This window comes from Amblyraja radiata, chromosome 2 (genome assembly GCF_010909765.2).
Source record: "Amblyraja radiata isolate CabotCenter1 chromosome 2, sAmbRad1.1.pri, whole genome shotgun sequence".
Taxonomy (NCBI): domain Eukaryota; kingdom Metazoa; phylum Chordata; class Chondrichthyes; order Rajiformes; family Rajidae; genus Amblyraja; species Amblyraja radiata.
In genome coordinates, this window is record NC_045957.1 from 89,020,620 (window position 1) to 89,092,708 (window position 72,089).

Consider the following 72,089-nt stretch of genomic DNA (forward strand, 5'->3'; position numbering starts at 1 on the left):
ATAATCCAGTAAAATCATACTATACATATGCACATTCATGCAGAAGTAAGAATGCTAAGATTGGAGGTTAAAAACATAGCAGATCTTCACTGAGTACACAAAGGAGCCATCACGTTTCTAGCGCCATCTTATAGTTTTCAAGTACTGAGTTCTTCAAAATAATGAGTCTTATCCTGGCCGTGAGGGCCTGATATGCCGGTGACAGATGAAACCAGATTTTCCTAGTATAATCTTTTTCCTGCTTTTCCCCATGTGTGCCTTTGTATAATGTGCTAATGCTGAGAATGGAATTCTCCCATTTCAAGGACTGGAACTAACCTCAACCATGCCCAACTCTGAGTCAAGGTGTAGCCCAACCAAGTGGAAAGTAAAGCCAAATTCCTCCCACAGGATCAGCATGGTATTTTTCTTCTCCCCATTCCCTGCATCAATCATCCTCAGACTCTCAAGGTGATACTGGTAATTAGTATATATTAGGGATAGTTCAGTGATTTAAATTACTTTACAAAGGACTCTTACAGCCAGTAACTTTCATTCCATCATTCGGGGCTGAATTTGAACCCAACTCCCAGAGGTGGAAAGTTGGTATCTAACCCACTACACACCCAATTCCCCTTGGGTTTGGCCCTTTAACATAACTGGAGCAAAAGAAGACTGATCCAATTCATGTGGATAATTAGCACTAGAGCCCAGCAGACAAGGGAGTAAGTGCTAAGTAGAACAGTGGTACAGTGTGCTGTTCAGGAAAGAAATCTAGAGGTTAGAGGTTAAATATACATATGAGACCATTAGCGCAGTATGCAGCTGCAGTTCTGCAAAGATAACAAGATACTGCATTGAATAAGCAAACAGAGAGAATGCAAATTTAAAAAAAAAAGTTTGACTGTTGCTTTAAGAGGAATTTGGTCAGACTCCACCAAGAGTACTTTGTGGAATTCTAGTCAATTAATTATAGGAAAGATACTGTTGAAAATGCACAGAAGCGGAGTGTGAGTATCAAGGAATTGGGTTATATAGCAAGATTTATGGAAGTTGGGTTTGTTTTGTCTGGGAGAGGAGGCTTTGAGATTATCTCAAATTTTTTTTAAGTTGTGAAAATAATCTATTAAATTTATTCAAGCAAGTTATTCCCTGCAGTGGTGCATTGCAATGTTAGGGGACACATCAGATATTGGCAAAGTAGCAGACTGGGATGTAGCAAAAAGAACTTGTACACTGAAACATTATGAGGGAATGTGAGAAAATTGTTGGTGTGAGGAATATGTTGAAAATGACGTGATTATTTCATTTCTGAATTGCTTGATTGAAAAAACAGAGCATGGAAACAGGCTCTTCAGCCCACCGAGTCTATGCGGACCATCGATCACCCATTCACACCAATTCTATGTTATCCCACTTTCATACCCACTCCATACACACCAAGGGTTATTTACAGAGACCTATTAACCTATAAACCTCTACATCGTTGGGATGTGGGAGGAAACTGGAGCACCCAAAGGCATCCCACGCGGGCATAGGGACAATGTGCAAACTCCACACAGACAGCGTCCAAGGTCAGGATTGCACCCGGGTCTCAGGTGCTGTGAGGCAGCAGCTCTACCACTGTGCTCCCTGAAACATTTATTGAGTAGGTAGGCAAGTGAATACAACAAGTGTTAAGTTATGTAAAAGTAGGATTTTTCTTTGTTGATAATCCTATCTTCCTGGATTCTATGTAGGGTCTCAAAGTTTATTACATCTTGTCCTCATTTACTTTCCTCAGTACTTTAAAAATAAATCTTCCCACTGTAAAAGTGGGAATCTGAGACTCCATCATTTGTCTGCAATGGAAGGCATTTAAAGACCGCATGGATGAACTACAACAATTGTTCATCCCAGTTTGGCAAAAGAATAACTGAGGGAAGGTAGTCCATCCGTGGATAACAAGGGAAATCAGGGATAGTATCGAAACAAAAGATGAAGCATACAAATTAGCCAGAAAAAGCAGGCTACCAGAGGACTGGGAGAAATTCAGAGTCCAGCAGAGGAGGACAAAGGGCTTAAATAGGAAAGGGAAAATAGATTATGAAAGAAAACTGGCAGGGAACATAAAAAATTAACTGCAAAAGCTTTTATAGATATGTGAAGAGAAAAAGATTAGTTACAACAAATGTAGGTCCCTTGCAGTCAGAAACAGGTGAATTGATCATGGGGAACAAGGACATGGCAGACCAATTGAAATACTACTTTGGTTCTGTCTTCACTAAGGAAGACATAAATAATCTGCCGGAAATAGCAGGGGACCGGGGGTCACATGAGATGGAGGAACTGAGTGAAATCCAGGTTAGTCGGGAAGTGGTGTTAGGTAAATTGAATGGATTAAAGGCCGATATATCCCCACGGCCAGATAGGCTGCATCCCAGAGTGCTTAAGGAAGTAGCCCCAGAAAGAGTGGATGCATTAGTGATAATTTTTCAAAACTCTTTAGATTCTGGAGTAGTTCCTGAGGATTGGAGGGTAGCTAATGTAACCCCACTTTTTAAAAAGGGAGGGAGAGAGAAAACGGGGAATTACAGACCAGTTAGTCTAACATTGGTAGTGGGGAAAATGCTAGAGTCAGTTATCTCCTGGTGGCGGCGCGACTCGTTGCAGCGGCTCCTACAGCCTGTCTGTCTTTTTTTTAATTTTTGTCTAGTTAAATGTAGTGTTTGTGTTTTTTTAAGCTTGGTTTTAAATGTGTATATGTGGGGGGCGGGGGGGGGAGGGGGAAACCGTTTTAAATCTTTTCCCTGTTCGGGAGACCCGACCTTTTCCCTGTCGGGTCTCCGTTGTCGTTGGGGCCTAGCACCGTGGAGCGGCCTCCAACCTGAACGACCCGGGGGCTCGGGAGACTGCGGAGCTGCAGACTCACCATCGTGGGGCTGGCCGGCCTCGGTGCGTGGGGAGCGGTGGTGACTCACTGCTGCGACTCGACTCCTGGGGCTCGGAGGCTCCAGCAACGCAGCCGCAGGTCCGGTGGACTGGGACATCGGGAGCTCGCGGGTCCGGGGGGAGAGAGAGGCCGCTTCCCAGAGCTCCCGCAACGCGACTTCTCCAGCCCGTGTCGCGGGGTTGGAACGACCCGGAGCAGGGTCATACATCGCCCGGCACGGCTTCATGGCCGTGGGACATTCCAGCGCCTGCCGGGGGCTCCGACCTTGTACTTTCAGACCGGGAGCGGGGCCGTAAATCGCCCCGCGCGGCCTAAAATGGCCGTGGGACTTATCATCACCCGCCTGGAGCTTGGACATCGGGAGAGAAATTGAGAGCAGGGGAGAGAAAAGACTTTGCCTTCCATCACAGTGGGTTCACTGTGATGGATGTTTGTGTGAACTTAATTGTGTGTATGTCTGTAGGACATTGTTTTTGTTTGTATGGCTGTGGAAACAAAATTTCGTTTGAGTCTCACTGGGGCTCAAATGACAATAAATTTGTATTGTAAATTTGTATTGTATTGTAAAGATGGGATAGCACCACATTTGGAAAGTGGTGAAATCATTGGACAAACTGTCGTTGTGTCCTTGGGCAAGACACTTCACCCACCTTTGCCTGTGTGTGAATGTGTGTGAGTGATTGGTGGTGGTCGGAGGGGCCGTAGGCGCAGATTGGCAGCCACGCTTCCGTCAGTCTGCCCCAGGGCAGCTGTGGCTACAGAAGTAGCTTACCACCACCGAGTGTGACTGAGGAGTGAATGAATAATACGATGTAAAGCGCCTTGAGTATTAGAAAGGCGCTATATAAATCCCATCCATTATTATTATTATTAAAGTCAGCATGGATTTATGAAAGGTAAATCATGTCTGATGAATCTTATAGAATTTTTCGAGGATGTAACTAGTAGAATGGATAAGGGAGAACCAGTGGATGTGTTATATCTGGACTTTCAGAAGGCTTTCAACTAGGTCCCACATAAGAGTTTAGCATGTAAACTTAAAGCACACGGTATTGGGGGTTCAGTATTGATGTGGATAGAGAACTGGCTGGCAGCCAGGAAGCAAAGAGGAGGAGTAAACGGGTCCTTTTCAGATTGGCAGGCAATGACTAGTGGGGTACCGCAAGGCTCAGTGCTGGGACCCCAGCTATTTACAATGTATTAATGATTTGAACGAGGGAATTGAATGCAACATCTCCAAGTTTGCGGATGACACGAAGCTGGGGGGCAGCGTTAGCTGTGAGGAGGATGCTAGGAGGCTACAAGATGACTTGGATAGGCTGGGTGAGTGGGCAAATGCATGGCAGATGCAGTATAATGTGGATAAATGTGAGGTTATCCACTTTGGTGGCATGAATGGGAATGTAGACTATTATCTGAATGGTGGCCGATTAGGAAAAGGGGAGATGCTACGAGACCTGGGTGTCATGGTACACCAGTCATTGAAAGCAGTCTGAAGAAGGGTTTCGGCCCGAAACGTTACCTATTTCCTTCGCTCCATAGATGCTGCTGCACCCACTGAGTTTCTCCAGCATTTTTGTTTACCATTGAAAATAGGCATGCAGGTGCAGCAGGCAGTGAAGAAAGCGAATGGTATGTTAGCATTCGTAGCAAATGTATTTGAGTATAGGAGCAGGGAGGTTCTACTGCAGTTGTACAGGGCCTTGGTGAGACCACACCTGGAGTATGGCGTGCAGTTTTGGTCTCCTAATCTGAGGAAAGACATTCTTGCCATAGAGGGAGTACAGAGAAGGTTCACCAGACTGATTTCTGGGATGGCAAGGCTTTCATATGAAGAAAGACTGGACTCGGCTTGTACTTGCTAGAATTTAGAAGTAGAGGGGTGATCTTATAGAAACTTATAACATTCTTAAGGGGTTGGACAGGCTAGATGCAGGAAGATTGTTCCCGATATTGGGGCAGTCCAGATAAGGGGTCACAGTTTAAGGATAGGGGGGAAGTCTTTTAGGACCGAGATGAAAAAAATGTTTTTCATACGGAGAGTGGTGAATCTGTGGAATTCTCTGCCACAGAAAGTAGTTGAGGCCAGTTCATTGGCTATATTTAAGAGGGAGTTAGATGTGGCCCTTGTGGCTAAAGGGATCAGGGGGTATGGAGAGAAAGCAGGTACAGGATACTGAGTTGGATGATCAGCCATGATCATATTGAATGGCGGTGCAGGCTCGAAGGGCCGAATGGCCTACTCCTGCACCTATATTCTATGTTTCTATGTCTGTATTTCCTAAGGGGTGATACTGGTGTTAAGTAATTAATTACTTATCCTACTTTGAAATCATTATCACCTATTCATGTCATAGTATCATTACCTCTGAGCTCAGATTGAATAGGTAGAAAGTTGCTGCAGATGTTGGATTATAGCGAAGATAGACAAAAATGCTGGAGTAACTCAGCAGGTCAGATAGCATCTCTGGAGTAAAAGGACGTTTTGGGTTTTGACCCATTGAAGACTTTGTGTGCAGCTCATATTGAATGACTGGCCCAGCTCATTTGGTGGATTCAGATCTTCCACCAGTCTGGGGTCAACTTGGCCAACGTTCCCATATTTTCCAGCCCCCATGTTGCCATGACAGAAATGAGCCATCCCAAATAAATTGTAGAGGAGGAGCTATTAAGGTAGTTCAACGCAGAAAATGAGAAAACTGTTGCACCAACTATGAGGTGCAATTGGTGCCTGTTTTTTTTTTTTAGTCAAAGCAGGCAGATTTATGCTATCTCACTGTATGGCACACAATGGCACAGCTAGTAAGGCTGCTCCCTCATAGCTTCTGGAGACCTGGAGTCGATCCTGACCTTGGGTGCTGTCCGTGTGGATTTTGCACATTCTTCTTGTGTGGGGTGTTTTTTTTTCCAGCTGCTCCATTTTCATCCTACATCCCAGAAAACCTGCAGATTTGTTGGTTGTTTGGCCTCAGTAAATTGCCCCTAGCGTGCGGGAAGTAGGTGCAAAAGTTTGATAACATAGAACTGATAAGAACGGGTGATTGATGGTCAGTGTGGATTTGGTAAGCCACAGGGCCTGTTTCCATGCTGTATCTTTAAATCAATTAACCATTATCTCAGAGAACTTAAAAGTGAATTCAGTCAAATGTTTGCTCCAAATGTTAAATTATAAAAATAGTCTGCAAAGATGCAACGATAAATCAAATGACGTCTAAATAACTGCACTAAAAAACTTGTTTTAAAGTAACTTGCATTTTTCCTTGTGACCAAATGGAGAGGTCTTTTTCCCTTCTCCTCCTTGTCCCTCTAGCACCTGTGCTGTATGTATGCCTTCTGCTCATTTGCCCAAAGGAAATGCCAACCAAATCATTCATTTCTGAAAACAGCAGGACATCTTGAATTCAAACCAAAGTAAGTCCCTTAGCATCTGTGGATGTAAACAGCTTCAAAGAACCTTAGTTTGCACCAAATTCTTGTAGAATTGTGGCAAGAGCAGTCAAAATGAATTTTCAATTAACCCCCAAGTGGCGATAGTCCTATTAAATCCCTTCACTTCATCTATCCGTTCTCCAGAGATGTTGCCTGACCTTTCGAGTTACTCCAGCACTTTGTGTCCTTTTGTGTATTAACCAGCATCTGCAGTTTTTGTTTCTACCCAAGGACTTGCTGTTCCATTGCTCCAATAATTAGCTTGTTGGCATTTCCCTGGTGAATGTAATTTTCTTGAGTTCCTTCCTCCCTTCCAATTCATAATTTGCAGCTGTTTCTGGGATATTATTTTTATCCTCTGTAGCGATGACTGATGTAAATTAACTGCTAATTTTATCTGCCATCTTCCTGTTTTCCATTCTTAACTTCCCAGGCTCATTTTCTGTATGATCAATGCTCATTTTGTTAACTCTTCTTTATGAACCATTCATTAAAGAAACGTTTTTTTCATTCATAGTGAACTTTCTTAAATTCTAGTTATTCATTTCTTTGTAACATTTTAGTCATTTTCTGCTAAACTTTTCAATTCTTTTACACTGTCCCTTTTTGACTAATTACAGGCAATTATAGACCAATTCTAAACAATTCTAATTAACCACATTTAAACCTTTCCACTGAAGCTCTGTTCTACCTCTCAGTGGAGATTATACGGCCTGTCCCACTTGACGATTTTTTCGGCGACTGCCGGCATCATTGACTGATGTATGAGGTCACCGAAAAATACGCGGCATGAAGCGGCGTGACGCTCGTGATGACGTATGACACGTGGTGTTTTTTCAAGTGTCACAACATTTTTTTTGTCGCCACTGAATTTTGAAATGTCCAAATCCTTATGGCGACACTGATATAATGCTGGCAGTCGCCGACAAAATTGCCAAATGGGACAGGCCCTTAACAGGCACCTTTTCCAATCTTGTCTATTGCATTCAGTGCTCCCAATGTCCCCCTCTTTTACATTGGCAAGACCAAGCATAAACTGAGTGACTGTTTTAGACAATAGACAATAGGCAATAGGTGCAGGAGTAGACTTTTGGCTCTTCGAGCCAGCACCGCCATTCACTCTGATCATGGCTGATCATCCACAATCAGTACCCCGTTCCTGCCTTCTCCCCATATCCCTTGACTCTGCTATCTTTAAGAGCTTTATTTAACTCTCTTGAAAGCACCCAGAGAAATGTCCTCCACTGCCTGGCAGGCAGAGAATTCCACAGATTCACCACTCTCTGAAAAAGTGTTTCATCATCTCTGTTCTAAATGGCCTACCCCTTATTCTTAAACTGTACCCCTGGTTCTGAACTCCCCCAACGTCGGGAACATGTTTCCTGCCTCTATCGTGTCCAATCCCTTAATAATCTTATATGTTTCAATAAGATACCCTCTCATCCTTCTAAATTCCAGTGTATACAAGTCCAGTCGCTCCATTCATTCAATATATGACAGTCCTGCCATCCCGGGAATTGACTTTGTGACCATCGCTGCACTCCCTCAATAGCAAGAAAGTCCTTCCTAAAATTTGGAGACCAAAACTGCACACAATACTCCAGGTATGGTCTCACTAGGGCCCTGTACAACTGCAGAAGGACCTCTTTGCTCCTAACCTCAATTCCTCTTGTTATGAAGGCCAACATGCCATTAGCTTTTTTTCACTGCTTGCTGTATCTGCATGCTTACTTTCAGTGACTGATGAACAAGGACCCGCAGATCCCGTTGCACTTCCCCTTTTCCTAAATGTTTTGTCAAACATTTGCACGCTATCTGCCAAGTTCTGCTGGATAGAAATAAAATGCTAGAGTAACTCAGCAGGACAGTCAGCATCTCTGGATAGAGGGAATGGGTGACATTTCGGGTCCTGTCCTGCTGAGTTACCCCAGCATTTTGTGTCTACCTTCGGTGTAAACAAGCATCCGTAGATCCTTCCGACACAAGGTCTGCTGGATTAGTGGTTGCTAAGCATTTTAACTCCTCTGTCCATTCCCATGCTGACATTTCTGTCCTGGGCCTCCTCCATTACCAGAATGAGGCCACACGCAAACTAGAAGAACAACACCTCACATTCTGCTTAAGTAGCCATCACTCAGTGGTATGAAAATTGAATTCTCCAATTTTAAGTAATAACCAATCCAACCTCGCCCCCCCCCCCCTCCCCCGTACCCTCTCTCTTTCCCTGATATGACCCACCCCCCAGCCATCTTGGTACACAAACATTTCTCCCACCATCTCCCACCATTTTTGATTTTTCTCCCTTCTCCTTTCTGCGGTCATCTCCTATGCTGAGTCCCAAATTTCCATTTTATTCCAACTCATACCCATCTCCCCAGTCCTTCCTTCCATCTTTATATTTCACTTCACTTCTCCCTCTATATGACATCCTTTTGTCTCTTTTCACCTCCCACCTTTGTCCCTTCATCCATAAAAACAAGTCTTAGAGGAACGTTTGCACTCATTGTACAATCCAATCTTACCACTGACTTTATTTATCTTAAACTTAATTTAAATAAAATGTGGAAAGACAATTAATAAAACTAAATTTTCTCATTCAATAGCAGATGATATTGGTAATTCACTTCAGTTTCAAGGCACTTTATTTAAGGCTTCAAAACAATTTATCTTGGCTGTACCAGAATATATTACCAATTCGATTGATAATATAACTCCAACAATGACAACATCTAAAAGTTATTCTAAATTTTGGACAGGCTCTACAACATGTTTTAGCAATAATAGGACCTATATACACCAGAGAATTTGGTTAGCAAGAAAGCTTCTGAAACATGCAATGCAAACCGTGTGATATCTTCACAGTTTGATACAATGAACTATTTGGCCTTAAATTAAGTTTACTTTTTCTAAAAAAGTTGTATTTTAAAGACGTTTCTGTCAATTGTGGAATCCCCTTCGTGACAAATCTATTTATTGTATTAACATCTTAAAATAAATGTTAAAGATTCCAGGCCACTGTTTTCACACTAAGCTTCATGTGCTAGCCTTACCTTATATTTCTCAGTTAAACTTGTTTACAAAAAAGCTTAAAGTTTCAGACAGAGTTTTAATTGCTCTCATGTTTTACTCCAATGCAGAAAATAAGTTCAACGTGCTTGAACAAGAAGATTCTAAAATTGCTGGAATTTTAATGCTGGAAGCATTAATTTTAATGCTGGAAGCATTAAAAATAGTTTTATATTAAAAAGAGTTAATTGGATATTTTCTTGCAACAAAGCAGGTACTCTGAATAAAACATGCAGTGAATCGTAGTTGACGGTACAAAAGATCATCTGGGTTACTTCAAGTCATACAGCAAATGGCAATCAGATTGAGTTTTATTTTTATCCTATGAAATCCCAGTTAAACTGTTCACAAATTTATAATTTTCTACTCTGCTACTCTGACCATCCAACCCTTCCCCCCTCACCTCCAACTTGACTCCAAATGAATCAAGCAAAGTTTAGATTTTATTATTTGGTTCATGATTTCTAGCATTCACAAAAGTGAGCAACTATTATGACACTCTAATTAACCAAATATATGAAATATTTCAAACGTGCTTAAGTAAAAGCATCTGTAGAGCCTCTGATAGACATATTTTTAACATACCCTTCTGCTTAGACCTCATGAAAGGAACACTGTTTTGTTGAGTCAGTTATTTGAACTAATGCACTGAGTTCTTTGTCAGTGGCAAGACTCCGAGATTTTCATAATTTGGTTTATCAATAGCTGAAAATGTACTGTCCCATTACCTAACAAAAAAAAGAGTAAATCACGTGCTTTCTACGTGATTGTAGGCACATATTGTAAAACAGAACATTCATAGTCCTTTTCCATTGTACATTGTGGCTCGATAAGCTGTTGCTATTCTGTTACATGAAACAAGCCCACAATGGCTGGAACATGAAATCACTCGTAATGGGTTGTAGCCTGGATATCACAAATGGATTCAATGAATCTGGCAGTAAATTTTATATTGTACAAAGGAGGTTAGACTTTATAATGAGCAGAGCAAAGAGTTGCAGATTCATCGCAATTAATGAAAAGTGCAAAGAAAGGGCAAAGCAATCAGCTTTACAGAGTTAGTTCAGTCACATCAGTGTCCCTTAAAATATTTAATAGTGTGAGGATTTGCATCACGAATTGATTGTCACAAAAATCCACTGATATAGCGTTAATCGTGAACTGACAATCCTGCATGAAAATGTAAAAGAGTAAGACATCTGACTGACGTACTTTAGCTTTAGTTTTAACCCTGGTGACAACAGAATAGTGGTTAGGCTAAAGTGGAAGTTAGCTGCTCCCTGCTGAGTTCTCCTTGTGTTTTAGCACCCATTTTCCCCTTTACCTCTTGGGGTTTGCGATCATTAAGGCCACAAATTATGGGCCACATATGAATTTAAGAAGCATCTGATATCTAATGACAGAATTGGAACCTCCATATGACTCCCGTTTTGCAAAGTTTGAATAAGGAAGCCATCCCAAGTACTTTCCCCAATGTATATCGCTCATTTAAAAAGACAAGATTATCTCATCTTTAACACATTGCGCTGACTGGGAACTGAACATGCACAAATTAACTCCTACATTTCCTACATTAACTCTTCAAGAATGATTTCATTGGGGACTAAGTACTTTCATAAATCTAAAATGCAATATAATTTTTTTACAATACCATAGGAAGTGGAACCATCCCCAGCAATTAATGCTTTGAGCTCTTGTATTTCTATTATACATATCCCTAGGTACAGTGAAGCAAAAATTTCAGCAATCCTGCACATTATTTAAAGTGCAAACATATCACATCCATTGATATATTCCCATCTGTTCCGCAAGTTACAAATGCAAAAACTCCAATATATTTGTCAAACATGGTTTTCATTTCAGAATGTTGCACTCTGCAGCATCCCATTACTATTTTCTAAGCGTTTTGATACCACATCATAGTAATACTTCCTTGGTCATTCCCTCCTGTTCTGCTTTCTTTGCCCATCATTTCAACCAGTTCAACTCCAATTTCCACTGCCATTTCCACTCCCAAAACTTTGCGATGAAGGTCAAGTTCCAGGGATTTATTAGTCTATAGCCCCATTAATATCTCAGATACTGTTTTTCTACAAAAGCTAATTTCTTCCAGTCCATTCTCTCCACCATGTCCCTGTCTCCAATCATAGTTTCTCCTATTTTGGTCTGCAAGAAATCTACATTAATTTCCATTTTATAGATCTACTAGACCAAGTGGGACCTGTTGGGTCCCTGTCACATGGGAGGCCTGGTCCCCCAACGAAACCCACTCCACCAATGCAATATTCCACCACTCACTTATAACCCCTACGGGAGGTCTGGTCCTCCAACGCAAACTGTTCCCCAAGGCAATATTCCCCCACTCACTCGTTCCCCCAATGCAACCCATTCACCCAGCGCAATATTCAACCACTCACCCTTAGCCCCCAACTGAACAGGGGCTGCTCATTTCCCCTTATCACTCTCCCTCATTTTAATCTTAAAAAAAACACTGGCAGGACTCAGTATCCTGGGATAGAAACATTGCAGCGAGCAAGGCTACAATCCCATTGTGACGTCATAGCTGTAAATGCCAGTGCAGTGGGAAGAAATCTTTCTCAAATTAGGCTTTTGTAAATAAAAAAAGTGAATACTTTTTAAAATATATCATCAATCTGAACGAAACTTGATACACCACATCACGGGACAATTGTGAGTAAGATGGTGCAAAAATTGTAGCGCTATCATGTACCGTTTCAATCAATCAATCACTCAATCAATCAATCAACCTTTATTGTCATCTTACAAAGCAACAGTTGTACAGTGCAAAATGAGAAGACGTTTCCCAGGGAATACCACATATCACCACGCACATATGAGCATCGCACATAAAACTTAAACATTTCACATAAATAAAAACAATAAAAACAATCCAGTCCCTGATAAAACAGTACGAATAGTTAAAAAGTGCAGGTAAAAACAGCAAACTTAAAATACAAGTAAAAACAGTCATAAATTGTCCAGGGCAGCTGATTTAAGTGGCCAGTGCCAGATTTATTAAATTGTCAGTGCAAAAAGCAGCAGAATCAGGTGGAGTGACTGTTTAGCAGCCTCACAGCCTATGGAAGGAAGCTGTTTAGCAGTCTAGTTGTCCGAGCTTTGATGCTACGGTATCTCTTGCCTGATGGCAGGAGATCCAGATCTGTGTGGAGGGGGTGCAGTCTGTCCTTTGCTATGCTCAGTGCTTTATTCAGGCAGTGACTCTGGAACAGTTCTTGTACCGATGGTAGGGATACGCCAATGATCCTCTCTGCTCCCCTCACTACCCTCTGCAGAGACTTCCTGTCTGAGCAGTTACAGTTGGAGTACCACATGTTCTTGCAGTACGTGAGTACAGACTCCACCGTGCCCCTGTAAAATGTCCTGAGGGTGTTGGTGGGGAGTGAGGCCTGTTTGAGTTTCCTCAGGTAGTGCAGTCGCTGATGGGCCCGTTTGACAATCCCAGTGTTGTTCCTGGACCAGGTGAGACTGTCTGTAATTTGCACTCCGAGGAACTTTATGTTCTCCACTCTCTCCACCGTGGTGCCACTGATGTTGAGGGGTGTGTGTTTGGGCTGCGACCTCCTGAAGTCGACAATCATCTCCTTTGTTTTGTCGACACTTAATTCTAAGTTGATGTTGCCGCACCAGTCCAATAGTTGTTTCACTTCCTCCCTGTACATTGTTTCATCCTCTCCACTGATGAGTCCCACTACTGTGGTGTCATCTGCGAAGTTCGGGATCACATGGGCACACAGACAGACGCACACACGCATAGAAACAAACATGTTGAGAGTTTTAGTAATATATAGATGGAAATTATTGTAGTCTATTGTTATGTTTTATGTTAGTCTTTTCTCACATTCTACCTTCCAATTTCCATATCAATTTCTTGGTTCTGTTTTGCCCAACTTGAATTTTTTTCAGTCCATAGGCTAACTGCACCTTTTGCCAACATTATCGGCATTTTCCTTTAACTTTCCCTTATTAATACCTTTAATCTTCTGAGTTTCAACTGGGTCAGTTTTCCTGTTAAGTTTTTTGATTTATGGTTTAAATGTAAGCCTTTGCATGTTTACAGATTTACCTTTTAGTGACTTGTTTTGATGAGTTTTAAAACTGTGATTTCACATTGAATAAAATTTCCATTCCATCTTTATTTAAAATTCTATTAAATTCTGACTATTCTTCCGTAAAAGCTCCTTATTTACCAGATTCAATGACTGTTTTTCTCATCACATTGCTGGATTTAAAATAACATGTTCTTGTGTTGCGTCTGACAGAATGACACTGATACATGTTGACTGAGTAAACTGTCATGTGAATTAAAAGAGTCTAAAAGTGAATTAAAAGATGGCATGTATCTCAGCACTAAAGTGTAGGAAATCAATCAAATATTTACAATTAATTAATTAATCATGACTGACAGAGGGAAAGTAATCAACATAATCAGGGACCACTCACTCTGTGGTCATTCTATCTTTTCTCATCTCCCACCTGCCAGAAGATACAAAAACATGAAAGGAACCACCAAATTCAAGAACAGTGTTGTTCCACTGATGTCAGACCATTGAATGAACCCTACATATATTTAGGATGTATTACTGATCTGCCAATCTATCTCTATGCTGCCCTTGCACTTTTTCTGTCTGCATTTTCTCTGTAACTGTACATTAAATTTTGCAATCTTCTCTTTCTTTTTTAGTTTAGTTTAGGGATACATCGCGGAAACAGGCCCTTTGGCCCACCGAATCCACACCGACCAGCGATCCCCATGGATTAACACTGTCATACACACATTATGGACAATTTACATTTATACCAAAGTTAATTAACCTACATACCTGTACGTCTTTAGAGTGTGGGTGGAAACCGGAGTAGTACCCGTAATCAGGATTGAACCCGGGTCTCTGGCGCTGTAAGGCAGCAGCTCCACCACTGCACCACCATGCCGCGCATTTTCTCCTTTGTTCTACCTGTTGTACTTACAGGTATGTGTGATATGGTTACACTCATGTACAATATGATCTACCTGGAGAGCACCCAAACAAGGTTTTCTGCTGCATCTCGCTACACATGACAATAATAAATCAATACCAAATTAATTAATTAATTAGTTATTGACCTAGTAAATACATTTTAAAAATGCACAAACATTGTTTTCATCATATAAAAGATGTGAACATTTTCCAAAAATGTGTAGCTAATAATCCACCAGCATCACACGAAATGTTGTGCATAGATTGCAGTAACCGGTAAATTCTCAAGGATTCTAAAGTAAAACACAAACCATTAAATGGCACAAGCATCTTCAGCGAGATGGAGAGTGGGTTGTTTTCCAAGCTAAACTCTTCCCCATTCATCAGATATGGGGCCCAGAATTGCAGCCAGATGTTCAGAAGAGATGGTGAAAAACTCCTTTCTTCTTCCCATGGGCACAGTAATGCTTCAGCATTTGTATTGCTATGCCATTGAATTAGGTACGCGTCAACAAGCGACAGTGTAACCCAAAATGTTAGCCAAAAAATGAAAGGCCAAGGTATTAACTCAGTCTATTTAACTTTCCAAACTGCCTGATGCAGTCCAAATAAAATGAAGCAAAATATAATGTTTCTCTATGGTGTATTTTATATATATTTTTATTAGTGTTGGTCAGTTAGTGAGACCAGGTGGTCCTCTGGGGTAAACAAAGCTTCTGTTGTCATAGATTCCAAACATTAGGTTTTAAAAGTGCTAGGCAGCTCATCAATCTCTACCTTTCTTTGCCAGCAATTCACAAAATGTAATTTTTGCTGCTACTAGATGCTGTGTAACTTTTCCTTCTTCCATTCCCGAATGAATAAAAATATAAAATGAACAGTTGGTTCCTTGCTGTAGACGGCAACCAAAGGATTTTGCTGAGCTTGTATAATTTAGGGCAGCACTGTGGAGCAGTAGTAGACCCAGAGACCCGGATTTGATCCTGATTACAGGTGCCGTCTGCATGAAGTTTGTACGTTCTCCCTGTGACCGCATGGTTTCTTGGTTCTTGGTTTCTTGGTCCACCAAAATATTCCAAATGGAATTTAAACTGGAGGTGCATGGATTTTCTCTGGGTGCTCCGGTTTCTTCCCACAATCCAAACACATACAGATTTGTAGGTTAATTGGCTTTGGTAAAATTGTAAATTGTTCTTAGTGTGTAGGAAAGAACTAGTGTCGGTTTGGACTCGATGGGCCAAAGGCCTGTTTCCGCTCTATATCCCTAAAGTCTAAAGTAAATCATTAGAACATAGAACAGCATAGAAATAGGCCTTTATGTGCTGAAAATAATGCCAAAATAAACTAATGTCATCTGCCTCCACATGATCCATGCTCCTCCATTCTCAGTGTATCCATGTGCCCATCTAAACGCCTCTTAAATGCCATTATCGCCTCCACCATTACACCTGGCAATGCATTCCAGGCACCCACCAGATACAGAGTGCACAATAAAGTTCTCAGCATTGTAGTGCATCAGTTCCATAGAAAGAGTCCAATGTCCCCAATGGGATAGAGGTGAATCGGACCAAATGAGCAGTAGGAGCTCATTAGAATTTTTAGCGTATTGGTATTGGTTTATTATTGTTATGTGTACCAACATACAGTGAAATCATACTATGTACGTGGGCAACTGGAACATACACAATTACAACAGGAACTTCAAAGAGAAGAGTACTAGAATGCAGAATATAGTGTTACAGTATTATAATGTTACAGTTACAGAGAAAGTGGAGCTAAAAAAGGTGCAAGGTCCACATTGGGGTAGGTTGGGAGATCACAACTACACTCAAACTTATGAGAGGACCGTTCAGTACTCTGATTATAGCGGGGAAGAACCTGTTCTTGAATTTGTTGGTAGAGTATGTACCTTTAAACTTTTGTATGTTCTGCCAGATGGGAGTGGGATGAAGAAGGAATGACTGGGTTGGAAAAGATACTTAATTATGTTGGCTGCTTTCCTGAGGCTGCAAGAGGTGTAAATGGTGTTGATGGGGGTGAGGCTGGTCTGTGGAATGAACTGAGTTAAATCTACAACTCTCTGCAATTCCCTGCAATCTCGGGCAGAGTTGTAGAAAAATCAAATGTGTGATGCATCCCAATGGGATGCTTTCGATTGTACATCGGTAGAGGTTCATAAAAGTCGATGGAGACATGATGAACTTACTTAATTTTCTGAGGAAGTAGAGGGGTTCGTGTACTTTCTACGACATAGCTTAAATGTTGTTGGTCCAGGACAAATAGTTGGTATATTTATATTTGCCTGTCCCTATAGCTCAAGCCTTCAAGTCCTGGCAACATCTTCATAAATCTTCTTTTTATTCTTCCAAGCTTAACAACATCTTTCCTACAGCACAGCGACCAAAACTGAACACAATACTCCAAATACTTCAGTCTGAAGAAGGGTCTCAACCCGAAACATCACCTATTCCTTCGCTCCATAGATGCTGCCTCACCCGCTGAATTACTCCAGCATTTTGTGTCTACCTACAATACTCCAAATGATGCCTCACCAACATCTTGTACAATGGTAACATAACAAGTTCTATACTCAATACCTTCACTGATAAAGGTCAATATGCCGAAAACTTTCTTGACCACCCTATCTGCCTGCAATGCTAGTTTCAAGGAACTATGTACTCCTGAGATCCTTCTGCTTTATAACACTCCCTACTGCCCTGCCATTTACTGTAAAGGTTCTGCCCTGGTTTAACTCCCCAAAGTTAGTTATGGCTGTTCTCACGAACGGATGGAGCTAAAGGAAAAAGTAGGCAGGCAAGGGGAGCAGGGAAGTGAAGGGGGTCGGGTGCTGGGAAGGGGCATGTACTGAAGCCTTACTCTGAGATTTATATTTTGCAGCTCTGACTACAGACCCGAACTAAACAATAAAATTGCCCTGATAAAACATGTAGATTATTATTGACAGTGGGTGTGTTTAGTTTAGTTTGTGTAGGAAGGAACTGCAGATGCTGGTTTAAACTGAAGATAGACACAAAATGCTGGGGTAATTCAGCGGGATAGGCAGCATCTCTGGAGAGAAGGAATGGATGATGTTTCGGGTTGAGACCCGTCTTCAAACTGATGAGTTTGTTTTAGTTTATTGCCATGTGTATCGACGTACAGTGAAAAGCTTTTGTTGTGTGTTAATCAGTCAGCAGAAAGACAATACACAATTACAATTAAGCCATTACAGTTTAGATTTGATGCTAGTTTTTTTTCAATGTATCATGAACATTGTCCATTGAAAACGTGTTTAAAAATCTAACTATAATTCTGTAGTTTCACCTTCCCTCTCTCCAAGTGGTAAATTAAGAAAAAATGCATTCATAGGTTTCCAATCAGTCACGTTAGTTTTCCTTGTTTAAATTATGTGACTGGGCATGTAACAATTTCAAGATTACATCATTGGAAAGTACAGCTTTGTGATGCTTATTATAGTTTGACATATTTTATTTTCTTGATGTTGGCAGTGATACTGAGCTGAACTGAGATCATTGCATGTTCTGGACTAAGGGTAATGGTTTGTGAAGCGTTTGATATGGGGGTGTAGGTTAATGAGTTACCTTGCACCCTAAGGCAACAAATTGATGGTGATTTTTCAAATAAAATTTGAATCCTAGATGGCCTATAAAGCATACATTGCAAAGATGACGGCATGGTTCTCTAATGTAAAAATTTAGTTCCACAGAAACAGACCATTCAGTCTATTAAATTTATGCTGCTGCTTGTCTTTTTCACGAACCAATTATTTAACGAACCAGTTATTTAAAAAGACATAAAGTGCTCGAATATCTTAATGGGTCAAGCAGCATCTCTGGCGGACACGGATAGGTGACGTTTTGAGTCAATAGGTTGTTGATTAAGTACCGTAAACAGGAGAATTCAACGTTCATACCGTTGGGTTGTAAGCTACTGAATCGGGGTATGATGTGCTGTTCCTCCAGTTTGTATGTGGCTTCACTCTGGTGGTGGAGGAGGCCCAGGACAGAAAGGTGGAGGGACAGATATTACATCTCCTGCAGTTGTAGGGGAATGTACCTGGAAAGGGGTTGGTTTGGGTGGGGTGGTTCTGAGTGAACCAAGGAATTGTAGTAGGTCTCTGCAGAAAGCAGAATGGAGTGGGGATGGGAAGTTGCAACTCGCGGTGGAAGATGCACTGGTATGTAGAAAGTGGCGGAATTGTCGGAGAATGCGAGGTTGATGGGATGAAAATTAAGAACCAGAAGTTACATCTCCTCATCGAGTGCATTTGATGCTCCCAAAATTGGCCTCCTTTACACCTCCATTAAATCTGAACAATCATTTAGCTCTTTGCACAAATTAAGCAATTTATTAACCATTCATTTACATCTGCGAGACTAAACGTGAATTAGGTGACATTTTCATTGAACACAATTCACGCTGAAGACTTTGGTCTGTCAAGGCCTACTAGAGCTAACAGTTGATAATAATTTTAACTCCCCTTCCCACACTGCTCTTTCTATCCTGGGCTTCCTTCATCGTCAGAGTGAGGACAAATGCAAACTGGAGGATGTGCACCTCATATTCCGCTTGGGTAGCTAACAACCCAATGGTGTGAACATTGAATTCTCCAATATTAGGTCACTAGCCAACAACCCCCTTTTCTGCTGTCTCTTCCCTGTGCTCCACCAGGAAGCACACCCATTTCTCCCACTATCCCACCCCAATTTCCCCTTCCCATCGTCCCCTTCCACCTATACCCCTTCTTCTGGCTTCACATTTCATACCTTATCTGACACCCTTTTGTCTTATTTTCACCTCTGGTCTTTTCCCATTCATTTATCAAACCCCCCCCCCCCTTCCTTGCATCCACCTGTCACTTGGCTTTGTCCTGCCTTTCTTTCTCTTCCAGCTTTTATCTCCCTCAGTCTGAAGAAGGCTCCCCATCTGAAATGTCACCTATCCATGTCTTCCAGAGATGCTGTCTGACCTTTTGAGTTACTCCAGCACATAGTGCCTTTTTTTGTAAACCAGCATCTGGAGTACGTTGTGTCCCCATATTACCTAATATCCCTCTCTACAACAATACCTAATTTTCTAAGATCTAATTTCCTCTCTGAAGAAAAGCAGACTGGCCTGTAGATCCAGATGGGAAGCATTGTTTTTATGAGGCAAATTATTTCTAGGTTGAATTGCAGCAGTCTGGACTCAGGACTATATATAAAGGAATATGTATTCAATATGACAATGGTTGATATATTCTGATCTCAAATCCACTTCTGCGCCAATTCTCTATAACCCTCAATTGCTTGATCTTTTAAACATTTATACATCTCCTCTTTAAATGCCATAATCTAGCTGCCACCATTGTCTGGGGTAGAAAATTCAAGAGATTTACCACCATCTATGAGAAGAAATCCCTACACATCTCTGGCCTAGTTGAACAGGCTAAGAGTTTTTTCTTGGAGCACAAGAGGATGAGATGTGATATTACAAAGAGGTACAAAATCATGAGAGGAATAGATTGGGTAAATAGATTCATAGCAAAAGGATTTGAGTACAGGAGCAGGGAGGTTCTACTGCAGTTGTACAGAGTCTTGGTGAGACCACACCTGGAGTATTTCATACAGTTTTAGTCTCCTAATCTGAGGAAGGACATTCTTGCCATAGAGGGAGTACAGAGAAGGTTCACCAGACTTATTCCTGGGATGTCAGGACTTTCATATGAAGAAAGACTGGATAGACTCGGATTGTACTCGCTAGAATTTAGAAGATTGAAGGGGGATCTTATAGAAACTTACAAAATTCTCAAGGGGTTGGACAGGCTAGATGCAGGAAGATTGTTCCCGATGTTGGGGAAGTCCAGAACAGGGGGTCACAGTTTAAGGATAAAGGGGAAATCTTTTAGGACTGAGATGAGAAAAACATTTTTTACACAGAGAGTGGTGAATCTCTGGAATTCTCTGCCACAGAATGTAGTTGAGGCCAGTTCATTGGCTATATTTAAGAGGGAGTTAGATGTGGCCCTTGTGTCTAAAGGGATCAGGGGTATGGAGAGAAAGCAGGTACAGGATACTGAGTTGGATGATCAGCCATGATCATATTGAATGGTGGTGCAGGCTCGAAGGGCCGAATGGCCTACTCTTGCACCTATTTTCTATGTTTCTATGTTTCTAAGTCTCTTGCCCAAAGCATTCAAGAACCAGAGGACAGAGGTTTAAGGTGAGGTGAGAAAGATTTAATAGGAACCTGAGGGGTAAGTTTTTTTCCACAGAGAGTGGTGGGTGTATGTTATGAGTTATGAGTTGAACAGGTACTTTGGATCCGTCTTCACTAAGGAGGGCACAAACAATCTTCCTGATATATTAGTGGCCAGAGGATCTGGAGTGACGGAGGAACTGAAGGAAATCCACATTAGGCAGGAAAAGATTTTGGTAGACTGATGGGACTGAAGGCTGATAAATCCCCAGGGCCTGTTGGTTTGCATCTCAGGGTACTTAAGGAAGTGGCTCTAGAAATCACGGATGCATTGGTCATCATTTTCCAATGTTCTATAGATTCAGGATCAGTTCTTGTGGATTGGAGGGTAGCTAATGTTATCCCACTTTTTAAGAAAGGCAGGAGAGAGAAAACAGGGAATTATAGACCAGTTATGGGCCTGTCCCACTTAGGTGACTTTTTAGGTGACTACAGGAGACCTTGCAGTCGCCACATGGTCGCCACATGTTCGCGGGTGGTTGCCGGGGTGTCACCTTCATGGTCGTGAAGAGGTCTCACGTTTTGGGAACTAGTTGCGGCCTCTTTATGGTCGCCGAGAATTTTTCAACATGTTGAAAAATTAGCGGCGTCTAGAATGAAGTCACCATGGAGAGTTGCGCGAATTTGCGAGGCATAGCTGGGTCGCAAGGAGGTCGTAGTGGATTTCCAGGAGGTCGAAGGTTCTCTGAGGTTTTCGTAGGTTGGAGCCGGTGCTGACCGGTGATTTTCATTGGCAAATTGGGGGGAAAAAATGGTAAGCAGTAGTTTTCAGAGCCAAGGAACCGACCGGTAATGTTAAATGTCCGCCAAACTTCACAGCCGTGTATCTCTGGGTTCTTAAAAGTTGTCTGCACTCCTTCGCCCCCCTTCTCCCCCCTCTTTTAAAGGAGTTACCGTACACTGTGCTTTAGTTGTTTTAATTACAGTGCCAACCTTCCTGTTCATCGCGGTGTGTGTCTGTATCACCTTGGCATTGCACCGTGGGAATTTTTTAGACAGCGCTCCCCCGCTTGCCCTGGCCCACGCCTTTGCGGTGTGTTTGTGTGTGTGTGTGTTTGTGTGTGTTCCACTCTGACAGTCGCCGTTCCAGTTCCCGGTTTTTCAGGCGACTGCCAGCAACTTGACAGCCGCCGGCAGTCCGTTGAAAAATTGCCTAAGTGGGACAGGCCCATTAGCCTGACATCGGTGGTGGGGAAGATGCTGGAGTCAATCATAAAAGATGAAATAGCGGCACATTTGGATAGCAGTAACAGGATCGGTCCAAGACAGCATGGATTTACAAAGGGGAAATCATGCTTGACTAATCTTCTGGAATTATTTGAGGATGTAACTAGGAAAATGGACAAGGGAGAGCCAGTGGATGTAGTGTACCTGGGCTTTCAGAAATCTTTGATAAGGTCCCACATAGGAGATTAGTGGACAAAATTCGAGCACATGGTATTGGGGGTAGAGTGCTGACATGGATAGAAAATTGGTTGGCAGACGGGAAACAAAGAGTAGGGATTAACAGGTTCCTTTCAGAATGGCAGGGGTACCGCAAGGCTCGGTGCTAGGACCACAGTTATTTACAATATACATCAATGATTTAGATGAAGGGATTCAAAGTAGCATTAATAATTTGCAGATGACACAAAGCTGGGTGGCAGTGTGAACTGTGAGGAGGATGCTATGAGAATGCAGGGTGACATGGACAGGTTGGGTGAGTGGGAAGATGCATGGCAGATGCAGTTTAATGTGGATAAATGTGAAGTTATTTACTTTGGTAGCAAAAACAGGACGGCAGATTACTATCTAAATGGTGTCAAGTTGGGAAAAGGGGAAGTACAACATGATCTGGAGGTCCTTGTTCATCAGTCAATTAAAGTAAGTATGCAGGTACAGCAGGCAGTGAAGAAAGCGAATGGCATAACAAAAGGAGTTGAGTATAGGAGTAAAGAGGTCCATCTGCAGTTGTACAGGGACCTAGTGAGACCACACCTGGAGTATTGTGTGCAGTTTTGGTCCCCTAGTTTGAGGAAGGACATTCTTGCTATTGAGGGAGTGCAGCGTAGGCTTACAAGGTTAATTCCCGGGATGGCGGGACTGTCATATGCTGAGCGGCGGGGCTTGTATACTCTGGAAATTAGAAGGATGAGAGGCGATCTTATTGAAACATATAAGATTATTAAGGGTTTGGACACGCTAGAGGCAGGAAACATGTTCCCAACGATGGGGGAGTTCAGAACCAGGGTCCACAGTTTAAGAATGAGGGGTAAGCCATTTAGAACGGAGATGAGGAAACACTTTTTCACACAGAGAGTTGTGAGTGTGGAATTCTCTGCCTCAGAGGGCGATGGAGGCTGGTTCTCTGGATACTTTCAAGAGAGAGCTAGATCGGGCTCTTAAAGATAGTGGAGTCAGGGGATATGGGGAGAAGGCAGGAAGGGGGTACTGATTGGGGATGATCAGCCAATGAATGGCGGTGCTGGCTCGAAGGGCCAAATGGCCTACTCCTGCACCTATTGCCTATTGCCTATTGAGCTGCCAGAGAAGGTAGTTGAGGCAGGTACTATCACAATGTATAAGAAACATTTAGACAGGCACATGAATAGGATAGGTTTAGAGAAATATGGGCCAAGCACAGGCAGGTGGGACTAGTCTAGATGGGACATGTTGGTCCGTGTGAGCAAGTTGTATAACTTTATGACTCTATCTTAGCTTTAAATTACTGAGCCCGTCTTGTCCCCTGATTCAATGTTTCCCCACTGTGGAAATGTCTCAGTGTCTGCCTTGTCATTGTCCCTTCGGGATCTTGTACATTTCAGTATGATCACTCATTTTTCTATACTCTAGAGATTATCAATCTAACCCTTCAGCTACTTTTTATCATAGAACCCACACATCCCATGGATTGTCTCAGTGAATCCCTTTAGAATGGCTTCAATGTCAGTATATAGTTTCTTAAATAAGTGAATCAACACATTTCGCCAGGTGCGGCCTCACCTGCAATTTGGGCTATTGTAACAATATTTCTCTGTTCTTCAATTCCATCCCCTTAGCAATAAAGGCCAGTATACCATCTATTTCCTTGCCATGTACTCAAACATTTAAATCGTACATAAAAATGATGTGAAATTGATTCAGGTATACAGCACGATAGTTGATAAAAACTTGGAAATCAAGAAACATTTAGGAAGAGCCCTTTCGATATTTGTGGTTGTTTGTCACCCATCCTTGAATGAGACCATGGCATCTTGTGTTGCAATCTGTTTAAAGATAGCCGATTAGACCAATCTGGGCTTGATAGCTCCTTCCACATGGGTGATAGAAGTGTTGGTATACAATAGCATTAGTGGTTCTTAATTCTCTTTTCCTCTTTGCTGCCTGTATTCTAGTTTACTCATATCAACAAGCAACACTTCTATTGTGGATACACCAAACAGGACTATCATTGCTTATTGTTTCCATTGGTAAGTGTCAATTGGGCGGCACAGGGTGTAGCGGTAGAGTTGCTGTCTTAAGCCCCAGAGACCCGGATTCGATCCGGACTACGGGTACGGAGTATTACGTTTTCCCTGTGACCCCCTGGGTTTTCTCCAGGGGCTCTGCTTTCCTCCCACACTCCAAAGACGTACAGATTTGTAGGTTAATATGCTTTGGTAGGTTGTGAAATTGTCCCTAGGTTAGTGTACGGGGTGACTGCTGGTCGATGTGGACTCGGTGGGCCGAAGGGCCTGATTCTGTGCTGTATCTCTAAAGTCTAAACTCTCAATGTTGAAATTCTTCAATGTTCTAAGAGAGTTTTTAAATCTCTATTTTTAGTTCAATACTAGACCAAGTGCAGACCTGTTGGGTCTGTTCCCCCAACGTGCGGTTTTGGGGGGGGGAGGCGGCATGCAGCGTCACACACACTAACTATCCCCCCCCCCCCGCACTCACGCTAATTACCCCCTTGATATTATATGAATATTATTAATTTGCTCCTTTTACCCCATAACCACCCTATCTACTGACGCATAGCCCCCAACTTGCAATTACATCTGGGGGGGGGGGGGTGTAGAGAGTTAGGGCTGAGAGAGAAGGGGCAGAGACAGAGACACAGAGAGAGGGGCAAGAGGGAGAGGGGGGTGGAGAGGAGGAGAAGAGGGAGGGTGGGTGAGGGGGGAAAGGTGGGGGTGGAGGGGAGGAGAGAGAGAGGATGAGAGTGAGGGGGAGAGGGGTGAGGGGAGGGGGGAGAGGTGAGGAGGGGAGGTGGGGAGCAGGGAGGGTGAAGGGGGTAGGTGTGTGTGAAGGGGAGGGGGGTTTAGGGGAGTGACGGTGGGGGAGGGGAGGAGGGGGAGAAAAAGAGGGGAGAAAGAGAGGAGAGGGGGGTGAGAGGAGAGGGGGGGAGAGGAGAGGGGGGGAGAGGAGAGGGGGGAGGAGGGGAAGGGGAAGGGGGGAGAGGAGAGGGGGGAGAGGGGAGAGGGGGAAGAGAGGGGGGGGAGAGGAGAGGGGGGGGAGAATGGAGGGGGGGGAGAGGAGAGGGGGGGAGAGGAGAGGGGGGGAGAGGAGAGGGGGGGAGAGGAGAGGGGGGAGAGGAGAGGGGGGGTAGAGGAGGGGGGGGTAGAGGAGAGGGGGGGGGTAGAGGAGAGGGGGGGGGGTAGAGGAGAGGGGGGGTAGAGGAGAGGGGGGGGTAGAGGAGAGGGGGGTAGAGGAGAGGGAGGGAGAGAGGAGAGGGAGGGGAGGGGGGGAGAGGAGAAGGGGGGAGAGGGGAGGGGGGAGGGGGGAGAGGAGAGAGGGGGGGGGAGGGAGAGGAGAGGGGGGGTAGAGGAGAGGGGGGGTAGAGGAGAGGGGGGGTAGAGGAGAGGGGGGGTAGAGGAGAGGGGGGGTAGAGGAGAGGGGGGGGTAGAGGAGAGGGGGGGGGGGAGAGGAGGGGGGGGGGGGTAGAGGAGAGGGGGGGGGGTAGAGGAGAGGGGGGGAGAGGAGAGGGGGGGGAGAGGAGATGGGGGTGAGGATGGGGAGGGGGCAGGAGAGGAGGTGGGGGGGAGAGGAGAGGGGAGAGAGAGAGAGAGTGCCTTTTTATTTCAACCCAAACCCCCCAAACAACCATTTGCAGGCAGTGCTTTTTTACTTTAACCATATTTTCATTTTCAAACCACATTAAGGGTACTTACTCACAGTTGTGTGGACATGTGTTCAGTGTTATTCACAGCTCAGAGAAACGTGACCCTCTGCCTTCCTCCATCTTGAAGAGACTGAATGAGGCACACCACTTCCTGGTTTTATAGTCCCTCCCCCCTGCCGCCAGCGGGGGCAGCAGAGTGAATGGGGAATTTTGTAAAATCATTAATATCTCTGTCATTTTTCATCGACTGGAAAAATCCTCAGCACACATGTGGCGGAGGGGGGCTCTGAGCGAGGTGGCCAAAAATGACGGCCGTAGGTGGTGGCGTTCTCTCAGAAATCGCAGCAAAGATCGCCAAAACCGGTCAAGAACAGACTTTTAGTAATATAGACATTCCCAGTCAACAAATATTCCCTACAAATAACCTGCATTAGATTGTGCAAAACATCATATATCTCTGCAACAAAGCATATCTATATTTCTTTAAGCATTATAGATTAAATGAAAAACCTTATGAAGCATACAATAAACGAATCGTAACCTTTGAAACTATTAGCACTATATTGTGCATCGACATGGTTACTTTTCTGATCTGAATTAAAAGCTTCATGGCAAATGTTTTAATGACATTCTCTCTTAAAATACTGTAAATGTGTATTATCAATAAGTATAAAACCGTCTGTACTCTTTAAAGGTAACTATAATTATTTTTAACATACTCTGAGGAAGCCACATGCAGCGAGGCAGGTTTTTGGCAAATGCTATCATTATCGACTCCGGATGGATGATAGCCTAACAAAGAACAGGCAATCAATTGCAACTACCTCATCTTTCAGTGCAAGACATGACTTGTAACTAGGACCAACCTGTTCTCGTAATTAATACTTGTCAATTTAATTCCGTGAAGCAATTAACAAAAATGTTTATTTTCATAAATCTATCAATAAGAACATGATGCCTCAAGCCTGAGACAAATGGAAATCAGTAAGCGATTTGTATGCGAGGGGTGGATTCCTGATCTTCTTATTTACAATAACTCCAGACCACCAGATTCAGCGACAGTTTCTTCCCAGCTGTTATCAGGCAACTGAGTCATCCTACCATAATCAGAGAGCAGTGCTGAACTACTATCTACCTCTTTGGTGACCCTCGGACTACCCTTGATCAGACTTTGCTAGCATTAACTTGCACTAAATGTTATTCCCTTATCATGTATCTATAACCCGTAAATGGATCAATTCTAATCACATATTGTCTTTCTGCTGATTGGTTAGCAAGCAACAAAAGCTTTTCACTGTACCTCGGTACATGTGACAATAAACTAAACTGAATTGAACTACCTCGTGGCAGAATTTGGACTATTAAAAAATCTGAACGCTCTCTGTAGCTGCAACACTATATTCTACACTCTGTTTATCTTTTCGCTAGCACTATCTATTGAATTGATGTATGCAACGATTTGCCTGGAGACCATGCAAAATGAAGTTTTTTACTGTAACTTGGTGCCTGTGACAATAATAAACCAATACCAACAGGGAGGACAAGGCAAAAGAAGGTCTGGATCAATGTTAATTGTATAACAAGCAAGCACAAGTTTGAAGTGCAGATAATGACAACTGTTAACCTCAAACATAATTTGAGATAATTAAGCAACCTCTACCTTAATTCAAATACCATTAGATTTTTCTGAAAATATTGAAATCACAATTCATTCTTTGGAGAGTTTTAACGAGCGCAACTACTATTTTTATTAACACAGCTGAAAATGAACAGTCAGGTTTGAAAATTGTGCAAAGTATTCACATGAACAAGTTGATTAGTAAAAAACAGTTTTGCTGAAAATTCCATGAGACTTAGTGACAATGATGGAGGCACTTGAAGGCAAAGGTGAATATTTCAGTCATAATTATAGTTATACGTCATGGAAACAGGCCCTTTGGCCCGACTTTCCTACACCGACCAATATGTTCCATCTACACTAGTCCCACCTGCCTGTATTTGGCCTATATCCCTCTAAACCAGTCCTATCCATGCACTTGTCTCAAAGGTCAAAGGTATTTTATTAGTCACATTCACATACACCCAGGTGTAGTGAAGTGAAATGCTTTTTGCCATTTTGCAGCACACAAAAAAAGAATACAGACATAACACCAATGAGAGTCTAAATGTGTCTAAATGTTTCTTAAATATTGCGATAATACCTGCCTCAACTACCTCCTCCGACAGCTCGTTCCACACACCCACCACCAGGTCCGTCTTAATGCATGGGCACGCTGGGCATTTGCCCGGGGCCCCACGAGCATAGGGGACCCATGCTAATCTATGTATTGTAGAATGTTATTGTAGAACATGAAAATGGAGAGGAACATCGGCATAAAGAAACTGGAAGTGTAGGGGACCCAGTGCACTGCTTTGCCCAGGGGCCTATAATGCTGTTAAGATGGCCCTGCCCACCACCCTTTGTACGGGAGTATGGAACAAGCTGTCGGAGGAGGTAGTTGAGGTAAAAAGGTTACGCCTCGGTTTTCTATCAAGATGCAAATTAAGATGCAAAGAGGAAGGATAATAAAGATTTAGAAATTGAAATTGCTGGAAATGCTCAGCAGTAATGCAGCCTTCCTGTTAATAATGTTAGCTTTCCGGATCTGTTTTTTCTGTATAGACTGGTGGACTGAGAGTCTTTTTGTACTACAGGTGCACAACCTTTTATCCGGAGTTCCGGAAACCGAAAAGCTCCGAAAACCGGACATTTTTTCCAGGATCTTGTCTGCCCACCAAAGCTCGCGTTTGGCGCCAAACTTGACCCGAAACGACCCACGGTCAACCCAGGTCTGTACTACTGTAGCGGCTGCCTCCTCTCCGGAGACCGGGGAGACACTTAAACATCTGTAAATCATTGCTTAAATGTTAGTCAGTTAGTTTGGAGGGCTTATATGTGAAGGGGGGGGGGGGTGAAGGGGGAAACTTTAATTCTTAGTCCCCTACCTGGTCGGAGAGGCGGGGAGCGGGCAATGCCTTACTGGTTAACCGTGCAGTAAGCTCCGGAGCACTGTGGCCGCCGACTCCCAACATCGCAGAGCTGGGGCTGCGGGCGTCTGGCCGCGGGCGGCGCCGGTTGTAGCTCCGACCCCGGCAAATCTACCCCTGGCTGCGCGGTGCTCCAAATCCAGCGCGGCCCGCGGCCGGACGCCCGCAGCCCCAGCTCCGCGATGTTGTGTGTCGGCGGCCACAGCGTTCCGGAGCTTACCGCACGGCAACCCGGTAAGGCATTGCCCGCTCCCTGCTGGTATCCCAGCGCTGCGACGCCGCCAACTCCCAACATCGCGGAGCTGGGGCTGCGGGCATCCGGCCGCGGGCGGCGCTGGATTTGGAGTGCCGCGCAGCCAGGGGTAGAGTTGCCGGGGTCGGAGCTCCAACCGGCGCCGCCCGCGGCCGGACGCCCGCAGCCCCCAGCTCCGCGATGTTGGGAGTCGGCGGCCACAGCGCTCCGGAGCTTACTGCACGGCGACCCGGTAAGGCATTGCCCGCTCCCCGCCTCTCCGACCAGGTAGGGGACTAAGAATTAAAGTTACCCCCTTCACCCCCCCCCCCACCACATAAAATCCCTCCAAACTAACTGACTAACATTTAAGCAATGATTTACAATGATTCCCCGGTCTCCAGGGAGGAGGCAGCCGCTCCAGACTTTTCAAGCCGCCCGCGCTACCTACCTAATCTACGCTAAAAATCTTCCATTCGGAAATCCGAAAAATTCCGAAATCCGAGAAGTGTCTGGTCCCAAGGCTTTCGGATAAAAGGTTGTGCACCTGTATTAACTGAATACGCAAAGTATAAATGAAACATTTAAAAGATAATGAATCTAAATTTGGAATAATCCAATGATTTGAGCTGTTGAATAAACAAAGAAAATAGAACAGTACAGCACAAGAACAGAGCTTTCAGCCCACAATGTCTTATGCGCAAAACAATGTGAAGACCATCTATTTATCTGTCTGCACTTCAACAATATCTTTCAATTCCCTGCATATATAAAGTCTCTTCAATGCCACTATCGTATTTGCCTCCGCCACCATGCCTTGCAACATTTTCCCTGCACAGTGGCGCAGCGGTAATGTTGCTGCCTTACAGCGCCAGAGACCCGGGTTCGATCCTGAATACAGGCTCTGCACTGTACGTTCTCCCCGCGACCTGTATGGGTTATCTCCGAATGCTCCGGTTTCCTCCACCCTCCAAAGACATACAGGTTTGTAGGTTAATTGGCTTCAATAAAATGGTAAGTTTTCCTCGTGTGTAGGATATTGCTTGTGTACAGGATGATCGCTGGTCGGCGCGGACTCGTTGAGCTGAAGGGCCTGTTTCCGCACTATATTTCTAAACTAAATTAAACTAAACTAAACCAAAAACTAAACTAAAACACTAACCACCCACTGTAATTAAATTGTACTGCACATCTCATTTAAATGTTGGCATTCTCACATCAAAGTTATACCCTTAAAGCTAAAGCGTTTTAATCTGTTGCAACTGACTTTGAATCAAATGCATTGGAATTGGGATAGAACAATTGCTCTGCTTCACTTCTATTTTATTTAAAAAAGCATCAGCTCCTTTTGTCCCATGGAAAGTTGCTGCTGCTGTTTATTTGCCAACCCTTACTTTTTCACTGACAATGGAACTTCATGGGAATAAATGTTTCATTTTATCAGATATATATATTTTGACTGCAGTATAAAAGCAACTAGTGAGGAGATGCCAAACATATTTGTGAAGTGTTAATAAAATCAAATCTGGCAATGTATTGTATCATTAATTATATTTTGCTGATTTGAACGAACTGGTAATTCTGACAGCTGAATTCAATCGTTTTACATTTCATTAAAGACACCCACGCGGTTTTGGCTGATAAAGATATCACGTAGCATGGACCTAAACAGTAAAGAGCAAATAGATTCCCCATTTTGATCATTGGTCTGTTCTGAGTTAAGAATATCATGAGGGATGGTGTTACTAAGCAGACTACAATGGTTTTATGTGCTTGGGCTGGAGAATTGTGAACCTAGCCTTGGTATATGGATTTAATTATTTTGCAGTGACTCCATCCAGAAAACACGTCTCTATGCCAAATATGGACAAATTCTGGACTTCACTGTGATGCCCCACTTGGTTAAATGACTCGCCAACTCACCCTGGCAATGCTCTCATATAAAGAGAAGATCATTAAAGAAGGTCTCAGAGTTAACAAAACTAAAATTAGCCCCTTAAATAAGTGAGGGATAAAATAAAAAAACAGATTGAAATGTACTTTAAAAAGATTTAACAGTCAGCAAGCAATGAACAAGATCTTGCAATTGGAGATGTGCTTTTCACAGTTTCATTGTGATTTAATAAACATTGCCAACTCTGCTGTTGGATTCAATTTTTGCTGAATACCAAGTTAATACTGAACTCCTCTGTTTTAGAGTCATAGTCATACAGCAGTGAAACAGGCCCTCTATATGTAGTGCACTATGGTTCTATGTTTCTATGTTTCTAATATCCTTCCTATAGCTGGATGACTGAACACAGTACTCCAAATGTGGCCTCAACAATGTCTTGTACAACTTTAATGTAACATCCTACCTTCTATGTAGAAACAAGGAACTGCAATGCTGGTTTATAAAAAAAGACACAAAGTGCTGGAGTAACTCAGCAGATCAGGCAGCATCCCTGGAGAAATTATGTCTGACCAAGGTTCCCGACCTAAAACGTCACTTTCCATGTTCTCCAAGGATGCTGCCTCACCCGCTGAGTTATTCCAGCACTTTGTGTCTTTTTTTTGTAAACCTAGATCACTCTGCCCTACAACACTCCCCAGGGCCCTAGCATTCACTGTGTAGGTCCTACCCTGGTTTAACTTCCCAAAATGCAACACATCGTACTTATCTGCATTAAACTCCAAGATCCTGCTGCAAGTTTCGATAACCATCTTTGCTATCTATGATACCACCTATATCTGCAAACTTACTAATTATGCCTTGTACATTCCCATCCAAATTATTGATACAAACCACAAACGACAATGGATTCAACACATCACTAGTCTCAGGCCTCCAGTCCAAAAAAACAACCTTCCACCATCACCCTCTGCTTTCTTCCATGAAGACAATTCTCTATCCTGTCGGCCAGCTCTCTCTAGATTCCATGAGGTCTAACCTTCTAGAGCAACTAACCATGCAGAACCTTATCAAATGCCTTGCTGAAGTCCATATACAGAACATTTACAGCTTTGCTCTCATCAAACCTTTTGGTTACTTCTTCATATAACGAAATCAGATTCGTAAGATAGGATCTCGCACAAATAAAACCACGTTGACTATCCCTAACCAGCCCCTATCTATCCAAATGCATAAATATCTTATCCCTTAGAATACTCTCCAGTAACTTGCCTACCACAGATGTTAGGCTCACTGGTCTACACTTACCAGATTTTACTTGCAGCCTTCCTTAAATGGAGGAAACCCTCCAGGTGTCTGGCACCTCACCCGTGACTAATGATGATTTATATCTCTCAACGTGGGTGCCTGACATTTCTTTTCATGACCCTTGAGATTTATCTAACTTTATACACGATAGGACATTCAGCACCTTCTCGACAGTAATATGGATTGTCCTCAAGACCTCTCTATTAATTGCCCCCAAATTCCCCAGTCTTCATGTCTTTCTCCACGTTAAAAACAGAGAAGAAATACTCATTAAGGACCTTGCCCATCTCCTGCGGCTCCACACAGATATGACCATTTTGGTTTCTGAGGGCCCTATTCTCTCTAGTTACCCTCTTATACATAAAATCTCTTTGGATTTCCTTTAATATTATCCATCAAAGCTATCTCCTGGCCCTCTTTTGCCCTCCCGATTTTTTTCTTATCCCTGAAACTTCTCCAGGGATACACTTGATCCCAGCTGCCTATATATATATATCCCACACCTCCTCTTTTTCCTGACCTCAATTTCCCTTATGATTGAAGCTTTCTACTCCCACCTGCTTGCCGTCCACTCTAACAGGAACATGCATGCCCTGAACTCTTGTCATCACCCTTTTAAAAGCATCCCAATTTCTGGACATTCCTTTGCCCACAGACAGCCTACTCCAAAAGACCTGAGCATGTTCCCGTCAAATACCATCAATGTTGGGTCCACCCTGGCGTTATCCATAACTATTTTGACGCTGGTAGAACAATGGTCGCTGGTCCCAAAAGATTCGCCCACAGACACTTCAGTCACTTGCTCTTCCCAGTATTCTATAATTAAATCAAGCTTTGCCATCAGCTTTGTAGAGACCTCTACATAATTGCCTGAGGAAACTTTCCTGAACACACAAAACAAATGTTATCTGCCAAAGCCCTTGGCACTATGACAGGTTCAGTCTATATTGGGAAAGTTAAAATCCCCCATTATGACAATATTATTAATCTTGCAGCTGCCAGCAATATCCCGGCATATTTGTTCTTTTAATTCCTGTGGACTATTTATGGGCTTATAGTATACTCCCAACAAGTTGACCCCCTTTTTATTTCTCAGGTCCACCCATATAGCCTCACTGGATGAACCATCAATAATATCATATCAGACTACTGCCGTGACAGTCTCTTCAATCATAAATTGAATTGAAACAATGACATATAGTCATTCAAAAACAAGTTTGAACGAAATTTTGTTGCCATGCAGTCATAACAGTAAAATAGCAACAAAACACACAATTAAACACAATTTAACAAAAGCATCCATCACAGTGACTCTCCTTCCAGGCACCTCCTCACTGTGATGGAAGGTTAAAAAAGTGTTATCTCCTCCTTGCTTCTTCTCAGTCCTGTCCTTTTCTTAGCTAGGTTTCCATAATGGCTACAACATCCCAGTTGCACGTATCCATCGAGTTCATCCACTATACCCATCAGGCCACTCGCATTAAAATAACTGCAATTCAATCCAACAGTCCTTCTTCACTCTTTGCCATGCTTCTGTCCACTGAACCTCCTTTCATCACTTTCCATTCTACTTCCAGCCTCTCATCTGCCTCAGTCTTTGCATTGGATCCCGCCTCCCCTCTCGCTAGTCTAGTTTAAACCCACCTGTGTGGTGCTAGCGAACCTGCCAGCCAGGATATTGATTCCCCTCCAGCTCAGGTGCAACCAGTACCTCTTGTGCAGGTCACTTCTGCCCCAGAAGATATCCCAACGGTCCAAACATCTGAATTCATCCCACTGCACCAACTCCTCAGTCATGCATTCATCTGTTCTATCTTCCGGTTCCAACCCTCATTAGCACACTGGGAATAATCCAAAGATCACCCTTTAACTTTTTGCCCAGCTCCTGATATTCATTTTCCAGGATCTCATCCCTTTCCATACTTATGTAATTTGTGCCACGATGCACAATAACATTTGGCTGCTCACCCTCTCCCTTGAAAATGTCATGCAGCGACACCAAGGTATCCTGAACCCTGGCACCAGGGAAAAAACCCGCCATCTTGGAGGCTAGAGGGCTGCCACAGAATTTCCTGTTTGTTCCCCTAACGAATCACCAACCAATATGGTTCTGCCTGATATTACGCTTCCCCGCTGCACCTCACACTCAGGGTTCAGTGTTAAAGCCCTGACTGCTGCTTCTGCTACCCACACCTGATGGGTCTCCCCCCTCCCCCCTCTATCGCTGCGCCACCGTGCCACACCCTGCGCCACCGTGCCGCCACTGCATTATTTTGTGAACTTCCCAGAAACACTTACAGGGGTAGGTAAAAGTATTCAGAAACTACTTCTGATTTTTTTTTTAGTGTGTATCAGCTATACAGGTTAACAACAGTAATTGTCAGTTTAGTTTTTTGAACCATGATCCCTTCGCACGTGACTCTGACACATGGACATTGAAAATTGTAAAATTGTGCTTGCTTGCCAGATGGAAAATAAGAGTCATTTCATAATGCTAAGCCCTTTACCCAAGTGTGTCAGAAAAAATCCATTGCGGTTTAACATTGTTGTTTAAACAATATTTTACAACCAATTTCAGAAGAAAAGCAGCTCCAGTAATCAAATGTACTGTTTAATCTCTGTTAAATATTAAAAAGAAATGAAATCATGGCTTTTGTGCTATGAAGTCTGAACTTAATGTGATGAGGAAGGAAACATAAATTATGATTCATTTAAACTGCTTCATTGTTATCGGGTTTGTAACTTCAGTCATACTTTTCGTTCCATTTTGATTAATGGTCTCTATCTAAGCATGTAAGAAGGAACTGCAGATGCTGTTTTAAACCAAAGATTGACAAAAAAAGCTGGAGTAACTCAGCGGGACAGGCAGCATCTCTGGAGAGAAGGAATGGATGACGTTTTGGGTCGAGATCCTTCTTCATATTGGTGTTGCAGAACTCTCGTCAGAGTGAGGAGGCGAATTTCTTCAAAGTAGACATACCTTGAGGAGATTTTGCAGTGGAGCAGACAAAATGTGTAAGAAGGAACTGCAGATGCTGGTTTAATCCTGGAGATAGACACAAATAGCTGGAGTAACTCAGTGGGACAGGCAGCATCTCTGGAGAGAAGGAATGGATGATGTTTCGGGACGAGACTCTTCTTCAGACTCTCTCTGATGAGAGTTCTGCAAAATCGAGTCTGAAGAAGGGTCTCGACCCAAAATGTCACCCATTCCTTCTCTCCAAATATTCCGACAATGGTGTCTGTAGGTTTCTAAGAGCTCCTGCTCACCAAACGTTGCTTAAACGTAGAGCTGCCAGCAAAAGAAGCTTTATTGGGAGCAGACAAGAATTAGATCCTTTATTTGTCATTCAGACCTTATGGTCTGAATGAAATGTTGTTACCTGCAGCCATACATACAATAATAAACAACAGAACAGACAGTAAACACAAATTAACATCCACCACAGTGAGTCCACCAAGCACCTCCTCACTGTGATGGAGGCAAAAATCTTAGGGCTGCTGTCTCTTCCCTCCTCTTCTCCCTCTGCGCTGTGGCGATACCCCACTGGGCGACGGTCAGTCCCGCGGCTCACCGAGCTCCGCGAACGGGCCGGTTCAAACTCCGCGGCCCGGGGGTGGTCGAAGCTGCCGCCCTCCAGTCCAGCGGACGCAACTGTTGACGATGTCGTCCACTGGCCCACGGCCAAACCCCGGACTCAGGCCGCCGCCGCCAGAATGCCGTCTCAGCCACTGGAGCACCGTTCCAGCCCCGAGCCGGGTCGCCCTCACGTGAGTGCCGTTCCACCCTCGAGCCAGGCCGCCCTCACGGGAGCATCTCAGCCCCGCGCCAGGCAGCCCTCACGGGAGCGCCGTTACCCTCGAGCTGGGCCGCCCTCACGGGAGCGTCTCAGCCCCTCACGGGAGCGCCATTACCCTCGAGCCAGGCCGCCCTCACGGGAGCGCCGTTACCCTCGAGCCAAGCCGCCCTCACGGGAGTGTCTCAGCCCTTCACGGGAGCGCCGTTCCAGCCTCGAGCCGGTCCGCCCTCACGGGAGCGAGCCGAGGGCGAGTCCTGACAGGCTCTGCCTCCGGAGCCTCGAGGTCGCCAGCTCCGCCATTAGGCCTCAGCGCAGACGGAAGCAGAGAAGGGGGATACGACAAGAAAGTCGCATTCCCCCGAAGGGAGAGACAGAAAGCCCTGTTTCAACCCCCCCCCCTCCCCCACACATACCACAAACCTAAAAACCAAAAACTTAAGTAAACAAGACGAAAAAAACAACACAAAAAAGTAAAAACAAACAGACTGCAGGAGAGCCTCAGCCGTTCACCAGCGCCGCCACTTCCGGAAGTAGTGACCCTCAATCGTTGACAGAGCTAGTTCAATATATAGTGCAAGATGGTGACTCGGCTCTTAAAGCTACACTTATAAATGTATACACTACTATTGCTTGCCATTAAAATATGGAATAAATCCAAACAAGTTATCCAATATTTATAAAACTGCAAAACTGTATAAGACATAAATCTTTACATCATTTAGCTATTTGCACAAATGAAATTATTAACTATCCGCTTACATCGATGAGACCAAGCGTAGTCTAGCCAACAGTTTTGCCGAACATTTGCACTCCACCCACCAAGGCCTGATGGGCCTCCCGGTTGCTAACCATTTTAACTCCACTGCTCACTCCCATACTGAACTTTCTGTCCTGGGCTTCTTACATTTCCAGAGTGAGGCCACTTGCAAACTGAAGGAACAGCATCTCAGCTAGCTTGCAAACTAATGGTATGAACATTGAATTCGCCAATTTTAGGTTACTAACTAATTTTAGGTAACTAGAAATGCCACCTCCACAACATTTTCTCTCTCTCTTCCCCATGCCCCACTTAGATTTGTAACTTTTTCTCCCCTTTTCCCTCCCCTCACCCCCTTCCACCTAACTTTCTTCCTCTTCTTCACAGTTCGCACCTATCCTTTGCGAGATATCCATATTTCATGTTTTTTTGTCTTTGTCAACCAGAATGCAGCCTGGAATACAAGGTATTTGCATCAGAAGTTGAGGGGAGATCTTATAGAGATATATAAAATTATGAGAGACATAGATAGGGTAGATCGACAGAAACTATTTCCCTAGGGTGGATATGTCAAAGACTAGAAGGCATAGCTGTAAGGTCAGAGGTGAAATGTTTAAAAGAGATGTGGAGGGCAATTTTTTTTTGCATTGTGAATGGTGGCTCCCCGATGCAAGAGCTTGAGAAGGAGGGCCGCCGCTGGCTACGCGAGTAAATTTGTTCCTTCAATGGAAGGTTAGAGGCCCCCGACCGCTGGAGGACAAAGAAGGGAGATTGAACTTTTTTTTGCCTTCCATCACAATGAGGAATGCAGAGGAGTCACTGTGGTAGATGTTCATGTTAAAATGTATTTTGTGCGTTCTGTTGCTTTTTATTGGTATGACTGTATGGCAAATGAAATTCCTCGTATGTTGCAAAACATACTTGGCTAATAAAGTATGATTATGATTATAATTATGATTTTACTTCGGATTCACATGAGTGACTACGTGAAGAACCCCGCCAGGATGCATGCGTGTCATATCGCTACACGCATTGCAACGAGCCACAGCAGGGGGAACGACGTTCCCCTTAGCGGTAGAATTTAAAAGCCGGGAACAGCAGGTAAGGAGACTCTGCGTTCTTTCCACTTACTTCATCACAGGTGGAGGCATGGACAGATCCAGGAAAAACAAGAAGGCTGCGAAAAAGCTGGCGGGGGAGAACCGCGGAGTTGCGGGCAGCCAGCAGCGGCCAACGGCACACCAATCTCCCGTAATGGGAACAGCTGTGCCCGACTTCGCCCCCGCACCGGCCAAATCAACACCACGGCCGGGCGGTAAAGCGAAGCAAAAAACTGACAGAGTCGTTGACTCCGATGAGTACGACTTTGAACAACCGCGAGCGGCCAGTGCCCATGAGCATTGGGGCCGGTTGGAGCGGCTTGAGGAGCAGCCGCGAGCGGCCAGTGCCTGAGAGCATTGGAGCCGGTTGGAGCGGCTTGAGGAACAGGAGCAGCCACGAGTGGCCAGTGCCCGAGAGCATTGGAGCCAGTTGGAGCGGCTGTTGGAGCAAATACTCCAAAGTGGCAGGCTCCGGGAGATGGAGACTAGTCGCAGTGGGCAGCTAGTAAGTCCTAATGCAGTACCTCTTGTAGGGCTGCACAGTGCTTCTCCCTCATCAGAGCGGAGTACAGGGGGTCAATTCTGGGCTGACCCTGAAGAGGAGTGTGCAGAACATACTCCTAGTGTGCATGGGGTGCAAGAAAACCTATTGGATATGGTGTCCCAGTTCATTCAACCTGACCAAACTGGCCAAAACCTGGAACCTAAAATACCTGCAAGTATCGACTACATGTCATTCAATCAGCTACAAGGACAGGCATTATTGGACACCACAGCAAAACACTTACCACCAGGGAACTGCAAATCACTGAATGTTCCCAGTGTCAACCAGTGTATTTGGAAACATGTCGGAGCATCAATCAGAGCCAGGGACTTGAAACTACAGAAAGTTCTGAAAGTCCTAAGCGGGAATTACGGCTTTCGCCCGCACAATAAACGAAAAAGACATGACACAAGATCATCATGATGCATTGGCTTTATTTTGCAACTCCCAATACGAGTTAAATAGTATTAGGAAGAGTGCCATCCAACCGGCTTTAGACCCCAAATTTGCAGGCCTGTGCAAACCTGGAACCTCCAAACCACCAATATTACTATTTGGAGGTGACTTATCCAAACAGGTAAAATAACTTGACGAAGAGGCTAAAACCCTGGGGCTCATTAAAGCAACGTCTAAAAACTACTTCGGCCAGAAACAGCACCCCTACGCACCCACCAGTCGGACAAGACAAACTGGTGAAAGCTCGAAGGCCAGTGTAGTGTATTTCGGGTACTTGGAACTGACTCAAAAGAACTCTCAGATACAGGAGTAAACTAACAAGCTTCTATATTGTCGGACGCCACGATACAGTACAATACAAATTTATTGTCATTTGAGCCTCAGTGAGACTCAAACAAAATTTAGTTTACACAGCCATACAAACAAAGGCAATGTCCTACAGGCATACACACAATTAAATTCACACAAACATCCATCACAGTGAACCCACTGTGATGGAAGGCAAAGTCTTTTCTCTCCCCTGTTCTCAATTTCTCTCCCGATGTCCAAGCCTCAGGCGGGTGATGATAAGTCCCAGGGCCATTTTAGGCCGCGCGGGGCGATTTACGGCCCCGCTCCCGGTCTGAAAGTACAATGTTGGAGCCCCCACAGGCGCTGGTGAGTCCCATGGCCTTGAAGCCGTGCCGAGCGATGTACGGTCCCCGCTCCGGGTTGTTCCAACCCCGCGACACGGGCTGTGGAGAAGTCGCGTTGCGGGAGCTCCGGGAAGCGGTCTCTCTCTCCCCCCGGACCCGCGAGCTCCCGATGTCCCAGTCCACCGGACCTGCGGCTGCGTTACTGGAGCCTCCGAGCCCCGGGAGTCGAGTCGCAGCAGCGAGTCACCACCGCTCCCCACGTTCCGAGGCCGGCCAGCCCCACGATGGTGAGTAGTCCGCAACTCCGCAGCTCCGCAGTCTCCCGAGCCCCCGGGTGGTTCAGGCTGGAGGCCGCTCCACGGTGCTAGACCTCTACGACAACGGAGACCCGACAGGGAAAAGGTCGGGTCTCCCAGACAGGGAAGAGATTTTAATTAGTTTCCCTCTGCCCCCCCCCCCACCCCCCACATATACACATTTAAAACTAGTATTAAAAAACACCAAACACTACATTTAACTAGACAAAAAAAAAAAAAAAAGACAGACCGCTGCAACGGGTGAGTTGCGCCGCCCACAATGATGAGTCTCCTCCAGCGCATGCGTCCCCTCGCACAAGACATAACATATGCTAATTACATTATATACATTACACTGCTCCCCCTTTAGCTTGGAGGCGAATAACACCATTTCTACTACATTAAATATAATTGATTAACACAGTTGCAAAATTATATTATTACAGTCATCTGACATTACATCCTTATAACTGTAAACTGTATCTAAACTTAGCACTTATAATGGTTCATTCCACTCATCTTTCTAATCACTAGCTCTACCTGTATCTCTGCCTCTTCCCTTTTTAAATATCCTAATCTAATTTGCTGATTTCTTCCTGTTCTTGATATTCTGCTAAAGTTAACATTTCCTCTGTTCCTGTTCTTTATTTGTAGGTGGGATCTGACACATGACTGCAGGTTTTCGTTTTTCAGTCGCTCAATTTCCTGGCGCTACGTATTTATCTGCTCTTGTTGTATAATGACATTCTGCAATGCATAAACATTTGTCCATTGCTCAGTGAAGGATGCTCCATGCTGGACTATACTGAAGTGTCCTAATCGCAATCGGTCCTGCATACTTTTGTCTCGACCGACAAGCCTCACTTCTTTAGACTTTTCTGTTAACAGTTTTATGCTCATCATCACACATTTATTTAACCGTTCTTTGCAATGTTTAAGCATTTTCTGCTGTTCGTCTATTTGTCTTCTTAAATCACCTTTCTGGTTATTCATCAAGAAGTAGGATCTATACTGTCCTTGCAATACAGCAGTGGCTTTGATTTGCGCTCTGTATATTTCTCTTACTACATAAGCACGGTAGTGATACTGCACTACAACTGCTGTATAAATCGGTTTGAGGAAGTCTTTCCGATATCGTTTAAGCCTCTTGTATCGTTTCAGCCTTTTCTGTTGTGCATCTATTTGTCTCCTTAGGTCTTTCCTATACCAACTCATATGGAGTACTGACTGCACTTTTACAGTAGCTCTCTTTTGCTTAGCCCACTGCCTAACCACCATACTCTTGTAGGCAGTTTGAATGGTAATAGTTGCATCCCTCATTGACTGATATTGCACAAACTGGGAATGCCCTATTTTGCATGCTTTGTACCATCTCTGGATCGAAATGACTGCTTGTCGCATAGCTCTGTACCGTACCCTTAATCGGTAACCACGGTATGCAGCTTGCAGAGTGACTACAGCCGCCTTTTGCATCAAGAAACGCTTTCTTGTATTGCACATTCTTATGAATGACTTAATACAGCGTACTGCCTTGGTTTTCTCTACCAATACTCTGGCTTTGATCCCGCGGTACAAGGCCTGAATACACACCACTGCTTCCGTCAAACTCTTATACTGTCTCACTTGGACATCTCTTATCTGGCATGCTCTGTATCATTGCTGTACAGCAATGGCAGACCAGCGTAGTTTCTTAAAATACTGATGCTGTTTATATATCTGATAATAAGTCTGTATGACCTTGACAGATTTATGCATGCCCCGCAGTTGCCTTCGAACAACCATTTCACGGTAGGCTGCCTGAAGCAGTACAACACTTCTGCGTACCTTCATGTAAGTTTTGCAATCACTTTCCATTTGAAGGTGAGCCCTATAATGGGTTTGTACTATTATAGCTGCCAATCTCATTGCCTTGTATTGACGGTATACTCTGTGCCTTCTAAATGCTGCTTGTATTACCGTTGCTGCCTTCTGTTTGTTCCGGTTCTCTCTGTACATTCATACCTCTGAATGCAGCTTGAATAGCTAGGGTTGCTCTTTGGATGGCAATTTCTCTTTGCCTTTGACTTCTGCCACTTTGCATTTGCCCTTTGTCCCTTAGCACTTGACCTGTGTCATTTTGCACTTGACTTGTGTCCCTTTGCACTTGACTTGTGTCCCTTTGCACTTGACCTTTGTCCTTTTGCACTTGACCTTTGTCCTTTTGCACTTGACCGTTGTCATTTTGCACTTGACCTTTGTCCTTTTGCACGACCTTTGTCCTTTTGCACGACCTTTGTCCTTTTGCACTTGACCTTTGTCCTTTTGCACTTGACCTTTGTCCTTTTGCACTTGACCTTTGTCCTTTTGCATTTGACCTTTGTCCTTTTGCATTTGACCTTTGTCCTTTTGCACTTGACCTTTGTCCTTTTGCACTTGACCTTGGTCCTTTGAGAGACTCTCTGCCCTCTTTAGTTCAGGCTCCTTGCCTCTGGATACCCTTGGAGGTTTTGGCGAGAAATGAGCCATTAAAGCCTTACACTCCTCATACATTTTATCTGTGGGCTTTGCTGGCAGCAGTAACATATGTAAGGTCTGATAACCCTCTCTTCCTAAGCCTAATATGAACCATGCTCTCTTCTTCTCCTCTGCAGCGATATAATTGGAAATGAAACAAGCCTCCAAGACTTTGGTCCATTTCTCAAAATTACACCCAGAATCTAACTGGGGCACGTTTCCAACAATTTGAAAAGCCATGCTACCTGTTGCTATTCAGGTGCACTATCTTCTTTTCTCTCACTGTGTATTCTGCACTAGACTTAATCCTTCTACACACTAAGAAGTGATCCAGCCCACTGACTATTACTAATTCTTATAATAATAGATTTATACTATTAACCAACATTTCATGTTAATAGACATTTAGAACATTTTAACCATATTCCTGTTATGCACACAGATTTACTATTAATAACAGTGACCAATGCATTACATCCAAACAGTCCCGCTTTTACTGTGAAGGAATAGTGAACGACGCATTACATTCAACAGTCCTGCTTTTACTTTGAAGAATTTCACTTGTCCAGCTTGTCGGCCTATGGACACCGGTGCCTTCTCGACCTCTCGAGCTGTCCCCACCGGTACTTTTGCTGCTGGCCTCGCCAGACCTCCACTTTTGCTGCTTTTGCTGGCTCCTCCGGGCTTCACCGTTACTTTTGCTGCCGCTGGCTCGCTGCCAAGTCGACTACTGCTGCTCTGCTGACTTGCCTGCCCGCTGTCTCCACAGCCCTCACGACCGGGCTGACTCTACTCCCGACCGGGCTGAAGTGCTTGAGTGCTGTCCTGCTTCTCTCGTGCGGACCCACTCTTTGCTCGGGGCTGGACTTCCTCTCACGTCCGGGCTTTCCCCCTCGGCCAATCCGCTTCTCTTGCGCGGCCGGACCCTCTCTTCTGCTCACGGTCAGGCTGACTCTGCTCACGATCGGTCCTTCTCACGCGGCCGGCTTTCTCCCTCGACCGGGTTGACTCTTCTCCCAGCCGGGCTGACTCCATTTCGTCGGTGGCTTCACTGGACCTGTCCGTGACGTACCCTGTACTAGGCCCTCACTCAACGTCGTTGGCGGCTCCTGGGCCTGGCCGTGGGCTACACAGCCCTGGAAAACGTCCGAAGTCGGTGGCAGCTGCTGGGCCTCTTCTGCCCCTTTGCCTTGGCTACACAGCCATGGAAAATGTTCCAGGTAAGTTGACACCGTCGCTGTCCTGCTGGTTAGGCTTCCAGCTTTTGGCTGCTTTCTTCGGTGACACTTACTTACTGCCCCACTTGTTTTCCTTGCTTCCTGTTCCGACCTTTCTTTTCTTTGGCGCTAATCCAAAACTGTTTGGCGCCAAATCTTTTGACTTGGTGCCATTCCACTTTGTTTCCAAACACAACCTTATTTTTTTCTGACAGTCCTTCTTTCCTTTTCTGTTCTTTTATCGTCTTCATGCTGTTGTTGTGTGTTTTAATGCAACAATTCACCTAAAACTTATACAAAGACTATTCAGCTTGAGGAATTTGACTAAAGGAAAACTCAGTCTAAAATGAGTAACAATCCGAAGGACGACATCTTGCCACGTAGGCACAACATAGAGATAGCCTGACAAAACTCGCCGACTTGTACAGCTGATGTTTTAAATGCAGTCCCCGGCATAGAGGGATCTGCAGGCCTCTCTTGTCCCGCTCGCAAAATACTGCGACACAACTCCGTATCTACAGTTTAAACTGTTAAACAACCCTGTGTGTTGCAAAACAGCCCTGTGGGTGAGTTCACAAACTCTATCCCATCCTCGTCGCCAATTGTAGTGTATTTTGGGTACTTGGAACTGACTCAAAAGAACTCTCAGATACAGGAGTAAACTAACAAGCTTCTTTATTGTAGGACGCCACCATGAGTCTCCCCCAGCGCATGCGTCCCCTCGCACAAGACATAACATATGCTAATTACATTATATACATTACAGCCAGGTACACTCAACATCGGTCTTTTTTAGGCCATGGCCCAGACCGGTCTTCCTGGAAAATACGCAAACCCCCAACACCAACCCAACTACAGACCCAGACACCAGCGTCTCAACGTCCACGGAGGATACCGAAAAAGTAATAAACCTACCACTGGTAACCATGGAGGTAGGTGGGTCTGGTTCCTTACGAATTGAAGGGAGCATGGAGGTTGGTGGGAGATTACACTTCTATCTGGATGCATGGAATAAGTTAACTACCGACACTTATATTTTAAGCAGTATCCAGGGTTATACCATAGAATTTATACAAAAACATAACCCTCCAGTTCAGCATGTACCGAACCGAATGTTCGTGCTGACAGGCAAAGAAAAATCTAAAGCACATGCTGAACTACAGCGGCTTTATAAAAAAGGAGTAATTGAGAAAACCCAACACGAATCACAGGAATTCGTGTCCAATATCTTTATCAAAAACAAGAAAGATGGTGGTTGCCGCATCATCATAGATTTGACTAATTTGAATACTTTCGTACAATATATTCATTTCAAGATGGAAACCTTTGTTACTGCTAAGCAATTGATTTCCAAAGGTTACTACATGGCAAGCATCGATTTAAAAGATGCTTACTATAGAGTACCCATAAGAGGTGACCACAGATGTTATTTAAAATTCAAGTGGATGGGTCAGCGCTGGCAGTACAGGGCACTACCTAATGGTCTAACATCAGCCCCCAGGCTGTTCACTAAAATTTTGAAACCAGCCCTAACGTTTCTGCGGAAACAAAAACACATGGTAATGGCATATCTAGATGACATACTTATTGTGGGCAAAACTTCGGAATTGGCTAAACAAACAGTAACAGCCACAAAACAATTATTTGAAAAACTGGGGTTTATCATCCATCCAGTTAAATCTAAATTAACGCCTTCAACCACAATGGATTATCTGGGATTCACCATTAACTCAGTTCACATGTCAGTGACTTTGCCGAAAGAAAAGGTTACAGCCTTAATAGAGGCTTGCAGCAAAATCATTGACATCACTAAACCATCCATCAGACTGGTAGCAAGAATAATTGGCAAAATAGTGGCTGCGTTTCCAGCCACACAATTCGGACCTTTACATTATCAAAATTTACAGAGGGCTAAAATACGAGCACTCAAAATTAATGGTGGTCATTTTGACAGACCAATGAAGCTACCAACAGAGGCCATAATGGAACTAAAATGGTGGAAAGATAACATTAGGCATTGTTCCAATCCAATCATTATCAGCAACCCGTCTATGGTACTACAAACTGATGCCAGTGCACTTGGTTGGGGTGCTACCAATTCCATCTCCAGCTGTGGAGGGAGATGGAATGCACAGGAGGCATCATTATTACAAACACTGGGCATAAACTACCTGGAAATGTTAAGTGCATTCCATGGCCTTAAGTCATATTGTTCTGGGTTATATCACCAGCATGTTAGACTACAAATTGACAACACCACCGTGGTAGCATATATCAACCATATGGGTGGAAACAAATCGACATCATGTGACAACCTGGCCAACACAATTTGGCAATGGTGTATCAAGAGAGATATTTGGATATCAGCTACCTACTTACCAGGTAAACTAAATTTAGTGGCAGACACCAGGTCACGCAAATTCAATGAAAACACCGAATGGATGTTGGATAAAAATGTATTTGCTAAAATTACAGCACGGTATGGAACACCAGATATCGATCTATTCGCATCCAGGCTCAATCACCAGTTATCGAACTATGTTTCATGGGAACCAGACCCTGGGGCAGTGGCAACAGATGCATTTTCGCTGCATTGGGGGAAATTGTTTATTTATGCATTCCCTCCTTTCTGCCTCATCAGTCGGGTATTAAGGAAAATACAGCAAGACTCTGCGTCTGGTATTTTGATAGTACCCGATTGGCCTACTCAACCATGGTTCCCGGTGATACTCGACATTGTATTAGAACCATGCATCACCATCCATCATAGACCTAATTTACTGGTTCATCCCGTAACAAGGGAAAGTCACCCATGTCATAATTATATAAACCTATTAATTTGCAGAGTTTGAAAGCACCTCTACTACACCTGGGACTGACGGAGCGAACAGTGGATATTATTTCAGCGGCCCACAGACAGTCCACCAAAAAACAGTACTTGGTGTACATCAAGAAATGGGAAATGTACTGTCACAACAATAACATCACCCTCAGATATATGAACATCCCGTCTGTTCTGGAATTCCTGGCAAGCCTCCATTACGATGAGGGGCTCAGTTATAGTGCCATCAACTGCGCCAGAAGTGCTCTGTCAACATACCTGTGGCAAGGAACAGAGCAGCATTCTGTTGGGACACACCCCCTGGTAACTAAACTCATGAGGCGCATTTTTAATGTTAATCCCCCAAGAACCAGGTACTCCCAAATATGGGATGTGAGCATTGTACTGACCATGTTAAGAAACTGGTCTCCAGCTACAGCTCTGTCCCTACAGAAACTGACTATGAAAACAGTCATGCTGATGGCCTTGGTCACGGCACAAAGGGTCCAGTCGCTACAGAAACTAAGGCTGGACAACATGACTACTTCATCTGGAAATTTAACTTTTCACATCAATGAATTAGTCAAACAGAACAGACAGGGGTCAGCAGGCCTAAAAATAGAATTCAGGGCCTACCCGACAGATGATCGACTCTGTATTGTAACACGCTATTATATATGGAGTATACTAAGATCATCAGAGGCAAAGAAATGGCACTTTTAATCAGCTACAAACAGCCACACAAAAAAGTGACAGTCCAGACCATCTTGAGATGGCTAAAACAGGTCCTAATAAAGGCTGGAGTAGACACTAACATTTTTAAATCCTACTCCACCAGGGCTGCAGCTACATCGGCAGCTATGAAGTTGGATGTTCCTATGGACCAAATCCTGAAGACAGCAGGATGGTCAACGGAGAAAACTTTCCAACTATTTTATAACAAACCAGTAATTGAACCTGGAACATTTGCAGAAACAATTTTAAGTTCTGTAATATAATTTTACCCCATAAATAGGGGCTATAATTTGGTGTTAATAAATTTATCGTTGTTTTTTCAATATCGTATTGATGTCTAATAATGTTAACACTATTCTCCCCATAATCAAGGCAGATGTGATGCATGGACTCGTTTCCACGGCATGGAATCACAGAGCTTTAAAATCTTCACGTAGTCATTCACGTGACTCCGAAGTAAAATAGTAAGATTAAACGAGAACTTACCAGTTCGAAATTTGATCATTATTTTATGAGGAGTACGTTGAGGGAATACGTGCCCTCCGCTCCCACCCTTGATCATATACTCAACTGGTATCTTCTCTAATCTTACTATGTTTAGTCATTACAGTTATCTGTGATTTCACACCGCTGCTTTGAAGTGTCCTGCATGCGTCCTGGCAGGAGTTCTTCACGTATTCCCTCAACGTACTCCTCATAAAATAATGATCAAACTTCGAACTGGTAAGTTCTCGTTTAATCTTACTATTAATTATAGTCAACTCCCAACCAATATTAGTGTCTGATGCAACAATGATCAAGATTTATTGCATGGTTCTTTGGTTTTCACATAGGTGCAGCAAACTGACAGATTCCATATAAATAATCTGTCAGATCTCCTGGATTCTGTCCAATAGCGAGCACAAACCTGTTGAGATTCCTCAGCACTTAGAACAATGTATTTACTAATGGAGACATATGGAGACTAATGGACCTTGTGCCAGGTTAGACCTGAACCTGTTCACTTCAATGGAGATTTAACAGCAACAATATGTGCATGTTGGTAAGAATAAAGTAGGTATGGTTTTTATTTAATTCATGCTTCCAATGATGGCTTTAATTAAATGATTTTAAGATTTTAAGTGAGTTCTGTATGTTTCCTCTTTTAATCTTTTCATGGCGGGTTCAGTTGTAATAGTTTTTCAATGCATCTATGTGACAGTGTTGTTCAGAGGCTTGTCGGCTATTACCTGGCAACACTTAGGATATGGCTTTGCTGTCTGATAAAATATTTTCTCAGTGGTTGTATGGATCTGTTCAGCCACACCCATATGACTCGCATTACAGACTGAAAGTATCCAACATTGTAAAAGGTTTCTGCGCGTATTCAAGATATAAATAACTGGTAAAAATACTTAAATTAATTGGATTTTGCTGTAATAACAATGGGCTAGCTATTAAAATGAAATTTACCCCATTATGAATGAAATACAAAACAAAGGAGCTGGTCATCGACTTCATAAAGTAAGATGGAGTACATGCTCCAGTCTGTATCAATAATGTTGAAGTGGAGATGTTTGACAGCTTCAAGTTCCTCGGTGTACATATCACCAACAATTTGTCCTAGTCCAGCCATGTTGCTACCATCAAAAATGCACACCAGTGCCTCTGCTTCCTCAGAAGATAAAGTAAATTTGGCATGACTCCAATAATACACTTCTACAGATGTTGATGTCTCTAATAATAGACTTCAAGAGATACATCTTAGTAAGCATCCTACTGGGTGCATCACAGCTTGGCATGTCAACTGCACTGCTCAAGATCACAAGAAATCGCAGAGAATTGTGAACAGACCAGCTATCTTGCTACCCAGTATTTGCCCACCGCCTCACCCCCCCGCCCCCCAATTGACTCCGTCCACACTTTATGTTTTCTTGTGAAGCAGCCAACAGATTACGGACCACGCACATCATTATCATTCTCTCTTCTCCCATCTCTCGTCAGTCAGAAGATACAAAAGGTTGAAAGCACATATGACCAGGTACCACCAGATAGAAGAACAGCTTATGATCTGCATGCAAAACTAGGTTTTTCAATGTACCTTCTGTATCATAGCAATAATAATATCAATTCTAATATCAATTACCAATGTTAGAAGTAGAAATATATGTTGTTAATTGATGCACGTCCAACACATTTGAAAAACAGTCCTAATCCTTAATGGTGTAAGTATATGTAAAATAGTACTAATTTCATAATTTCATTTAATAATATCCTGTATTATTTAAGAGCTGGTGGAAACCTCTCAACACCGCTAGGCCCTTTCCTAAGACAGATCCATGTATAAGGTTGTGGATAATCTGGTTATAAACACTTGGCATTCCCATCTACCTCAGGATCCTTTCAAAACTTTGCTTCACAAATATCTGTCTATCTACCTCTGCCTGAAGAATATTAAAATGCTATGCTTCCACTGCCCTCTAAGGAGGAAACTACTACCCGAGCCGGCTGCCTGCCCCTTTTCCGGGGATACGTCCGTGCCCGGGTGCGGATGGAAAGGGAATACGCCCTGTCTACGGGCACCCTGAGGGAGTTCCACGACCGCTGGGCACCGAGGGGGGTTGAATGTATCCTTGACAAGGAATGTAATATAGTTGTTTAGCAGTTGATTAGCATATTTGTCCATCTTGTAGTATGGTGGTGTTTTGTTTTCTTGTATTGTAAATACAATTTTAATATTTGAATAAATATTTTTTTTTAAAAAAAAAAAAAAAAAAAAAAAAAAAACGAGGAAACTAGCAACGACTCATGGTTATCTGAGTGAAAAAGAAAGAATCACCTAATTTCTCCTTTAAGTGGGAAACCCATTATTTATATCCAATCACTGCTGCTTCTAACATCTCCATATCCAGCTTGTTAAGTCCTCTCAGGATCTTGTACGTTTCAATCAAATCACTTCTCACTCTTTTAAACTCCAGCAGATACAAGCTAAAAACTAATCTAATCAGTTTTTCACATTATACTCCATTTGTCAGATTATTGTTCACTCCGTTAACCTATCCACATCCCTTTGCAGCCTCCTTATGTCCTCTTCATAATTTTCTTTACTACCTATCATTTTAACACCATTCCTTCAATATCTGCATCAAGGTTATTTATGTACATTATCAAATGTTGAGGCCCGGCAATGATCCCTGTGACATATCAGGCATCATCTCTTGCTAACTCGTGAGCGATCCTGACCTACCATCTACCTCATGGGAGACCCTCAGACTATCTTTAATTGTACTTTACTGAACTTTATCTTGCACTAAAGATTATTCCCTTTACGCTGTATCTGTACACGCTGGATGGCTCGATTGTAATAAAGCTGCGCTGGAGTGGACCGGGCCGCCGACGTGGAGCAATGCGAGACGGGAGCTGGCCAATACTGAACCTGGCCGGTGGCCACTGCAAACAAGTTTGTGCATTGGGCGCAACAAGGACGGACAAGGAACACCGAGAACAAGGGACAAGGACACGCCCGGGAACCGTCGAGAACAAAGACATGCCGGCCACCGAGAATGAAGACCCAAATGGCCACATGCGGTGGAAGTTCAGAACCCTGAAGACCGGAAAGTCGAGGAGGGAGCTGCTGGTGGCGACGGACATGAGGAATGGGTCTGTAGAAGAGGTACTAGGTATTGCCTCCAGCGCCTTCAATGTCAGCTGCAGGAGGAGCCCCTCCCCCTCCCCGCTCCAGGACCCAGGCAGTCGGCAGTCGGCAGAGGAGACTGACATCAGGTTGGGCTTACTTAAGCCTATCTGGATCAGGGGCGTGCATAGGTGATAACACAGAACCACTGAACCATTGAACCAACAAATAAAATATCCATTAATGCCTATTCCCTATTTCCCATTGAGTCAATCAGCCAAACCCAGCCAATCTTATGCTCATGCTAGAATGCATAATGTGTAATTACCTCTTAGGCTGAAAATTGCTGCAAAATGCTGCAAATCTTTCCTGCAAATTTAATTGTGCTTTTAATAATATAAAACTATTTTAGGCATTTCACTTTTGTTTGTGTTTTTGGATGCTTCTGAGTGACAGGAATATTTAAGATTGTTCAAAATCCTCTGCAAGTTTAACAGCTGGCTAAGGTGGCATGTTATTTAGCCTATTGTAAAAGCATTCCCGTATTTTATGGGTGGGGCTTCTTATGATCTATACATATGACAGCATTATATCATGTAAAACCACTGGTTTTAACTTTTATACAAAGCATCTTCAAAATCTAAATTATATTGATTGTATAACTGCATTAATGTAGCTAAATAACAATGAAAGACATTTCATAAGTTATTCGAGTCAAGAGTGTTTTATTGTTATATGTCCCAGATAGAACAATGAATTTCTTACTTGCTGCAGCACAACAGAATATGTAAATATAGTACACTGTAAACAATATAATAAAGTTCAGTGTGTGTATATATATACTAGACTAAGTGGGACCCGTTGGGTTCTTGGGGTGGCAGCTCAGTCACTAAAGCCTGATGTGCTGGTAGCTCACTCGTGGCTGCTGGACTGGCAGTTGACTCACGGCTATTCCTTGAAATTCAATTTCAAGCAGGGTGGAAGGCAACCAAATTCAAATGCAGTTTCCTACCATTTCAAGCAGGGTGCAAGGCCACCAAATTCAAGTGCAGTTTCATACCACTTCAAGCAGGGTGCAAGGCCACCAAAGTCAAGTGCAGTTTCGTACCACTTCAAGCAGGGTGCAAGGCCACCAAATTCAAGTGCAGTTTCCTACCACTTAAAGCAGGGTGAAACCACCATAAAACCACACAAAACACTGCAAAACACCACATAAACACCACACTCAAAGTTCAGTAGACATTCAATGTGTTCAGTTGATTCACAGCTCTGACAGAGTCGTGACCTCTCCCTCTCCCTCTCCCTCTCCCTCTCCCTCTCCCTCTCCCTCTCCCTCTCCCTCTCCCTCTCCCTCTCCCTCTCCCTCTCCCTCTCCCTCTCCCTCTCCCTCTCCCTCTCCCTCTCCCTCTCCCTCTCCCTCTCCCTCTCCCTCTCCCTCTCCCTCTCCCTCTCCCTCTCCCTCTCCCTCTCCCATCTTGCAGAGACTGAGCCACACCCACACTTCCGGATTTTATAATCCCTCCCTCCTCCCAATGAAGGGGCGTGGCCTTCATGGTGTGATTGACAGGAGAGTGTTTCTCAAAAATTTTGAAACACTAATAACACTTATTTTTCATTGATGGGAAGAATCCTCTGCACCTGATGAGCGGAGGGGGACTGAGTAAGATGGCCAAAAATCACAGCTGTAAGTGGTAGCGTTTTGTCTAAAATCAATATACAGTGCAAACAGGAAGTTGTCAAGTTTAGACTTTTAATCATTTGCCATTTCAAACCCACCACCACCAACAACCATTAGCAATACTTTATTTCAAACCAACCACCACCAACCACCATTTGGTTTGCTTTATTTCAAAGCAACCACATTTTCATTTTCAAACCACATTAAGGGCACTCAAGGTCAGTAAAAGCACACTCACAGTTTTCTCAACTTTTTCATAAGTTATAGGAGCAGAATTAGCCAATTTGGCCCATTAAGTCTACTCCACCATTCAATCGTGGCTGATCTATCTTTCCCTCTCAAACCCATTCTTCTGGTTCTCCCCATCACCCCTGGCACCCGTACTAATCAAGACTCACCCATTTTCTAAATTCATAAAACATCTTTCATCAGGTCTATAAAGCCAGTGAAATGGTCCAGAAAATGTTTATATGGTGATAAACGTGGAATTCAATTTTACCATAATGGCGAATAAATGATTGATCTATCTAGATGGGTTTAACTGTGGTAGAGACAGCATGAGACCAAAAACCTACATAAATGACACATTTGTGTCATGACATCTTTGATGTTAACTTGAAGAGAATAACATTTTATCAGCTTCCACAATGTAGCTTTCACTAACCTGAAATATCAGCCTAAATTAATTGTAAAGAGACATAAGAAAATATACAATTTCCTAATTAGATTGAAGCATAGTTTATCCATTAATATAGAATGTTCAAGGAATATCAACACACTAAATATTTGATTCAACATCCAAGTGCAATAGACGATGCATCAATTGCTGGTAAATGCAATTGGTATGGGCAGGCACTTAACGACCAACACAAATATAATTGGTCGAAGGACGTGTTTCTATGTTATCTGATTCTATGGCTCTATGACTCTATTTATGAAGATGGACAATTTAAATAAACCTCAGTCATAAGGTCATGTGATAGGAACAGAATTAGGTCATTCAGCCCATCAAGTCTATTCCACCATTCCACTGATCTATCTCTCCCTTCTAACCCCATTCTCCTGCCTTCTCCCCATAACCTGACACCTGAACTACTCAAGAATCTATCTATCTCTGCCTTAAAAAGATCCATTGACCTGGCCTCCACAGCCTTCTGTGGCAAATAATTCCAGATTCACCACCCTCTAAAGAAATTCCTCCTCATCTCCTTCTTAAAAGAACATCTTTAATTCCGAGGTTATGACCTCTAGTCCCAGACTCTCCTACCAGGAGAAACATCCTCTCCAAATCCACTTTATCCAAGCATTTCACTATTCAATATGTTTCAATGAGGTTCCTCTCCATTCTTCTAAACTCCAACGAGTACAGGCCCAGTGCCGTCAAATGCTCATCATATGTTAACCCACTCATTCCAGGGATTATTCTTATTAACTTTCTCTGGACCCACTCCAGAGCCAGCACATCCTTCTTCAGATATGGTGCCCAAAATTGCTCACAATACTCCAAATGCGGCCTGACCAGCGCCTTTTAGAGCCTCAGCATTGCATCCCTTTTTTTGCATTTTAGCCCTCTTGATATAAATTCTAGCATTGCCTTTGTCTTCTTTACTACCGATTCAATTTACAGATTAACATTTTGGAAATCCTGCACCAGCACTCCCTTTGCACCTCCGATTTCTGGATTTTCTCCCCATTTAGTCTGAAGTACTCTGTTTTATTGGTGCCTTTAAGAATTGCCATTGGCAAGCATTTCAAAATGAAAATGCCCTAACTTCTGGGCCTGTCCCACTTAGGCAATTTTTCAGTGGACGGCCGGCGACTGTCAAGTTTCCGGCAGTCACCTGAAAAAACGGCCACTGGAACGGCGACTGTCAGAATGAAACACACACACACAAATACATCGCTTCCTTCACCAGCCCGTTATGCAGGCGGGGGACAGGGCAAGCGGGGGAGCGCTGTCTAAAAAATTAACACTGTGCAAAGCAAAGGCAAAACTGACACACACCGCAATGAACAGGAAGGTTGGCGCTGTAAAAAGACGGCTAAAGCACGATAAGTCATTTAAAAGAGGGGGGGGGGGGAAGAGGAGGGAAGAAGGGGGAGAAGAGGGGGAAAGGAGTGGAGACAACTTTTAAGAAGCCAGAGATACATGGCTGTGAAGCCCGGTGGACAATTAACATTACCTGTCAGTTATACTTGGTTCTGAAAACTACTGCTTACTTTTTTTCCCAAGGAGCCAATGAAATTCACCGGTCAGCACCGGCTACAACCTACGAGAACCTCCGAGAACCTTCAGCCTCCTGGCAACCCATTAGAACCTCCTGGCCACCCACCTACGGCTCGAGAATTCTCGCTACTCTTCATTCTAGTCGCCGCTAATTTTTCAACATGTTGAAAAGTTCACAGCGACCATAATGATGCCGCGACTAGTTCCCAGAATGCGGGAATTCCTCGCGACCATGAAGGCGACTCCCCGGCAACCACCCGCGAACATGTGGCGACCATGTGGCGACTGCATGGTTTCCTGTAGTCGCCTAAAAAGTCGCCTAAGTGGGACAGGCCCATTAGTGTCCATCCAAATTGATTCAATCTTTCCCTGGTCAGATAACGTAAACCACACCAAGATAATTCATTTTGTTTTGTGCACCAACTGTTCTAATTTTATCAAGTCAGTGGCTTCTCGCACCAAGAAAATTTCATTACAAGGTTAAAATTTTTCAATACAAACCCTGTTGACAAAAATAGTTTTAATTTATCCTAAATATAGTTGCTCTAGAACAGATTTTACTGAAAACATCACACCCACATTCTAAATCTGTTTTCCTGGATTAATACTGACAACTACAGCTTGTGCTATCATGTGCCTGATACGTTTGGCTGCAATTACCTGGCATACAAATGCAGCACAATATGCACAATTATCTGAGAGATGTTAAGACAAGAACTGACTATAAATGTGTAAGTGGAAAATAAAACTGATGTCTGTTTGGACAGAGTAGTATTTCCATCACTGTAGATAATACTGTTAAAGAGCCTTAACATTGTTGCAGCATGATTAAATCTCAAAATTTGGGACTGAAACTATTTAAGTATCAGAAAATGTCATATCTGCCTTTGGGTAGAAAGTGTGTTGCCAAGACTTCGTTCCCCAAGCTTCATTGTTCTGTTCCTGTAAATCAATGGCATTGTGTATTTTCTTGAATGGTGTGTAATTACATCTGACAGACATATTAGCATTCTGGGAACAGCAGTGTGTACTTATGGAAAGCACATCCTTGTTTCATTGTAAATTCTTTATTTATGATTTCTGTTGTTTCACCAGAATAATGGGGCATAAAAATTGCATAAAAATTGTAAACTGAATAAAAGTTCTGGAACATACATGATTCACAAGTGGAATTTCACCTAATTTTATTGGAGAATCCATTTAAAGTTTCTGTGAATTAAATGCAGATCTAAAGTTATCTTCAGATGTGCTGGCAACTGTTGGTTTGACCCTATTATTGCCAAGGAGCTATCTACTTGTTACACAACAACACGATGTGGAAGAAATATCTAACTGGGCAATGACACGTATTTCTTAATTCTGTGGCGGATCGCCTGGACTCCTGCAGTTCAAATATTTTGGAGAATAGAATTACCTTTATTGTCATTCAGACCTTACGGTCTGAACGAAATTTTGTGCCTGCAGTCATACATACAATAATACAATAATAAACAACAATAAACACAAATTAACATCCGCCACAGTGAGTCCTCCAAGCACCTCCTCACTGTGGTGGAGGCAAAAATCTTAGGGCTGCAGTCTCTTCCCTCCTCTTCTCCCTCTGCGCTGAGGCGATACCCCACCGGGCGATGGCACAAACAGTCCCGCGGCTCACCGAACCCCGCAAACGGGCCGGCTCAAACACCGCGGCCCGGGGTGGTCGAAGCTGCCGCCCTCCAGTCCAGCACACGCAGCCGCTGGCCCGCGGCTAAACCCCGGAGTCAGGTCACCGCTGCCAGAACGCCGTCCCAGCCACCGGAGCACCGTTCCAGCCCCGAGCCGGATCGCCCTCACGTGAGTGCCGTTCCTCCCTCGGGCTGGGCCGCTCCGACGGGAGCGCCGTTCCACCCTCGGGCTGGGCCGCTCCGACGGGAGCTCCGTTCCACCCTCGAGCTGGGCCGCTCCGACGGGTGCTCCGTTCCACCCTCGAGCTGGGCCGCTCCGACGGGAGCGTCACAGCCCCTCACGGGAGAGTCTCAGCCCCGCGCCAGGCCGCCCTCACGGGAGCGTCACAGCCCCGCACGGGAGCGCCGTTCCAGCCCCGAGCTGGGCCGCCTTCACGGGAGCGAGCCCAGGGCAAGTCCTGACTGGCTCTGCCTCCGGAGTCTCGAGGTCGCCAGCTCCGCCATTAGGCCTCAGCGCAGACGGAGGCAGAGAAGGGGGATACGACAAGAAAGTCGTATTTCCCCCGAAGGGAGAGACAGCAAGCCCTGTTTCAACCCCCTCCCCCACATAAACACAACCTAAAAACCAAAAACTTAACTAGACAAAACAAAAAAGTAAAAACAAACGGACTGCAGGCGAGCCGCAGCCGTTCACCAGCGCCGCCACTGGAGCCGTCTGTGGTTCCAGAAAGTGGCAATAGTGTTGTTAAAGAAATCACTAAATGGGGGAGGATATTTAATTTTAACAAATATCAGTTCATAGAGCATTTCATGGATATTGTAAAATAACTGCTTCAATGACAAATTTAATTGTGGGTAAAGGACATTTTTTTTGTGTTTTTTTTTTGTTTATTTTATTAGAGGTTAATACAGTACAAAACAATACAGTGGTACCTAATTTCAGGTGCCAACTATGTCATAACGTAATACATTCTATGTACAACCTCCAGTTTTATGTTTTTGAGAAGGAAGTAAAAAAAACAAAAAATAGAGAGAAGAAAAAGAGGAAAAATAGATAGTAGAAAATAGAAAAACGTGAAGTGTGTATATAAGAAAAGAAAAAGTAGAAAGTAGAAATAGGAGAAAAAAACCTTTAAAAAAGAAATTTTCAAATCTTTGTTCGGAGATGTAAATCTATCCATGACCTGACCTGAAATCAGTAAACTTCACGGTACCGCTGCATCACATGATTCCAAAACGTCGATGAAAGGGGTAGTAAAGGACATTTTAAAACAAATACTGGACCACTTAATGTAGGTATGATCAATTTTGTTTAGTATCTATTGTTCCACTTTATCCTCTGTAAGTCATTGCAGATTCAGTGAGCCAAATAGCTTCCTTCTACGTCATAAGGAAAGACGTAAATTCTGGTGCATGGCAGCACAGAGGCGCAGCAAGCGGCACGGTGGTGAAGCAGTAGAGCTGCTGCAGTACAGCACCATAGACCTGGGTTTGATCCATACTATAGGTGCTGTCTGTATGGAGTCCGTACGTTCTCCCTGTGACCGCGTGGGTTTTCTCCGGGCGCTCCAGTTTCCTCCCACACTCCAAAAACGTGCGGGTTTCTAGGTTAATTGGCTTCAGTAAATTGTAAATTGTCCCTAGTGTGTAGCATGGTGCTAGTGTGCAGGGTGATTGCTGGTCGGCGTGGACTCGGAGGGTCGAAGGGCCTATTTTTGCACTGTATCTCTCAACTAAAATAAACTAATGGCTGTTTGCTTGTACACATTTAGGGAACAAGACTGCAGCTATACACCTGGTGATATCATCAAAAAAAGCATTGTTTTTTTTCCTGGAAGGACTGGAATGTTCTTCTTGACTTTATTGCAACAATATTGGTTCTGCACCTTTAACAGTTGCAGGCCAAATTATAAATGTCAAGAAAGGCACATAAAATGGTGAGGCCTCAGTTATAATAGCTCCTCATTGCCCTTGCATCTCCAAGGGCTAGTTGTAATAATGCATAGCAAGGCAAGATTATAAAAAAAATATGGGATAACCCAAACCTATACTAATGCACCTTCTCCCTTGGGACCCTGCAGACATCCTGTTGAAGTTCTTGATTAGTATTGGTGTCAGGAGTTATGGAGAGAAGGCAGGAGAATGGGGTTAGGAGGGAGATAGATCAGCCATGATTGATTGGCAGAGTAGACATGATGGGCTGAATGGCCTAATACTGCTCCTATCACTTATGACCTGATGACCTCAAGTTAACATACACAATGTGGCCTCCCCTACATCACTGGGACCAAGCGTATTTTAGCTTTGCAGAGCACCTGCATTCTGGCTGCAGTGGCCATCTTGAACTTGTGGTTGCATGTGAATTCAACTCCCCTGCCTATTCCCACACTGACCTGTGTGTTCTCGTTCTTCTTCTCTGCCGTGATGAGGCCAAATACAAACTGGAAGAGCAGCAGCTGATACTCCACTTGGGAAGCCTGCAACCCAATGGCATGATTGTTGAATTTTATGGTCTCAGATCTCCCTCACCTCCATGTTCCCTTCTCACTCCCACTAATCCGCACAGGGTCTTGCTCTCTTTGTTTACCTTTCGCATTCTCTCCCTTCCCCCGCTCCCCATTACCAAGAGTCCACATACCAATCCATCTGAGTTTCTTCTCCCTTGGTTAGTTCATCTGTCCTGTCCCTTCCCCCTCTCCCAATTGGTTTCATCAACCCATCCTCCCTCCCTCAACTAGTTCCATCTATCACCTACCAGTCTCTGTCCCAACACTAAACCCTCCCCCGCCTGACTCCCTCTACCCATCATTTCCACCACCTGTTTCAACCTATGGAGCTATTGCCAACCAGTGTCTGCCTCAACCCCCCCCCCCCTTTACTGGCTATCTTCCTGTCAGGCCTGATGCAGAGTTTAAAATCAAAATGACCATCCCTTTGCCTCCACAAATGCTTCTTCAAGCATTTTTTTTGTTACTAAAGAAAGTTGAGCAAACCTGAAGAACAAACTAAGTAAAGCTCAGCTGAAATCTTGGCTCTGTCTTCAATATATCTAATGTACCTAAACCCTATTATCAGTTTAGTTAAGAGATACAACATGGAAGCAGGCCCTACAGCCACCGAGTCCACACCCTGAATCCAAACCAATTAACTTACAAACCTGCACCTGGATGGCACATTGAAGCAATGGTAGTGTTGCTGCCTTAAAGTGCCAGAGACTTGGATTTGATCCCGACTGCTCTCCGCTCTCTTTGTACCTTCTCCTTGTGACCGGGTCGGGTTTTTTTTCCAGGTGCTCTGGTTTCCTTCCACGCTCCAAAGACATACAGGTTTGTAGGTAATTGGCCTCTGTAAAAATGTAAATTGTAAATTGTTGCTAAAGTGTAGGATAGTGATAGTGATTGCTGGTTGGTGAGGACTTGGTGGGCTGAAGGACCAGTTTTCGTGCTGTATTTCTAAAGTCTCTGAAGTCTAAAGTCAAAAAGTCTTTGGAATACGGGAGGAAACCCACATGGCCAAGGGGAGAATGTACAAACTCTATCGAGCCAACACCCGTAATCTGACATGAATGAACATTCTTAGAGAACATAATTGAAGTAACATGAGGATACAAATAGAGGAATCTAGAGCACCATGTGACAGTTAGAAGGGAAATTGCTGGTCCAGCGACAATGCACAATCAATGTCATATCATTGACCCACAGCAATGGATCAACACACTAGTGAGATGACCACAGCAAAGTCAATAAAAGGAGACAAAGTGCTATTTCTGTTTAATTAATTATCTGGAATAGGAATGTTCATGGAAGGAATAAGAATGTTAAAATAGACAGTAGTCATAGAGTGTTACAGTGTGGACACAGGCTCTTCGGCACAACTTGCCCACACCGGCCAACATGTCGCAGCTACATGCCCCACCTGCCTGCGTTTGGTCCAGACGTGCCCTGTCCACCACCAATGAATGAAGAGGTAAAGTTAAATTAAATGATATAAAGCAGAAAGGGATTTTATATCATAGGAAAAAGCAACAAGCACTACTAGGTATAAACACTCTCCTTGCACTCCGTCAGCCACTGGTGTTCAGTATAAAGAGAATACATTGCATCATTCATTAGGGTATGAAAATGGCAGAAGTTACAGTTTCTTAAGCCACAGATCTTAGTCTTGGAAGTCTGATTAACAAGGTGTCCTTGAAAATAAAGAAATTATGATTCCAAAGTTAGGGACAAAATCTGGACATCACCGCTCAGTCCATAACTTTCAAAGCACTTATCCAACAAAATTAATGAATCTCAGTTTTGAAATCTTCATTTATCCAAGTTTATCTGATTTCTGGGAAGACGTCCAAATTTCCACTATTTCCTTGCACATTTCCTATCTTCCAAGCCAAAACAGTTAATAATAGGACGTGGAAAGTAACTTTTCAGGATAAATGGAAATTTATAAACTCCTGTCTCCTTTTACTATATTAAGACCCATGCATAATTGTCAGTTGTTGCTGCCGGAACTGGATACTGAGAGTTAAATGGGAACCCTGGTTATTTTATGAAATCAGAGTGAGAGACTGCACTATCCTTTCAGAAATATCCAAATCCCACAATTTTAGAACTCTTCCACTGAATGTTCAAAATGAACTCTTGAGGGACGAAGGCCAGTGAAAAGGTTTGCTGAAGGTCAGAAACATTGTACTTTACGTATGATCTTGGCAAGAACAGCTATGAGTTTAGCACATTTTTAAACATCACCAAAGAAAACATTACTAGAAATAAATGAAATGCAGTATAAGCCAGCAAATCAGTCTGCACAACAGGAGAAGAGTTTGAAGTATATGTTTTGACGCAAACGCCTTTGACCATGGAATGGACAAAATTTAAAAGAGACAAAATAGTATGTCAGCCATTCTTTGCTTTTTCATTGGTCATAGGAGTAGAATTAGGCCATTCAACCCATCAATTCAACTCTGCCATTAAATCATGGCTGATCTATCTTTCCCTCTCAATCCTGTTCTCCTGCCTTCTCCCCATAACCTTTGACACCATTACTAATCAAGAATCTGTCAATCTCCACTACAAAATAACTAATGACTTGGCCCCTGCAGCTGTCTGTGGCACTGAATTCCACAGATTCACCACCCTCTGCCTAAAAAAATTCTCCCTCATCTCCTTTCTTAAGGTACATGCTTTTATTCGGAGGATGTGCTAGGTCCTCTCACGAGTGGAAACATCCTCTCCACATCCACTCTATCCAGGCCTTTCACTATTCAGTATGTTTCAATGAGATTCTCCCTCACCCTAAACTCTGGCGAGTACAGGCCCAGGGCCATCAAATGCCAAAGTCAAAGTCAAAGTCAATTTTATTCGTCACATGCACCAGAAGGTGTAGTGACATGAATTTGACAGCAGCGATAGACTTATAAAGAACACACAATACACAATAACATTTAACACAATGCATTTCGTTGTCTCTGTACTGTACACTGACAATGACAATTAAAATTGAATCTGAACACAAACATCCACCACAGCATTCTTCACTGTGGTGGAAGGCAACAAGGTTCAGCCAGTCCTCCTCCTTTGTTCACCCATGGTCGGGGCCATAAATCCTCCGTAGTTGCCGCTACGAATGGCCCGATGTACAGGCCGTCTCATGGGGATGATCAAAACTCCGACGTCGGGACGGTCAAACACACTACGTGGCTTGGAGGTCCTGAATCGGCACTTTCCTACCGGAGACCGCAGCCCCAGGATGTTATAGGCCGCAGGCCAGTGGTCGGAGCTCTTCGCTGGCGATCCCCGGCAAGGGATCCCAGACTCCGGACGGTAAGTCCATGACCCGCCCGCGGCTAGAAGCTCCACAGACCACAGCCCCACGATGCCAAAGTCACCAGGCCAGCCATTGGAGCACACCTCTCTGGCGACCCCGGCAAGGGTTCGCCCGCTTCACAATGGAAAAGTCCACACTGCGCCCGCTGCTGACGCTCTGGGCCCGACTCTGGGAAAGGCCGCTCCAATCCAAGCTGTTAGGCCGCGAGGGAGGCGCCATGGAAAAAGTCGCCTCTCCGTCGAGGAGGCGACCAGAAGTGGTTCCCAACTCCCCCCCCCACACACACAAGACACACCAAGAGACACACCAAAAACCCCCAAAAAAGTCAAAATAACGAACACGCTGCTTGCAGGGCAGCCGACTTGCAGCGCCCTCACTGACCGAAATGCTCATCATACATTAACCCAATCACCGCTGTGATCATTCCGTAAACCTCCTCTGTACTCTCTCCATTGCCAGCAATCCCTCTTCAAATAGGGAGACCAAAATACTTTAAATGCATTCTGACCTGTGCCTCATAAAGCTTCAGTATTATATCCCTGCTTTTATATTCCAGGCCTCTCAAAATGAATGCTAACATTGCATTTGGCTTCCTTGCTATTGAATCAATTTGCAAATTAACCTTTTGAACCATTCTTATCCTTTTGGAACTTTTATGATTGGCCTCGAGTCTTCTTTTCCCCACTAATAAATTCACACAACTCTATGCCATTATCAAAATTCTTTTACATTTATGGTACACTGTAATGGAGTTGGAGGTGATTATATCGTAGTAAACTCTTGGGGTTCTTGCCCTCCTCAAGCACCAGAATCAGCAACATATGAGCATTCACTGACCATGGAGGTTGTAAAACCTCCTCTATATGAAAGGTTGCAGTAGCTGCCAAGTATAGTTTAGAGTCTAATCATCAAAAATGTTCAATATCCTAAATGTAGTCAGAAGTTAAAAAAAGGCAGCACTAACATACAATAATTGAAAAATATTATATTAAGAGAGCATTTGGCCAATTTTCATATGCTGGTGTTAGCTTTTCAAATATGGTCCAGTTTTAATTCAATTCCCCTGTTTTAGCTCTATATTGTTTTCTGTTTTACTTCGGAGTCACGTGAGTGACTACGTGAAGACCCCGCCAGCACGCGTGCGCGACATAGCGTCTCACGCAGTGCAACAGTGACGGGCAGGGGTGGAGCGCTCCCGCGGCAAAATTCAAACGGGCCTACAAGGTAAGGAAAATGGAAGTTGTATTCTTCCCCTTGCTGTGCTTTATGTTACAGCACGTTGGACAAGGGGAAGAAAAAACGGACCTGGACTGCAGGCTGCCGCGGGGAACCAGGTAGTTCCCTGCAGCCGACAACCATAGACGTCCAGCGGCTCCAGGACCGCAGGCTGCAGGGAACAAGGTAGGTCCCGGCAGCCAACAACTACGGACGCCCAGCGGTTCCAGGACCGCAGGCTGCGGGGAACCAGGTAGGTCCCGGCAGCCAACAAACACGGACGCCCAGCGGCTCCAGGACCGCAGGCTGTGGGGAACGGCAGCCGACAGCTATGGGCAAACAGCGGCTCCAGGACCGCAGGCTGCGGGGAACTAGGGAAAGTTCTGGCAGCCGACAGCCATGGGCAAACAGCGGCTCCAGGACCTCAGGCTGCGGGGAACTAGGGAAAGTTCCGGCAGCCCACAGCCATGGGCAAACAGCAGTTCCAGGACAGCAGGCTGTGAGGAACTAGGAAGGTTCCGACAGCCGACAGCCGGGTATGACCGGCACAGGCTGAGCCCAGCACCACGAGCTGTATACCTGGAAACAACACAGAAGGCTGCAGGCAGGCAGGAGTCGGTCCGGCCGATAGACCAGGAGGACGCACTGCCCAAAGGCAGTGAAATTGACCGTTGGCGTGGTTACTAAGGTCCACTTACCGACTCCAAGCAGAATCCAGCGCCATGAGTCGTACAGCTCAAAGCAGCGCAGCAGGCTGGAGGCAAAGCCCAGCAGGATTCAGCCCGGCCGATCATACTCATCTGGGTCCGGCCAAAGGGGCGCGCTGCCCGAGTGCAGCAGAGGTCCGCCCGTGACTTGCTCCGGGAGATGGAGCAAGCTCACTATGGGAGTCTTCACACTCCCACAACAGCACCTTATCGAGGGCTGTAAAACAATGCATCTCCCTCGATAGAGGAATGCGTTGTGGACCAGGGCTGGTCCGGAAGAAGGGGACGTGGCTGAAGAAAACCGCAATGTGCAGTGGGTGCAGAATCCTAAGGAGCTACTGGGAGTGATCACTAAAATTACGGATCAACGAAAAGTACCATTACAGACCAAGCTGGCGTCCAGCATCGACTACCTGTACTTCCATCTTCTGCAGGAACAGGCAACGAAATTACACAGAAGTATAGACCTCCTGTGAACTTTACTTCGTTAAAAATGCCTGCAGCAAACAATGTGATCTGGGGGTACAGTGGGACTGGCACAAAAACCCAGGAGGTCAAACTACAGAAGATTTCAAAACTTCTGACAGCGGGCATATCATTGGTTGCTCGCCCAGACGATGGTACAGAGATGACAGCAGGATTGACATTGCTCCGCAATACCCACTATGAGATCAATTGCTTGCGAGAACACAGTAAACCTGCACTAAACCCCAAATTTGCAAGGTTGTGCGAAATAGCTGCAACACAACCAGGGGGGAAACTTGTTTAAACAAGTAGAAAAGCTCGACGAAGAGATTAAAGCAATTGGGCTCATAACAGCGTCATCAGCAACGACAGCACCCCTATGCAACCACCAGCAGGTATCAACACCAGGACGCTGGTGAAAGCATGAGGGCCGCGCAGCACCATGAAGGTCCTTTTTAGGCCAAGGCCCAGAGCGACCCTCATGGAAAATGTGTCAACCCTGCACTCTGGCGCCTCTTCCGAAGAAGAGGCAGAAATTGAAGAAAGGGACGTACCACCGGCAACCAGGGAGGTAGGTGGATCTGGTTCCTTCCAGAACACAAAGGTGTACGACCTGTACTAACAGGGGGAATATTATACTTGTTTTGGGAGACATGGAGGGATCATTGTCGATACCTAAAATTTAACTGGATGGGGCAACAATGGCAGAGTATAGCGTTGCCTAATGGTCCAACTTCAGCCCCAAGACTTTTCACCAAGATATTAAAACGGGCCTTGGCAATATTAGAAACTAAAACATATTGTCATGGCATATCTTGATGATATATCAATTGTGGGTGGAAAAACCCTGGAACTAGCTAAATCAGCAGTTTTAGCTACCAAACATTGGGTGAAAATCTGGGGTCATCTCCATCCAGATAAATCTAAGTTGACGGCATCCACAACTGGACTTTCTGGGATTTACAATTAACGTTATCCATATGTCTGTAACATTGCCAAAGAGTAAAGCAGACTTGGTGGAAGCCTACAATAAAATTAATTACTAAAAACACTGGTGTTGGGTGCGTTTTATGGGCTAAAAGCTTACTGCTAACAATGCACCATCTGCATGTCCGCCTACTAATTGATAATATCACAGTGGTGTCATATATTAATCATATGGGAGAAAAGATCGATATCATGTGTCAATCTGGCCATGATTATTTGGCTATGGTGTGTTAACATACATATTTGGCTATCAGCAAACTTACCTACCAGGTAAGCTCAATACTGAGGCACACACCAGGTCATGAAAATTCAATGACAGCACCGAATGGCTGTTGGACCACAAAAAAGTTGCTGATATTACCAAAAGAGGAACACCAGATATCGATCCATTTGCATCTAGACCCAATCACCAGTTACCAACATATGTCGCTTGTGAACCACACTTGGGGCAGCAGCAATGGATGTTACTCACGGAATGATGAATAATTGTTTACAATGTTTTTCCCTCCTGCCTCAACAGTCGGATCCTAAGCAAAAACACATATGGACTCAACATCAAGTATCTTGAAAGTACCTGATTGGCCTACACAGCCATGGATCCCTGTGGTCTCGGACCATGCCAGATCCTGGCTGGCGGACAGGACCATGAGCATGATCACGGCGGCCTATTAAGAATCAACAAGGACTGGTGTTGCGTCTAATACAGCTACAACCACCAACGTCCTGGGAATTCCTATCCAGCCTTCATGTAGATGAAGGACTGAGCTGCAGTACTATAATTATGCAGGAGTGCCCTGTCAGCTTGCTGGTGGCAGGCGCCACGACAACTCTCCATGGGATCTCACCCTCTAGTTGCCAAATTTATGAGGATTGTTTTTAACACCAACCCTCCTAGAGGGAGGTACTCCCAGATCTGGGACATCAGTGTTGTACTAACATTGCTAGGGGCACCAGCAATGTCCCTATCCCTGCGGGGGAGGGGGGGGGGACTGACATTTAAAAACAGTATGCTGATAGTACTGGTCTCAGCTCTAGGGGTCCAGTTTCTACATAAACTGAGACTGGGATAAATGATGGCATCTCCAGAAAAAATAACTTCGCATATTAGAGCTTGTAAAACAAGATAGACCAGGAACATCAGGACAAAATTTGGAATTCCAGATATACCTAACTGACACCCGACTATGTGTAATGACACACCTTCTATTATACCTTAAAACTACTAAAACTTAAGAGGAAGTAAATTGGCACTATGGGCAGCCATAAACAGCCTAATGGCCGGGTATCAGCACTAACCATCGCTAGATGGTTCAGACAGGCTTGGGAGCTGCTGGGGTGGATACTGACATCTTAAGTTTCTATCCATAAGGGCAACAGCAACACCGGCAGCTAGAGACAAGGAAGTGCCTATGGACCATATCCTGGCAACAGCAGGATGGTCTAGAGAAAGACCTTCCAATTCTTTATAATAATCCAATAACCAAACCTGCGGTATTGCAGAATCAAGTTTGAATTCTGTAATATATTTAGCCCTAGGGAGGATTATTTTGGTAAAAATAAATTGTTATTGCCTGAATTGGATGCATGTCTGAATACAATAACATACTTCCTCCCTTGAATGACTTTGGCAGTGAGTGAAGCATGGACTGTTCCACGGCTTGAAATCACAGACAATTAAAATCTTCACGTAGTCACTCACGTGACTCCGAAGTAAAATATTAAGATTAAATGAGAACTTACCAGTTTGAAGTTTAATTTTATGAGGAGTTACGATGAGGGATTACGTGCCCTCCGCTCCCACCCTCTATTATAAATGTCAACTGGTATATTAGTTCTTCTTATCTTACTATGTTTATTTCAATTACTATTACTGTGATTCCACACCGCTGCTTTGAAGAATGTTGCGCACGCGTGCTGGCGGGGTCTTCACGTAATCCCTCATCGTAACTCCTCATAAAATAAAGATCAAACTTCAAACTGGTAAGTTCTCATTTAATCTTACTATTTTACCTTATCCACTTCCATTTTTAGTAGACACTAGACCAAGTGGGACCCGTTGGGTCTGTCACACGGGAGGCCTGGTTCCTCAATGCAACCTGTTCCCCCAACGCAATATTCCACCCCTCACCCATAGCCCCCATGGGACGCCTGGTCCGCCAACGCAACCCGTTCCCAACACAATATTCCACCACTCACCCGTTTCCCCAACGCAACCCATTCCCTCAATGCAACCCATTCCCCCAATGCAAATATTCCACCCCTCACCCATAGCCCCCAACTGCAAGGGGCGGCACATTTACCCTTATCCCCCAGCACTCCCACCTCTCCTCTTCACCCTGTCTTCTTTCCCCTCTCCTCCTACCCTCACCCACCTCTCCTTTCCTCTCCTTTCCTCTCCTTTCCCCTACACTCAGCAACTCCCTCCCTCCATTACTCCTCTACCCACCCTACCCCCTCCTCTACATCTATCTCCATGCTTCCCCCACTCCTCAACTCTCCCCTATCTCACTCCCCCACTGAACACAATGTTTAAATAACATTTCCCCCCCTCCCTCCCTCTCCTTACAACAATGTAACTGTTTGTGAATGATCCACAACAACACACATAGTGAAAGATCAATCTTTATTCCATAAGCAATCAGGAACATTTAAACTGCCAGCCACTCACTTCCAGCTTGTGGCTTGTGAGAGCTGGCTGACCTTGCTAGTGTAAAGCTGTGTAATACAGTTTATACCATGTGAAGGGTGGCATGCATCTATGTGTAGTGGAGATTATAAATGGTATGGATTAATAATGAATCTACATCCTTCTTCTTAAAGAAGCAAAGCAGATATAGAGTGGTTAGTGGAGCATATTGTAAAACACCAGTATAGGGTTTGGGCATTATTATTTTATGTGTACATGCTTGTGCACATGTGTGCACATAAAACAAAATGGGTCATGCACAGTTCAAGTATAGCCAGTGAATTTTCCAATCAGCGGGTTTGGCTTGCAGACATGACCCGCACGTGTACAGTAGTACCCCAATTTCAAGTGCAGTTTCATACCACTTCAAGCAGGGTGCAAGGCCACCAAATTCAAGTGCAGTTTCATACCACTTAAGGCAGGGTGCAAGGCCGCCAAATGCTAGTGCAGTTTCATACCACTTTAAGCAGGGTGCAAGGCCGCCAAATTGATGTGCAGTTTCATACCACTTCAATCAGGGTGCAAGGCCACCAAATTCAAGTGCAGTTTCATGCCACTACAAGCAGGGTGCAAGGCCGCCAAATGCTAGTGCTGTTTCATGCCATTTCAAGTAGGGTGCAAGGCCACCAAATTGAAGTGCAGTTTCATACCACTTCAAGCAGGGTGCAAGGCCACCAAATTTAAGTGCAGTTTCATACCATTTCAAGCAGGGTCCACCAAATTCAAATGCAGTTTCATACCATTTCATGCAGGGTGCAATGCCACCACATTCAAATGCAGTTTCATACCATTTCAAGCAGGGTGAAACCACCCTAAAACCACACAAAACACCACATAAATGCCACATAAACACCACATAAACACCACACTCACAGTTCAGTTGACATTCAGTGTGTTCAGTTGATTCACAGCTCAGACAGAGTCGTGACCTCTCCCTCCCCCTTCTTGCAGAGACGGAGCCACACCCACACTTCCGGGTTTTATAATCCCTCCCCCCTCCCACCAGAAGGGGTGTGGCCTTCATGTCATGATTAACAGGAGAGAGATTTTCAAACATTTGTAAACACTTTTATGTTTCATTGATGGGAAGAATCCTCTGCACCTCATGAGCGGAGGGGGACTGAGTAAGATGACAAAAAAATCACAGCCGTAAGTGGTAGCGTTTAATCTAAAATCAATATATAGTGTAAACAGGAAGTTGTCCAGTTTAGAGCTTTAATAATTTGCCATTTCAAACCAACCACCACCAACAACCATTTGCAGTGCTTTATTTCAAACCAACCACCATTTGCAGTGCTTCTTTTCAAACCATCCACCATTTGCAGCATTTCATTTGGAACCAATCACCATTGCTGTAGTTTATTTCAAATCAACCACCATTTGCAGTGCTTCATTTCAAACCAACAACCATTTGCAACGCCTTATTTCAAACCAACCACCACCAACAACCATTTGCAACGCTTTATTTCAAACCAACCACCACCAACAACCATTTGCAGCGCCTTATTTCAAACCAACCTCCACCAACAACCATTTGCTGTGCTTTATTTCAAACCAACCACCACCAACCACCATTTGCTTTGCTTTATTTCAAACCAACTACATTTTCATTTTCAAACCACATTAAGGGCACTCAAGGTCAGTAAAACCACACTCACAGTTTAGTAGACATGTGTTTTTTGTTATTCATAGCTGAGACTGAGAGACTTGACCCTCTCGCTCCCCCATCTTGCAGAGACTGACTGAGGTACTCAACGCTTCCGGGTTTTATAGACCCTCCGGAAGGGGCGTGGCCTTCAGGAGAGAGAATCTCAACGTTTTTTATACTCTAATAACTCTTTTATTTTTCATCGATGGGGAAAATCCTCTTGTCCTACACAGCGGAGGGGGGCTCTGAGTAAGATGGCCAAAAATCATAGCCGTATGTGGCAGCGTTTTTTCTAATATCAATGTACAGAACAACAGGATGTGATCAAGATCAGACTTTTAGTAATATAGATAGATAGATTCTGTAACAGTTCTATATTCATATAATGAAGATTTCAAACCACTCCTACAAGGTATGCATAAAACTGGCAGAACTTTTAGTGTAGAAGTCACCAAACTATGTGAAGAATTTTGCTAAGATTGAGGGTGGGGATTACCAATTACCAGCTGTATGAATAAACCTTACATTTATTTTTAATCTGTTGTTTCTGAGACGGATCGCTCGCGTTCCACGTCCTTTCAAATATGAAATAACCAGACAAAGTCACTGCACTGCTGAACATCTGGGCAACAGGCAATGCTTATGTGGATATAAATTATATAAAATATATCAATGCAGCATTTGTGTAATTTTTGTGTCATTTTAATATGATTAGCCGAGATATATTCACACTAACGAAACATCTTTAATCTTTTCTGATAAGAAATCGGTTAAATATTAAATTGAATGAGAGTGCATGCATATGTTGTATGCAAAAGGAAAGTGAGGGCTAATAACTCGTAAATAGGGATGTGGATTGTGCAAATGTGGTGACAGGGAACAGCAGATAAAGCCTTAAAGTAGAGATATGGAATGCAGCAGTGACAACACCCAAATTTCAGGAACTTCATTGATTATGTTATAGCGTGGATTTACTGTCAACTAATTTAGATTTGTTTTCTGTATCCTCCATTCTGTAATCAAATTGTTCAATCAAGTTCAAGTGAGTTAATTGTCATGTGTCCCTGTATAACCATATAACCATACAACAATTACAGCACGGAAACAGGCCATCTCGACCCTTCTAGTCCGTGCCGAACACGTATTCTCCCCTAGTCCCATATACCTGCGCTCAGACCATAACCCTCCATTCCTTTCCCGTCCATATAACTATCCAATTTATTTTTAAATGATAAAAACGAACCTGCCTCCACCACCTTCCCTGGAAGCTCATTCCACACAGCCACCACTCTCTGAGTAAAGAAGTTCCCCCTCATGTTACCCCTAAACTTCTGTCCCTTAATTCTCAAGTCATGTCCCCTTGTTTGAATCTTCCCTACTCTCAGTGGGAAAAGCTTATCCACGTCAACTCTGTCTATCCCTCTCATCATTTTAAAGACCTCTATCAAGACCTTAACCTTCTGCGCTCCAAAGAATAAAGCCCTAACTTGTTCAACCTTTCTCTGTAACTTAGTTGCTGAAACCCAGGCAACATTCTAGTAAATCTCCTCTGTACTCTCTCTATTTTGTTGACATCCTTCCTATAATTAGGCAACCAAAATTGTGCCCCATACTCCAGAATTGGCCTCACCAATGCCTTGTACAATTTTAACATTACATCCCAACTTCTATACTCAATGCTCTGATTTATAAAGGCCAGCACACCAAAAGCTTTCTTTACCACCCTATCTACATGAGATTCCACTTTCAGGGAACTGTGCACAGTTATTCCCAGATCCCTCTGTTCACCTGCATTCTTCAATTCCCTACCATTTACCATGTACGTCCTATTTTGATTTGTCCTGCCAAGATGTAGCACCTCACACTTATCAGCATTAAACTCCATCTGCCATCTTTCAGTCCACTCTTCCAACTGGCATAAATCTCTCTGTAGACTTTGAAAATCTACTTCATTATCCACAACCCCACCTATCTTAGTATCATCTGCATGCTTACTAATTCAATTTACCACACCATCATCCAGATCATTGATGTACATGACAAACAACAGTGGACCCAACACAGATTCCTGTGGCACCCCACTAGTCACTGGCCTCCAACCTGACAAACAACCATCCACCATTACTCTCTGGCATCTCCCATTCAGCCACTGTTGAATCCATCTTGCTACTCCACCATTAATACCCAACCATTGAACCTTCTTAACCAACCTTCCATGAGGAAACTTGTCAAAGGCCTTACTGAAGTCCATATATACAACATCCACTGCTTTACCCTCATCAATTTCCCGAGTAACCTCTTCAAAAAATTCAAGAAGATTAGT